The sequence below is a fragment of the Corylus avellana genome, chromosome 4 (genome assembly GCF_965113065.1).
Source record: "Corylus avellana chromosome 4, dhCorAvel1.hap1.2, whole genome shotgun sequence".
NCBI classification, from domain to species: Eukaryota; Viridiplantae; Streptophyta; class Magnoliopsida; order Fagales; family Betulaceae; genus Corylus; species Corylus avellana.
The window spans coordinates 9,118,191-9,190,279 of NC_142493.1; the positions used below are offsets into that span (position 1 = coordinate 9,118,191).

Genomic DNA, 72,089 nt, shown 5'->3' on the forward strand with positions numbered 1-72,089 from the left:
TATTATTAAATTTTAATCTAATAGTAAGTCATGAAAGAGAAAAATCAATTTTAGGAGATAAACAGAGGATAAAAGGGTTGATTTGTTGTTAATATTGCTAGTTTATAGCATTATCATTTATTATTTTAAAATTGAAATTATTTTGAGATAATGATTATTGAATTTATCTAATTACAAAATCACAATTGCAAAAACTCAAAGACTAGAGCCCTACAGCATTACTCTAGTACCGCGCAAGAACTAGGGCTAATCAAGTTTCAAATCCTTTTTTTTCAAACTCCCAGCCGATTGGTAATTAATTTAGTTTAGAATTGCAAATTCGTAAAAATAAATATATATAATTTTAATCCAATTTGTAAAAAATCAATAGTTTGAGAATATTTTTTGAAAAACTCACAATTTTAAATATCAAATTACAATTTTTCCAATCACTTTAATACACTTAAATACGTTATTTTGCACTACCCTAATAATTGGTCAAATAAATTGAATGACACATCACCGTTTATTGCTTATAAAATATAATATAATATATATTAAGGTGGTGAATTTATGGCTTATATAACAAAATATAGTAAATATTAAAATGGTAAATACTTAAATGGAAAAACTATTAGTCAAATAAATTGTCGCTGAGTAAATCGAATCCAGATTTTGCTTAATTTTCACCATTCCATTTTTGTGCTGTGTGCTGAATTTCAGAAGAGAGTCTGTCTCATAATTTCAAGCAATTAAATAAAAAATATATATAAACTGATGAATAACCGGTAAACTCAAATATAATATAACATAAAATCAATAGCCGAAATGAATAAAATTAATTACATAAAGAAATACTTAAGAATCCATAAGCCTGACTGTAAAATGCTCATCTAGAAAACCAAAACTCCAACGAGTGCTGCAACAGCCACAGATCCAGCGACTGCGAAGCGGTTCGAAGCGGCACCGTTGGCGGCCGGACCAGGAGCTTCAGCTGGTGGAGAGGAGATCGATGAGGGAGGGTTCGCCGGAGCATCGGAGGACGCTGGAGGAGGTGACGGCGGAGAGTTGACGGTAGGAGCAGCCGAGTGAGGAGAAGGCACAGAAACTGGTGGATTCGCGGCCGGAGACGGTGCCTGAGAGGACGGAGACTTGGCGGGTGGAGATTTTGTGGGAGAGGATGCCGGAGAAGACGCCGGAGATTGTGCTATAGTGGAGCAAATAAACATTGCAGCCAGTAGCACAAGAATCACAGCGCTTGAGTAAGCCATTCTAGAAGGTTCAAAAGCACAAAGAGAGAAGGAGAGATTTTTTTCACACAGAGAGAGGGATTTGAGAAAATAAGAGAAGGTGGGGGTATTTATAAGACGGATTTAGGGGTTTTGTTAGCGTAATTACGAGTATACCACTATGTAGATCTGACGGTGGGGATTGCTTATACAGAAAGTAGCCAACTCAGATGAAAAGTCGAAAACACGGTTTTGAATTTGTATGCTTTTCCACTCAGGGACAGTTGTCTTTGAATCAATGGCGTACTCCTGGGTTGTGATTCAGGTACGTAAACAATGTGAACCGTAGGATTGATTACTTTATTTGTAACGGTCGAAAATGGGACGGTGCAGATGTCACAAATGATTCAGCCATGTGAATACGCGGTGGGACCAGTTTGGGGAACATAATTGAAATGGCACAGCTGTTCAGACCACTAATTGAATTTGATTCCTAAATTCAAGCAATCTTCCTTTTCCTTCCTTTTTCTTAAACAACAAAATAAAATAATATCTAACAACTTAAAGAATCTTTGCCGTATGGTAGGCCATCTTAACGGAAATAATCTTGGCTATATTAATTTTTTTATTGATCTGAAAAATAATTTAACGAGTACTGTTATAAGTCTTTTTAGAGCATTCTCAATGAATGAGCCATATTTTTATGTAAAATAGCTTCTTAAAATTCACTTTTATCTAGTTTAGCTAAACCATTTTTAAATGTCTCTACATCCGATTAGCTATATTTCTATCTATTATATTAAAATATTTTTAAAAGTAATAAAAGTTTTGGGAAAAAGAGAACATATGAGAGGAAAAAAGAGAAAAGTTTTGAAAAAAAATAGAACATGCAGAGAAAAAGTAAGAAAAAATTTGGAAAAAAGAGAAAACAGGTGAGAGAAATAATGAAAAATAAAATAGCTCCCTTGAAAAATGCTGCTACATTTAGCTTTTTTTTTTAGCTCTTTCAATCAAATATCTATTTTACATTTTCTTTTAGCTAATCCAATGTAGGTGGTTTTTTAAACATTTGAAGAGCTATTTTAGATAAAAGTAACATTTGGCTCTTCTATTGGGAATGCTCTTAGAGTCCTATAGTCATCCTAAATGTGATGTGGATTTTAAAATCACCAATAGATCAAAAGTCCATAAATCACATCTCAAATTCAACGGTAATTTTAAAAGTCACATCACATTTGGGATGACTTTAGGAGGACTCTAGGAAGACTTATAGCATTACTCCAAAATAAGAAAGGGATGGTCAACGCTTCGGTCAGCACTCACACGCCTCCTTCGTCCGCTCTCGCCTTCTACTAAAGCTGCTGGTTTTTTTTTTTTTTTTTTAAACTTGAGTTGTTGTATTGAAATTTGGGGTGTTCTTTTATTTTGAGATCCTATTGATTGATTTTACCGTGCTTTTTCTTCAACAACCTTCGGAATGAGGTTGTTGTTACCTTGCAAGATTTTGTGTAGGGTTAAAGCTATCAATTTTTTCTGTTTAGGTATTTAAAATGCTTATTGTGGCTCTTATTGAGAGGACTGGGACATTTTATGACTCATTTTCAAACCTTGTATTTTTCGCACCCTAATTTTAGGGGTGCAAACGTGGTTTTTATTGGGAAAGATAAATAAAATGATAAAAATCTCTAGGGTTTTCTCGCTTTCTCTCTAGCGCCGCAGCCTCAGGTAAGCCCCCTCCACCATGGTAAGAGGAGGAGGGATGGCTGTTTGCTGCCTTCCTCCTCCCCCTCGCCTGCCCTTGCACCGGGAGTCAATAGTTTACTTGATGTCCCTGGCCCGGGTTACCTCCTCCCTACCCTTTCTCTGCCCCCCTTCCTCTTTGTTTCGCTTTTGTCCTTGGCAAGGCTCTCTAGTTGTTTTTTGCTCCTTTTCTTTCTGTTTTTTTGCTGTATTTTTGGTGTGTTGTTCTTGTAGACTTGCCTGTGTGCCACTCGGTGTGAGTGCTGATTTTGGGGGTTTCTTTCAAACTCCCCCCAGTTTTGTTTTGTGTTTGCCGCTGATCTCCTCCGCCCACTCTACCGCTCACCGTCTAATGCTGGGTCTTTCCTCGTGCCCTTCCAGCGATGAGCTTCAACATCCCCTGCTACAATGGTTTTCTGGCCAGCTGGCGAAGATCGCCACCCTCCGTCCACTGTTTTGGGCCTTTTTCCGCGTCCCCACTGCGTCGAGCTTCTATCATTCCCTTTCAGTGTCGGTTTCCGGCGAGTACACAATCGGCATCCACGCTGCGTGTGCCTGTTCCCGTTTGTTTTATTTTCCTTATATTGTCTTTGTTCATGTTTTTTTCTCTTTATGCATTTCATTCCTGTTATTTGGTTGTAATAAGGCCCTGCCTCTTTGGTTCGGCCACGTTTTATTTTGGTTTTCTTGCTTCTATTTGTAATAAGGCTTTGACCACTAGATTTGTCTGCTTGGATGTGAACTGAACTTTGGTCCAGATCTTTGGGTCGTTGATGTAATTTTTAGTCCAGACGTTCGAGTTGTGGACGTGAACTTCATCCTGGCTTTTGGGTCGAAGAGAAATTTGCGCTACCTATGCATTAGATTGCGTCTGTCTTGTGCAGATCTGTTATTTCAACTGAAAACTAGTCATAGGTTAGCGAAGGTTTTAGGTGATATTGTATCCTTATAGCTTCGGCTATAATTTGCATTTTCAGGGCTTTGTGCTCCTCCGATATAAGAGCTTTATGCTCGTGATTATTATTAATGAAATTAGAATGTATTTCTATCAAAAAAAAAATGCGGTTTTTATTAACCACTTACTAACCGCTAACCACTAAATGCACTAACCGTTAACCGCTTTCAAAAGTAAATAATAAGAAATAGGTAATATTATCATTAATCATTTTATTATATGATATAATTATATGGTACAAGTTATTGTGTCATTTAATAAAAGTATTACCATTAGATAGTTTATACTTCGGAAATTGGAATCATATATCACATAATTATTATATAATCATATGGTATATCTGCATAAGTTATTGTGTTATTTACTCGATGCATTATAATTAGATACATTATTGTTAGAAAACGTATATCACATAATCTTAGATATAAGATAATATTAATATGAATTGTAAGATAATATGATCATATAATTTAAGTATGAGTGTATGACCATTAGATCATGAGGAATTTAGGACTTAGAGTTTAATGCTTACCAATAGATTATAAGTTCAATTAAAAAAAAAAAGATAAGTTAATATGATAATAATTTAAATCAGTAAATTTGGTACAAAAAAAAAAAAAAAAAAAAAAAAATTTAAATCAGTAAATCACGAAGGGCTAGCTTGATATAAACTATTTTCAAAAATCAAATAAATTAAGACTAATAATGAAAGTGGTAACTAACATTTTAAAAAATCATGTGATCATGTAATTTATTATACATATATATATTTTTTTAAATGAAATATAAAATAATTTTACCTTCCTTCATTGTGGACCGTTGTAAATTGTTGAACTTGTTTCAAAATTTATCAAATTTAGAAAATTTGAAAAATGAAATCTCAACTTAAAAACAAATTGCAATTAAAGTTGGCAAGGCACAGTATTTTATATTGAAAATTTGGAACTTAAGTTTTTTACTTTTTGGTGTCGGACATTATTAAAAGTTAAGCTTTATTATATTCCTTTTTCCAACTCATGTTAACATTATATTAAACGCTCGTTTTGGTGACTTGCATAGCTCACGTTTTTTTAAGTTGGAACACCGCACACGCGCCATGCATGACGCAGCAGGAATAAAAACAAAAAACCAAAAAGCGTGTTTTCGAAGTGTCCCACGTCGCTAAGAAACCAAGGTGCTTCAAGCTTCCTTATCTATAAAAAGGATTCTTCGTGCCTTCCTTTGAAAAATTAAGAGGATTCTTAGCAGTTTTTTCATTATTTTTTTTAATTTAAGAATTTAAACTACTTTTTGCTTCCCTATATCAAAATGCATCCCAATATCTTCCCTTAATCATTCCCTATATCATTAAAATATTTATTTTTTTAATTATATTATATATATAAGAGGAAAGATGAGAAAGAATCGTAAGAGGAGAGAGGAGAGCGTAGAGAAGAGAGAAAAACGTTTTTATTTTATTTTAATAATCATAAGGATTGCAATAGTGAAACACTATACTTTGGGTTTCACTGTAGCGATCCTCATGGTTGAGGCTCATTTAGGGAGTCTACTGTGAGTCATTTTTTGTAATTTTTTGGACATATTCCTTACACATAGGAAACAGACTCCCTTATAGGGAGTTTACTGGGAATGCTCTAAGAACCAAGAGCTGTAGTAGGCCAATGTTGAGTAGGCACAAGCCATAACTCGACTGGGTGCTAGCAGTATAAGCTGGCTTTAGCACATAATTTTTGGGACTCTTGGGTCTAAATAATTTTTGGATTTTTGGGCGGTTAACCGCCTAGGTGAGGATACGGTTAGTAAATTTCACTAACCACCTAGGCAGTTGTGGTTAGCGGTTTTAGCTACTAACCGTTAACAGTAACCGCCTTTTTACCCCTAACCTTGTATGATAACAATGTTACTCACACCCTTATATATATATACATGTAATTCTAGGACATTTCAAATGCATGATGAACAATAAGTAATAGGCATGTAAAAGATAATATATGTCATAGCTCAAAATGATTTAATGAATAATCATCATATTCATTATAAACATGGAATGTCTTCATAGATTATAAAATCATTAGGATTATGGGCATAATCCCAACAACTGGGTGCTCTCCAACAGAATGGTGTATCAACAGAAGGAATTAAATACTCTTAAAATGGTAAGAGCTATGATGAGGTAAACTACTCTGCCTATGTCATTTTGGGATACAAGCAACAGTATACTTGCTTAATTTGGATCCATTTTCTACTCAAAGATACCCGTTGAATTGTGGTCCGAGGTAAATCCTAGAATGTGATGTGTCCACATTTTGGGTTGAATGGAAAGACAGATAAGATGGAATCCAAAAGCAATGGTATGATTGTTTGTTATATATCCAAAAGGGACAAGGAGTTATTTGTTTTATAGTCCTAAGGTTAAGTAAGTGTTTGTTACTATAAATGCTAAGTACTTAAAGGAGGACTATGTAAACAAATTTAAACCATAGAGTGAAGTGGTTCTAGAAGTAATGCTAGAAGTTAGATATGGATCATCTTCAAAAGTTCTTGAAGATGATGTGGTTGTATCAAATACACCACAGGTTACTACTAGTAAGACACCAAGTAGCATTATACCTCTTCTCAGTGGGGAGGATCGTCAGGACACCTGTCAAATTCATGTTATTAGGAGAAGCCTACACAGCTATACCTAATGAACTTGAAAAATGATCCAAGAACCCATGAGGAAGCATTACAGAAGTGGATGCAGACCATTAGGTCTAAGCTATGAAAAGTAATATGAAAAGTAAGTTGGAAATTGCCAACCATGTCTGAATTCCTTTAAAGATGTGTAATGGCATTTAACCAATTGGATGTAAATAGGATTTACAAGAGAAAGTGAGGAATGGATGGGAAGGTTGAAACCTTCAAGTTAAGATGGTGGCAAAACAATTTCACCGGTAGCCATGCTTAAGTCCATCTAGGTACTCTCGACCATTGCAACTCATTTTAACTATGAGATTGGGTGAATGGATGTCAAGACAGTCTTTATGAAAGAACAACTTGACAAGGGCATCTATGTGATGTAACCAGATAGCTTTATGGCTTAAACCAAGGAGATATGGTGTGGGAATTGCAAAGGTCCATTTATGGACTTAAGTAAGCATCCTGATCATGGAGCATCAAGTTTGATGTAACAATCAAACAAGTATGGGTTCTTGCAAAACCTTGATGAACCATGTGTATACAAGAAATATGGTGATGTAGTAGCATTCTTAGTGCTAAATGTTGATGTCATCTTGCACATTGGAAACAATGTGGGGACATTATCAACATTGTAAATCTGATTGTCTAATCAATTTTTGATATAAAAAACTTGGGAGAAGCAAGCTATATCCTAGGATCAAGTTTTAGAAAAATCGCAAAAATAGGATTATGGACGTATCCCATACTATATATATACATAAGGTCATAGCAAGACATAGTATACTGAACTCCAAGAAAGGCATATTTGCTTTTGGGCATAGAGTTTCTCTTACCAAGGAGTAGTGTCTTGGGACACCTCAATGGGAAGAGTAAATGAGGGTTGTTCCTTACGCTTCGGCTATAGGAAGCCTCATATATACTAGGAGCTAGACAAGGTGTATGATATATAGTTAAGCATGGATAGCAGATATTAGTCAAATCGTGATACCAAAAGTCTACCGTAGAGTATGTCTATACCATAGGTAGAAGAGCCGTTTAGTGGGAGAATTGTCAAACAATCTTGGATTGTTGACTCCACTATAGAAGCTGATGTGTCATAGCTTCTAAGACTGCGAAGGAAGCAGTATGGCTCAAGTAGTTCCTAGTGGATCTTAGTGTCATTAGGATAGAGCAAACTCCTATTACATTGTTTCACGACAACAATGGAGTAGTTGTAGAATCCAATGAACTAAGGAACTATAGGAATGGTAATCACAAAGAGCAAGAGTATATTCCTATCAGAAAGATAGTATCTCAAGGAGATACAGTAATAGTCAAGATTCCACTCACTGAGTTTTTGGCAAATCCGTTCACTAAGACCTTGCCACATGAGATTTTAAAATCTTAATTGGGAGGAATGTGAGTCAAATGTGTGCCTAATTGGAATTACAGGCAAGTGGGAGTTTGTTGAGAATTGTGCCCCGAATCCTAATGATTTTATATCTGTGTTGACATTCAAATGTTTGTAATGAATATATATGTTATATTCAGTGATTAAATGATTTGAGCATATGGCATATAAAATGTCTTTTACATGCTTAATACCAAGTTCATCATATTTGTTATGCATGTGAAATGTCCTAGAATTACATTGAATATGGCTATGAGTGTGAATAACGTAGTTATCACACAAGGTTTTAGTTCATAATCCTTGTATCTTTAAATGCATAAAGTTCGCAGTCAGTAAATGGAACATGCATTCCATTTTGAGTAAGACTATTACACACCAAACCTTGGTGATTTAGCTCAAGCAAAGCGGTGACTCCAGGATTGATGTGTAGTATGCTGAGATCCTAAGGCATTGAACGGACAATGAGTTTTCTTTTCATAAAGATACTGTCTATTAAGAAAAGACATTAACTCCTCAAATACTACTTTTACTTTGATTCTAAATTATGAAGGAATTGTGGACTCAGATGTTTCATGTAGATTGCTTTGATATATCTAAGAGTGAAACCTATCATCAGTTGAATTAACCTCAGTACATTGGGTAATCACATGAAACATTGTGGGAAAGCGTTTTCCAAGAGGGAATTTGATGCATCTTAGGATCGTGCTGATCTACATCAGAATCCAAAATCTCTGTGACATTTACTCAGATGGTGGGAAAAATGATAAGGGGCGGGCATTATGTTAAGTTAACTGATTTTCAGTGGTTGAAGGTACCACAGTGAATGAAGGAGGAAATGTGGGACTCCTTGAAGGTATGTGTAAGTTAGAAGTTATTAATTTATGATAGCATGTGTACTGTAGGGTTTTCTCGCTTTCTTTCTAGCGCCGTAGCCTCAGGTACACCCCTTCCCCCATGGTGAAGGGAGGAGGGATGGCCATCTGCTGCCTCCCTCCTCCCCCTCACCTGCCCTTGCACTGGGTGCCAGTAGTTTACTTCATGTCACTGGCCCGGGTTGCCTCCTCCCTACCCATTCTCCACCGCCCCTTCCTCTTTGTTCAGCTTTTGTCTCTGGCGGGGCTCTCTGGTTGTTTTCTGTTCCTTTCCTTTCTGTTTCTTTGCTGTGTTTTTAGTGTGTTGTTCTTGTAGCTTTGCCTATGTGCCACTTGATGTGGGTGTTGATTTTGGGGGGTTTCTTTCAAACTCCCCCCAATTTTGTTTTGTATTCGCCGCCAATTTCCTCTGCCTGCTCTGCCGCCCACCATCCGCTGCTGGGTTTTTCCTTGCTCCCCTCCAACGAAGAGCCTCAACGCCCCTTGCTGCGATGGTTTTCCGGCCAGCTAGTGATCGGTTTCGCCTCCCTCCGTCCACTGTTTTGGGCCTTTTTCCACGTCCCCACCTCGTCGAGCTTCCAGCGTTCCCTTCCGGTGTTAGTCTCCGACGAGTGCACTATCGGCATACACGCTGCTTGTGCCTGTTCCCGTTTTGTTTTACTTTCCTTGTATTGTCTTTGTTCCTGTTTTTCCCTATATGAATTTCATTCTTGTTATTTGCTTGTAATAAGACTCTACCTCTTTGGTTCGCCCACATTTTATTTCGATTTTCTTGCTTCTGTTTGAAATAAGGCTTTGGCCCCTCGATCTGCCTGCTTGGAAGTGAACTGAACTTTGATTCAGACCTTTGTGTTGTGGATGTGATTTTTGGTCTAGGCCTTTGAGTTGTGGACGTGAACTTTATCCTGGCTTTTAGGTCGAGGAGGAATTTGAGCTACCTATGCATTGGATTGCGTCTGTCTTATGCAGATATGTTATCTCAACTGAAAACTAGTCATAGGTTAGTAGAGGTTTTAGGTGATGTTGTATCCTTGTAGCTTCGACTATAATTTGCATTTTAAGGGCTTTGTGCTCCTGCGATATAAGAGCTTTATGCTGTGATTATTATCAATGAAATTTGAATGTCTTTCTTTCAAAAAATAAAATGATAGCATGTGTACTTTATTTTTTAAAATTTGTTTCGACCATAAATTTATTAATTTCTCATTTTTGAACATATGGAGAAATATTTCTATATCTCGCTTAAGTACAATATCGACGTCATCAAACGACAAGCTTTTAGTGACATGGGTGTTAATATGAAGAACCACAGATACAAGGTAAAAAAAATCACTTACCATTCAGCTAGCCGACATAGTTGACACCGTGATGGCGTCAACGCAAAACATCGACACGTTGACCCCGCAAAATTCAAATGCACCGTGGGGAAATGGTGCTCTCCCAAGGAGATGGTATGTCGCGATTTTTATTAAATTTGCCAACCTTTATTAATTGCAATTGTGCTAAAGTGCACACATTAATTGTTTAAATTGTGCAGACAAAGGCAGATCGTATGAGAGCCATGCAATCGAAGAATAAAATGCAACACACAACCGGCTCGAGGAGCTACGCCAGGGCTTGCCATGAGATAGTATGTGTGTCATTTACCATATATATATATTGAAAGATTTTAATATGTAAACATTTGCTTATGTTGTTTGTTTTTGTAGGCCATCCACAACTCCTACACGGGCTCTAATGTGCATACAGACCCTTACAAAGAAAGACGGTACCTACCCCAATCAATATGTTCAGGAGAAAGTGATATGCTACTTATTATGATCTTGCTTATTATTTGTATATTTAGGATTTAGGGTTAACACTGCCATATTTTACAACTTTCTATATATCGTACAGGAAAAAACTGAGGGAGCTACTGCCAAAAGACACTACCGAAAGCTCGAAGTCGCAGAGGGGACGATAAAGTGGGCACGAGATGACGCATATGCATAGGCTATGGACAATAAGCAAGAATATGTTGGACGGGTTTGAGGGGTTGGACCTGGGATTCTACTAGTACGCGGCACCATCCACTCCTATTATAGGCCGTTTGGAGCATGCTCACAACACACTCGACAGGAAGAGATGGAATAACTAATTGAAAAAGCACTAGAAGTTGAGCAAGAACAACACAGGGAAGAGATGCCTACACAGAGGCTATAGATGGCTACACAGCAGGCAGAGATGAATGCATAGCTGGCTGCATATGAGGCCCATTTTCGTATGCTTGAGTCCTTGTTGCAGGCGAGCATTGGAATGACTCAACTTCAAGCTGTGCTAGACACTAAGTCCCCAAGCCGTCCTAGGGTGAGATCCTCAGTTAAGAGCCGACCAGATAATGCAATATACTTTTTGGTTTTTTTTTTTTTTTTTTTTGGTTTTTCAATAAGACAATCATGTGCACCACTATATATATATAACATGAATACATTGTACGTAGCTTCAAACCAAATATGCATATATAGAATACAGTTGCAACGCAATATGTATAGGAAAGGTAACAGTAGACCCTGAGAGCGAATATGCAACAGAACCCGCACTCCAGCATTCAAAGTTATCCCATGGAGCATCATAACTATAAGTATATGTGCACCACTACACTTATGTAGTCATATGAGAACAACTGAACCACTACAATTTCGAATGCGTCATGTTTGGTATGGTTACAATTTTTTAACTATATGTTATGTTTGGTATGGTTACTTGTTATGTTATACAGGTTGGTAGTGTAAATAGGTTAGAGTTGTGGTTTAGGCGCCGTTTATGAACCTGAAGCTGTTGATTACAATGACCTTCGTATACTTTAATGTTGCTCATTACTTAGTGACCTAGACTTGATAAGATGTTATCATGTTTGCTGATGATTGGTTTTATCATTTACAGTTGTTGCAGAGATGCAAAGCGGTCATCAATCAATTGTATTATTTTTGTTAAGTCTTTTGAGGTTGTATTATTGCTCTTATGTAGCTTTCATATATTATTGCTTTTGTACATGGATATGGACAATGTTGATGTATAGTGTTGATAATGGATAGTTTTGATACATTGTTGATGTATTGTTTTTGGAATGGATTATTTGTGATAGTTGATGGATATTTGATGGATCGATGGATAATGTAGTTGTAGTAGATGTGTAAATCGTATATCAAGTAAAACGCCCCGAATAATTTGGGTAAAATGCCCCAAAAAATTCGAAAAATAAATATGGGGAGGAAAAAAATAATTTTGGAAATACACAATTTAGTGACGTGCCACTTTAGTGCCACATCACCAACTTTGGTGACGTGTCAAGAGTGACACGTCACCAAAGTTGGTGACATGCTGCATTTGTGCATGTCACCTATTGGTGACGTGTCAAATGTGGCACGTCTCCAACTTTGGTGACGTGCTACACATCGCACGTCACCTTTTGGAGGGTGACGTGTGTAATTCCACGCATCACCAATTGGTGACGTGTGCTAATTCAACACGTTACCAATTCCAATTCTAGATCGGTAGACTTTTGATGTGTCACCCACGTCACCATGCCATTAGTGACATCTTTTGCCCTTGACCTGTCACCAATGGGAAGTCACTAAACACCAATTTTTTTGTTGTGATTGTATGCTTCCACCAAATTTTCTGTTATTTTCTTATTTACATTGATAGATAGAATTCCTTAAGTTATATCATTCCCTTTTCTTGGTCTATGCCACTTTCAACCATTATGCAGGAGTGATAGTAATGTTAGAAGTCACTCTTGTGACATTTCAAGAATGATATGGCTTATGTCCCCAAGTGGTAACTCAATCGGCTGAAGACCATGCCTCATAAAGTGAAGGTCACTAGTTCGAATCTCCCTCCCTACACTTGTGCGAACATGTCAAAAAAAAATGATGTGACTTATAAAATTATTATTGGCGGCTTTATGATTGATCATTATTGAAGTTTGATCAAATTGTGATTTTAAAAGTCACATCATTCTTGGAGGGACATAAGAGTGACACAATAGTGATTTCTAGCAGTACTCGAGCCACCTCATTTTTAGAGAAACACAAGATGAACTTTTATAATCACTCAATAAGACTCGACCAAATGGCATGTCAGGAGTAGACACGACCTCCCTTAGAGATTTGATTGGGGTGACTGACTACCCCATTCTATTCTTGGAGGAATGCCTCTTATGGGCCTTTTAAGAATGATTCCTCATTTTAAGAGAATAGCTATTACTTTGAAATGGATATATTCATTGGAATGAAAATGTCACAATGGAATAAATATTTTAAAGGAATATATCTATTCCATTTTTTGGTCTATTTTAGCACACCATACATGCCTTTATTTAAATATTTATTGCTATTTGCACTTTACATTAGGATCATAAATTCACAAATAAAAAATCTAATATAACTACTCTTTTATTAATATTCTTGTCCTTATAGACGGATAGTGGCAAGAATTTGTTTAAAAATTTGAAATCATCCTTTTTATTTTTTTATTTTTAACAAGAAATCTTTTGTATTTCATTCGAAATAACATCTAACATCCCAGAGCATAAAGCTTTTACATAACATCCCAAAGCTATGTTAATACAACCTCATAGATACGATTAGTAAAATCTCACAATTAAAAACTATTTATGACAACAGCATCCGTTAACCCATACACAACTTCTCTTATAAAACAAATTTGCTCTAGTTTCCAAAAGCATACTAGATTTAAGACATGGATAGCCCAAATTTCCTTGAAACTTTATTTTACCAACCATGAGAGATAATCCCTAACACCGAAACTATCCCTCCTCAGCTCAAAGGCTAGGAGCAAAAATGAAAATACATAAACAGAAATAAAAAACCGTAAAACACTACACTCCCATTGGTGACATAGAAACTGGATCGGTAATCGGTGCATTCAGACTGGTGCGTAGGACCGTGGATGAGTGGATCTAACAGAATGAAGTTGTACCAGTGACGACGTCGCTAACATGCCGGCGTGTGGCTGACAGATTGATGAATGAAGGCCGGTGTTCGAAAGAAGTGTAGCCGGTGAGGACGGTGAGCTGTAGCGTGGATGGAGGAATTGATGGAGAAAACTAAATCTGATTTTGAAGAAAATAGATCTATAAACCCAATCAGATCCGGTGTGATGACAGTGGACAGGAAAGAGAAAAGAGAAAAAACAAGAAGGGGAGGGAATGAAAGAAGAGGTAGTATAGGGGAAGGGGAGGGGAGCTCCCTCCTCTCCACAGAAGTAATAGGTTTGCGGCGGTCCTTTTTCACTTTTCTTTTTGGAACTAATTGAATTGAGTGAATATTTTTATATGTAGGTAAGTGATTTGTGTTGAAGTCCTCTAAAATTGCCAGCACTCTCCTCCATTTTGACCTTTCAATCTAATTAAAATGGACTAGATGGTATGTGACTACCAAGAGTAACATTTCATCTTACAAATCAACCATTAGACTTGTAAACTTATGTGGGGCAGACCCCACAAATTTAATGCTTGATCTATTGAATTTATAGAAGATAATGAGCCAAATATGGAGAACTTATTAACTCTAGTGTTTCTAAAAAATTAATTTATATTTACCAAATGGTATGACAAAATGCCCCATAACAACATTAGGGAAATGAAAGTCTATCGCATTACTCGGCTACCAATGAACCTTTTGAGTCTGGACCAAATCAAGATAAAATAAATTTAAAATGTGCTATTAAAAAAGTAGTTAAATGAGTTAAAATAGTAATACATGTAGAAAAATGTGCTAAAACATTTATACTATCTTTTAAGTAGTTAAATGAGTTTCAAGACGTGGAGGTGATTTCATTGTCTGAAAGCCTGAAAGATCTTGCTCATATATACCTATAAAGATTACACATGTATAAAAATGGAACATTTGGGTAGATATGAAAGTGGAAGTAGATACGATGCAAGAGCTAACTTGACGTTCTGTTTTTTATTTTGGAAGTAGATAGAATCGCCACTAAGGCACTTAAAATATCTCCAAAGATGTTCTAAAAGCTATAGGATTTTTTTTTCATACACGTTAGCTTCATAGCATGCAAAATGCATTTTGTGCCTCAGTAAATATCAACCTCTAACTATTTATTATAGCCCACATGAATAAAATATTCATTCTTTCTTTCTCTACTTCTTCAACACGTACTCTTTGCAAACCATCTGAAACCCATTTTCTATTGTTGATATCGTTTGCAATTGTTGAGTTTGCTCCGGCTGTCATTTCTGTTTTTTTTTTTTTTTTTTGACATGCCCAATCTACTCCGCCAGTCGTGCAATACACTGAGAAGCCCAAGAAGAGTTGTCAAACTCTTGTTCATACTTTTTGTCTTCTAGATTTGGTAGAAAAAAAAAGGCTTAAAAAATTGAGTCCCAACATTCAAAATTGAAACTTTGCTCTCAATGACTGTGGACAACCAAAGAGGTAGTTTGGTGGGTGAAGATGTGGGGTAGGATAAGTTTTTTTGTGGGTATGCATATTTTAGCTTTAGATGAGGACCCATTGAACACCCTGCCTGCGCGCTTCGGAAATTAAGGCCAATATCAAGGTTGGTTGACTTTCTGTTTTTATTGTATTTGCATTTGATTTTGTGGAGCAAGTGAATTGGGCTTGTAGTTTATTAAAAAGTGTGTTGTTAATATGATTAGTGATACCATATTACCATTCATTTTGTTTTATAAGAAATATTTTAGAGATCGTACTTAATGAGTGTTCAATTTTATTTTATTTTTTTGCGTATTTTGTTGTAATTCCGTTTTTCTTTCAAGTTCTCTTTTTTTAATAAATTACAAATGAATCTATTATGTTTTGAAATCTGATACGAATCCAGAACACCCTCAATCAGGAATTAATAGAGAGTTCAACAAATATATGTGGAATGTAAAATCAATTAATCATGAACACAAAGATTCGTTTATGAAGATAAAATCATTTAGAGAACTCTCTAAAATGTAAAACCTCTATAGGGTAGCCAAATCCAAGAAATCACTAAATCAATATAATAATGAGAAATTACACAATGTCAAAAACTTACAAAACCTTTGTACTTGACACTCATGTGTACTAGACAAGTGACCCACTTACCAACTACTGACTTATCAACTACCGCAATAGTTCTCCCAGAACTTCTAGACTATTCCTTCTATGTGATATCGTTTCACCGGAAATCCGGTTGACTTCAATTGCTTTATCACCAAGGACAATCAAACGATCCTAATTTCCTAAATCTAAGAGAGACAATTAACGCTCTAAAACAAAGACTCTCTTAATACAAATCTCTCGAACTCTAGATTCAGAATTCGTACTTATACACCTCTGTATAGTTTAATATAAATAGGCTATAGACCCCTAGTCTAGTGTGATACAAACTCTGTTCAAGAAGACTACATTTACATGGGGTGTCTGAACGATCTACAGTCTCGTCAGAACATAACTAGATTAAAAACATTAAATCCTAGTTTTCTGGCACGGCGTGTCCAGACGGCTTGCAAACAAGACTGCAAATGAGGCTCTCGTCCAAAGGGCATTGCAGGCGAGGTTCCATATGAAGGTTTATGTAATTCAGATTCAGCCTTCTTGTCCGGACGGCTGCAGACAGGGTTGCGGACGAGGCTCTCACTGCACACTTAAATCGAACATGTTAACCACAGGTATTTTGTTCACATGAATCCAGCCAAGACAAAAAAATAAAACTAACATGTTTGATATTAGTATTTGGTTTTGACTTTCATAGTGAGCCAAACTTGTGATGAATGGAGTTGCCCATTATACTTGTGATTATTTTTTTGAAACTTGTGTAATCCAACCGAAGAAATTTGACTCCAAGAAGTACAACAAGCCCTACAATTGCTCAAAATGTGAATGTTAAAAGAATATGTGTGTTGATAAGAATATAATAAAAAAATAAAAAATAATATTTAAAGAAAGTATAGAAAAGAATAAATAATGTGACTTGTATTGAATAAAGTAACGAATTGCATTTTTTGTTAGCTATTATACCTAACTTTGTTGAAGATGCTCTTACAACCATTTGATTTCCTCCAATATTTCAAAATATAAAATAAAAATATTATCGCCATATATTTATAAACAAACCTATATGGCATCTCATTCATACAAATGAGATGAGATGCCATTCACAAAATCTATACTAGAAAGTAGTGTAACTGTTACTCTCATGTCATGTGTTAATGCGTTTGAACATGATCATGTATATCTTACTTCAAATATTTTGAATGACTAAAAAATATGAGTTGATTATTATTGACCATTATAATTTATAATCTATAGTTAGAATTTAAATTATAGCATTCAACTAAAAAAGGAAAAAATGCACTTTTGTTATGTGGTTTGGGGTTGTGACATAAATTTTAGGGTTAAAAAGCGACAAAATAGTCCCTAAAGTAAGAAATTATTGGCATAAAAAAAAAAAAATTGACAGAATCCGTTATGTGCCATATTAGAACTAATCATATTATGATATGTGTTATTTATAATAAAAAATTAAAAATATTTAAAAATTAAAAACATTAAAAAAATAAAAAATAAAAAAACTTGAACCAGCCCCCCACAACAGGTAACACATCAAAGGAAAGAAACAAGAACAGGAAGAACAGTACTCCTGTACTGTTGTCTGCTGGATCCGGTCGAAGCAAAGATCAACAGTCTCTTTCCCAACTGCAGCATAAAACAATATATATATATATATATATATAGAGAGAGAGAGAGAGAGAGGATTGTCAACAAAAAGTGACACTAAAATTGTTAAATTGTCACTTTTTTCAAAAGTTTAAGTTGAAAAGAGAAAATAAATTTAATCATTTAATTATATTATAACATAAATAGCTTAGAAAAATGCAGGGAATTGAAGGGAGCTAAATATTTACCAGTGTAATGCCCTTGGGCAAAGTTTTTGGCAGTGTCTTCCTTGCCATTGATGAGTTGCTCCGGGTGGAAAAGCTGAAGGTATGCTCCAGTCTTCACTTCATCAATGACGGTGGGTTCCAAACTCCAGATCAACAAAGGCCAAAGGGTCCGTTTTTTGTTAAAAACAAGGAAAAAAAATATATTTTTCCCCCTTAACTATCTACACATTTGCACTTTGATCTCCAATATTTAAAAAGGGATACTTGACCCCTCCAAACTTCCAAATTATTGCAATTCGATCATTTTTACTTCTTTTTTTCTTCCCAAAATGCTCCCATCCAAAGTTAAAAAAAAAATAAAATTAAAAATAAAAATAAAATTAAAAATTAAGGGGTGTCCAGTCTGGGGTAACCGAAGCCACCCCTAGGCCCAACTGGGGTGGCCGCCCACCCCTTAATTTAAAATTTTTTTTTTAAAAAAAAAGAAAAAAACTTGCGATGGGGGCATTTTGGGGAAAAAAAAAGTCAGAATGGTCGAATTGCAACAATTTGAAAGTTTGGGGGGGTCTAAGTGCAAATGGGTGGATAGTTCAAGGGTATAAATGTATTTTCCCCTAAAAATAATTAATATCAATTAATTTTATATATATTTTTTTCTATCTTTAATTAATTTTTTATTTTTATTATAAGTGTTGTAAGTTACAATATGATTGGTGTTGACGTGATAGATAACAAATTTTGTCAAATTTTTAACGACATTGACCTTTTTTTTTTTTTTTTTTTTTTTTTGGTTGCTTATTATAAAGAGTGTTTTGTCACTTTTTAAACCCCATGGAGTTATTTGTCAATACCCCAAACCATAGGGATCAAAGATACATTTTTCTTAAGCATTTGTGTTTTTTTGAATGAGAATCTTTTAGAATTCTTTGATAAAAGATCAAGATCATAAAAGCAATTACATCACATAGCATAAAGCTATAATAAAACATAGTCAAATGCTATGAAATTACAAAGTCATAGATACAATCAGAAAATTCTTACAATCAAATCTTATCTATGACATCAACTTCTGCTAAATTATTTACAACTTCAGTTATGAAACAGATCTGCTCCGAGCAGATTAAATGTAAGACATGGGTAGCCCAAATTCTCAATACTTCTTTTCCGGTTGTGAGAGATAAACTCACACACCAATCTAATCCTTCTCAACCCAAAGGTCAAGAGTCAACTAGAGTCCTCAACCCAAAAGCCATTACAAAACAATAAAAAATAAATCAAAACAAAAACTTAAAACAACAAAACCTCACCCGAAGCAGTAGCGGAGGAGCACGGCATTGTAGACATTCCTGAGAAGACATGACTTGGCGCATGAGAAACACACTCCAGCACGCGAGACTCCGTGGTTGATCAGCGTAGAAGCAATGGAAAGCAGAGAAATCAATCGGGACAAGTAGAATTGAGCACAAAAAACTAGATCTAGATCTAAAACAAAACCTCCAAAACGGAGACCAAAATAGACTACATAGAAGATACCGAGTACTGCTACCAGGAGAGAAAGAAGAAGAGGGACATAAAAGGGGGGAAGAGGGAAAAACGATGAAGCCATTCTTCCTTCCTCTGTGTTTTTGTCTCTTGGCAGCTCAAGCCATAACATTTGTGTTATCATTATTTTTAAGGGCGGGTGAATGTTAGAATTTCAAAATATTTTTCTCACTTGATTCCTCTATATTTGGAAAACTATGCAATTGCTGATTTTGATACCATGTTTATCTTTCCATATTGAGGTTGACTTTCCCCTATAATAAGCTATAAATATGGTAGAATGTCAAGGAATAATTCAATTGTTTGAGTAATACTATGAGCCCGATTCCCTCTGAAAGATCATTCCCTTCTCTCTTTCTCTTTTAATTTTATGTTATTTTCTTACTTACATTGATAGATAGAATTCCTTGAGTTCTATCATTCCCTTTTCTTGGTCTGCGCCACTTTCAACCATTATACGGGAGTGATAGTAATGTTAAAAGCCATTCTTGTATTCCTTTTGTGTCATTTTAAGAATGATGTAGCTTATAAAATTATCATTGGCCTTGTGATTGATCATTATTGAATTTTAATCAAATGATGATTTTAAAAGTCACCTCATTTTTAGAGTGACACAAGAGTAACTTTTATAATTACTCAAAGTGATAAGGCCGAATAATGCTAGAAATCACTATTGTGTCACTCTTATATCCCTTCATGAATGATGTGACTTTTAAAATCACCATTGTGCTTGTGATTTATCACTTTTAATTTTTAATCAAATTGTGATTTTAAAGTCATCTCATTTTTAGAGAGACACAAGAGATTATAGAGTCAAATAAAGGGGAATGCTCTCGCATAGGGCAACAAATGATATGGAAACAAATCTAGTGAATGAATACGCCTAATATCGTCAAGGTTTTTCTATGGAGAGCTTGTCATAATGCCTTGGCTACAAAAGCTAATCTCTTTCGACGAAAGATCAATGAGGATCCTCTATGCCCAAATTGCGAGGTAGAGTCAAAAACTATAAGTCATGTGCTGTGGGATTGTCCTACTGTACAGATAGTATGGAGCATGTGTGGTAAGATTCAAAAGAGAAGAATAATGCACGACAATTTTGTGATCATTGTTGAGGAGCTTTGTCATTATTTGGATAAGGAGGAGATGGAAGTCATGGCGGTGGTTGCTCGGAGTATATGGCTAAGGTGGAATGCTTTGGTTCATGGGAAAAAGGTTAGTCCTAGCAATGTAGTGGTTAAGAATGCAATTGAGTCTTTTGAGGCCTACCATATAGCTAACTCCAAGATCAAGGGAGTAATAAAGAGGGATAATACAAAGGTTTTTTGTTGGGAAGCCCCAAAAGATGACTTTGTTAAAGTCAATTGGGATGCAGCCGTAGATAAGCACAGAAGGAAAATGGGTATAGTGTTATAATCCGAGATAGTATGGGAGAGGTGTTGACAACTTTGTCAGCACCAAAAGACTATATCATCGAACCTGATATAGCAGAGGCATTGGTGGCATTGAGGGCTGTTCTCTTTTGTGGAGAGTTAGGTTTTCATTGGGTGATCCTGGAAGGAGATGCGCTCCAAGTGGTCTAGGCACTGCGACAGGATGAAAAAATTGAAGTCATTATGGTCACATTATAGAGGAGGCTCGCAAGGCTTTAAATGGCCTGCAAGCATGGAAGGTTAACCATGTCAGACAATATCAAAATGGTGCAACCCACTACTTAGCTAAGGAAGCTTTATCTTTGAGTTTGGAAAAAGGTCTTATTGAGGAAGTTTCCCATTGTATTTCTGACATCATATCTGTAGAGCGTTATGCTTAAGTTAATTTATTATAAGATTCACTCAATTTCTCTAAAAATTAAAATAAAAAAAAAAAAAAAAGAACTTCAAGAATTAGTCGATAAGACCCGACCAAATGGCATGTTGAGGGTGGCCATGGCCTCCCTTAAGATGATTATTATTAAATTTTGATTTATTAGTGATTTTAAAAGGTACATCATATTTGAGAAGACTCTAAGAAGAATTATTACCTTACTCTAAAGAGAATAGCTATTACTTTGAAATTGATATATTCATTGGAATGAAAATGTCACAATGGAATAAGTATTTCAAAGGAATATATCTATTCCATTTTTTGGTCTATTTTTGCACACCAAAATATTTAATAGACCGTCTATTTTTGGTCTATTATTTAAATATTTATTGCAATTTGCACTATCATAAATTCACAACTGAAAAATCTAATATTACTATTCTTGTCCTTATAGATTTATTTGTTTAAAAAATTGAAGTCATCTAAAATTGCCAGCACGCGTAGCTGTTTCGACCTTTTTGTCTTTTTAAAACAAACCACTTAATAGAAAAGAACCAACAACACAAAACCCTCGCAAGGAGGGGAAAGAAGGGGTGTATCTTTTTCATTAGAGATGGGAATAGAGAAGAAAGTCGAGAACAAAGAGGAAATGTAGCCTGAGATAACTTTTGTCACCGCCCTATGTTACTTGATGGACGCAGAAGTTTACACTTTTGTCAACTTTTCTGGCCTCTCAAAGAGAGGAGGTTGAAATAAGTGATAACGTATCAAACATTACATATTCAATATGTCAATCCAAAACATTAGTAGGACGCTGAAAAGCTAAGATAACAATAAGGGAACCTCCTTTTAAAGTGAAATTATCCCGATGCAATGAAGCTGCCAAGGAAACAGCCAAGAAGGCTGCTTGAGCTTCACCGTACATGGGATTACAAGGAGGCTTGACTTTGGGAGAAGATTTTGATAAGATTTGGAATCTCTGTCGACACAGATTTTTATAAGATGTCCTTTGCATGATCATTTTCAATCAAAAAATTAATTTCTATTTACCAAATGTTACGACAAAACGCCACATATACTTGGCTATACCAATGAACCGTTTAAGTCAGGACCAAATCAAGATAAAATAAATTTGAAAAAGAATCAAGTTATATATCACATTATTATTTCATTATTTTTTATTATGTTGACTTAACATTGCCGATCTATCCTTAAAATCAGTCTTATAAACAATAAAAATAAAAAATAATATTATATTTACTCTTATATTTATTGTCATACAACATGATGATATCAATAAAATTTAACCCTTAGATTAATACTTGTTAAAAAAAAAAAAAAAAAAATTATTTTCACCGTACATGATCGAGGTATACGCAATTTATTAAATAACATTATCAAAAAAGATTTAACTAAATTTGATTTTTAGTATAATAGAAATAAGATAAATGTAATGGTGTGGTATATAGGAAAATTTTACCCAAGTCTATCTATACAACTCATTTTTCAAAGAATTCAACTCATTTCGGAGTAAATGGCGAACATTTTCATCAAATTAATGTATTCAAATACATGTCTTGATGTTATTAAGATTTAAGACCACCACCATAAAAACATCACGCAAATGTAAACCTCGGAAGAGGGAAAATCAAACTAATAAACCCAATAAATAAATAAATAAATACAATAAGAGTCATAAGACCCACTCATTCCCCCTCCAACAAACCACAAAACCCTCAACGGTAACTCTCTTAGAACATTCTAGAAGACCAAAGCCGCAGCGAATACCCCAACGGCAACGGATCCAGCGAACCCGACCCGGTTCAAAACGGCGCTGTTCTGGGCCGGCCCAGGAGCTTCTGACGGCGGAGCAGCAATCGACGCGGGAGAGCTCGCCGGAGCCTCAGAAGGAACCGGCGACGGCGACGGCGATGGCGAATGCAAATGCGCCGGAGACTTGGGACTCAACAAAGGAGATTTTGCCGGAGACAGGGCCACGGTGGAACCCACAAGAAGAACCAGCACTAGCATCAAAGTAACAGAGCTTAGGCGAGCCATTGAAGAAGCTTCACAAGGTATAAGAAGAAGAAGAAGAAGCTTCACAGTGTATTGCTGAGTGTGAGACGAAGAGGGAAAGGGAGAGCGAGTGCTTATATAGAGGAGAGTGAATCCTGGTAGTGATTGCGTTAACGTCTCGATCACGGAGCTCGAGGAGCATCGGACGGCGGAGATACTTCTTTAGATTATTTTTTGGACGATTTGGATATTGGATCTCGGAAGTAGACGTGGTTTTGAATAAAGCGAGAGATGCGGACCGTAGGATGCTACCTGCTCGTAACGGTCGAAAAATAGATGGTCGTGGATAGGTTGGGGTTGGCGACACAGTGGGACCACATGCACATGCAGTTTCAAAAGTGACATAATATATAAAAGATTAAAAAAATAAAGTGAAAGAAAGAGAAAAAGAAAAGGGCGTAAACTTGGTTCCACAAAAAAGAAATGTTTTCATTTTATTTTTTTCCAAAGGGAGTATTTTTACTCTTTTTTTTTTGGTTTAAACAATAAGATATTTTATAAGCACGACAAACTATTTGTTGAGCACACAAACATATGGCTGTGTTTGCTAACGGATCGATTTTTCAAATAGGTTCATAATACTGTAGTAAATAAGATTGAAAGTAGTGAGTAGATTTATGAGACTTTTCTTGGACAGAGGTGAGGCGTGTTTAGAGTGATGAACCGTTTGGCGTAAGCCAAACATTTTTTCTGCTGCATTAAAAATGGGTTTGGATTGGAATGATATTTTTCACGCAGCAAAGAAAATGTTTGGCTTAAGCCAAACGATTTATCACTCTGAACACGCATCACCTCTGCCCAAGAAAAGTCTCCAAAGTCTACTCACTACTTTTAATCTTATCTGCTAGAATATTAGAAACTTATTTGAAAAATCGATTCATTGGAAAATACAGCCATGATTGTTGAGAGGATAGAGAATAAATAACACTTTTTCGGGTTTTTTTTTTTTTTTTTTTTTTCTATTATTTCTTATTTGATAAAGCTCACCAAAATTTTAAGCAAATTGGTGAGCCTGATGCAGAGCCTTTTAAACCATTTTTAACATTTTAGCTACTCAAAGTAGTTTAGCTAGCCTAATTAAGAGTGCTCTGCCCCAAAAAACTTTTCATGCTCAACTTTTTCTTAAAGAGTGTGTTTTTTTGTCTGTCTTGAGCCACTATCATGTTCTCTACACATCTCATATAAAAGCTCATCCTATACAGTTCGCGCGTTAATACATACATATAATTTTGTATTACTTGTATGAATGTATGATAAATTAATAAAACCCTTTTTGCCCATAATGCAACTTAAAAACAATACTTTATTTAGACATAGAGAGCTCGGATCAAGTTCTATTTCAGTCCTTCATAATACTATAACCAATAACTACGATGATTCTGGATCAAGAGTAAAAAAAAAAAAAAAAATAAGGACGTTGCTTGATGTTAGAATTGGTAGCTCATATTAATACCAGTAGAATGTCAAGTAGATGAGAGCGGTGTGAACGTCACACTAGTGACATTCACAGAGCAGGATATTTTAAGAATTTCCTTAATAAGTTCGTACAAGGTTTAAGATTTTTCTATATATATATAAGATGTAACCTTGAATCATTAAGAAAAAAAAATACAATCGCCTCTTTGTAGACGTAGGCAAATTGTCGAACCACGTAAATTTGTGTATCGACTCTTTATCTCTTTTCAATTCTATATTGTTCATTAATTATTGTGCGTGGTAACAACACTTGACCAAACTTTACTTCGGATTGCAATTACAATCATTGGATTTGGAGAGATTAAAATGAGAAATCAAACAGTTGTAACGTTTTCAAGAAGCCATAGTTCAGAAACTCATAAAGCCATCAACGAGAATCCACTTTAAAAAATTGGGAGGATTTCCTTCTTGAGAAATACACTTAACACAGAAAGAATCAATGGCATTACAATAGAGTTGCCACAAAATTTATGAGTTTGGCTAAGCACCTACATTTTGGATTCAGGCTGTGTGTGTATATATATATATATATATAGCAATCATAATAATGAATTGTATCTCATTAATCCATTTGAATGAATATTAATACCACCTTTGTCAAAGCCAGAAGTGCTGTATTCAGAAACAACTTACGTGAGTAAAATTCCTACTTCCTGCTGCACGAACAATCGGCGGACCGGTCAGGGGGGCAAGCGGCCTTAATCCTTTATCCAAAAGAGGCAGGCAACCTGAGTTATGTTTCAGATAGAGCATCAGATGGATTACTGGCACTAGGCTTCCCATTGCCATTGATGAGACTGCTTAAGTGGCTGCTAAATTCCAACCCATAGACATGTCCCATTTTGGCACGCTTGGTCTCCAAATATCTCTTGTTATCCCTGGTAATTGGAGTTACTAATGGGACCCTGCCCACAACTGCCAAACCATAACCCTTAAGCCCGACGTACTTAGCAGGGTTGTTTGTCATCAGCTTCATCGTTCGAACACCCAAATCCCTAAGCATCTGCAGCAACGAAGCCAATAAACTTATATCAAAGCATGGTACACGTAATAGAATTTGGCTTGGGTGCTGTAAAAAATAAAAAAATAAAAATTACTAGTTTTTTAATGGTTCAAATTTAATTCTACTCTCTCGAAAGAGAAAGAGATCTCCTGTAGTTTTTTTACCGTACCTAATCCAAATCCCACGTAATTTATGTCCAAGTATTTCAGGTTAGAATTGCTATTAAGTAATACTATATACTACATCACTATTACACTATGTTGAAGTGGTATTGCCAATCCATCAAGAGCTGATCTAAGGGTAGATTGGCAATACCACATCAACATAGCGGGATAATGGTGTGGTATATAGCATTACTCATTGCTGTTAATAGGTTCCAAGTCTTCTTCAATCTTCTTCATGACCATAGCAAGTACAAGCAAACATTTTAGGAACTGTTGATTCTGTTTATAGTAAAATTAACTGTCAATTATACCTGTAAAATTACAGGTATTCCAAGTTTTTTTTATTGGAGTTCAGCATTTAAACAAAGCAAACATTCATTTTAACTCTTGATTAAAAGCTTGATATACAATTACCATAGCACATTAAATAAGCTGTCAATTATTTTTATTGAGATCAATAATGCTATAATCTTAAAGTTTCTGCTCTATTTATTTTTTATTTTTTGGATGAATAAGTTGTGCTTTATTTATCCATCATCAATGGGATCCAATGCCCAATAAATTGTTGTAAGATTTGAAAGCCTGGCCATTTGGAGGCCACGCTGAAAGATTTCATTTCAAAGTGTTATGGATTAAAAATCAAGCCAAATGCTTTGTCAAAGAGAAATTCAAAAGAAATCCTATTTCAGAGTACCTGAGCACCAATTCCGTACTCTCGGGAGTCAACAGGCAATCCCAACTCCTCGTTGGCTTCTACTGTATCGCGCCCATCATCCTGTAGATTATAGGCACGAAGTTTGTGACCCAAACCAATGCCCCTCCCTTCATGTCCACGGAGGTACACCAGTACACCCCTGCCAGCAGCCTCAATCTGCTGCATGGCAAGCGCCAACTGGTTCCCACAGTCGCATCTGGCTGATCCAAATATATCTCCAGTGAGACATTCTGAGTGCACTCTCACAAGAATATCTTGCCCATCTCCAATGTCACCCTGTTTACACATTAGCTTTGTTAAAATCACTACGACAATGAATAATAGTCAAAAGAAATTTATACCTCAAGAAAAAAAAAATCAAATTCATTCTTAAATTTTAGTGGTCATGCTAGTTGTAATAACCTAGAAAAAAGCGCTAGTCACATTTACGCTATCGTTTCAAAATGACTAGTCAATTTATAACTTTCCTAGAATCACTTATAAAACTCTGTTTCACCTAGTAACTAAGCAATGTGAAACGTAACACTCATAACTATTTTTTTATAAACCACCAACTCTATATAGGCAACTCATTTTTCCAATATAGGACTGGGGTGTTACACTAGTGGTAGCACTAGTGGTAGCAGTGAGAGTTTTGACGCTGTAAATGGCTGACCCAAATGGGATCTATATAATGGGTGGTTTTAAATATTTGTACAAACCTCGGTCTTTTTGATGCATATACGGAGTAATGCATATACTGTGTGTGTTTACACACACATGTAAGAAAAACAGATTGTGTCAACGCGTAGTACAAGATGGAAACCCTAGTACCAAAAGAATTTGTGTACCCTAGTCCTAATGGTACCTTCTATCTATCTAGTTTTATCTTATACTGTTGATAGGTAAATACAACTCATTTACTGATGTGAGATTTAAACCGTTCTCCAAAGACCATCGGCCATTCAATTAATTTTATTTTGGTTCTGCTTCCAATGAAATTAAATAAATAAAAGTTAAAATGAGCAATAAAATTACAAGCATTGCATACCTTAACCATTGCAATATGCTCAATCCCATCTATGATTGATCTATAACAGTAGGCTGTAAATGGCCCCCACATTGTAGGTATCCTGGCAGCAGCAGAGCGATCTACTAACTTATCTCTCTTCCTTCTATACCTGGCGTTTATTATCCATGTTAGAACAGTGCCCTGTTTTATGTTTTAATGAAAAAGGACCAAAACTACAAATAGGATACGTAGCAAACACCACAATGTAGACGTTAAGACTTAAGAAATGCTAAAGATCCCGAACAAATGGGTTTCCAGATAACCATGTGATGCATACTGAAGAAGATCAAACGGATACTAACATAGAGTTATTTGCAAGCAAGGGTAAAACAGTTGACTAAAAGTCCCCAGCTTTACTCCCCCCTCCCCTGGGTCTCCTCAAAACAAACAAACAAACACATCGTGTTACCAGACCCACAAGCACACACATAAATACAGTGTTGAAGACCCAGACAAAAGATTTTGAGGTGAAAGCCTCCTTATTATCCAGTTTGTGTTGGCCAAAGGTACCAGTTTTGTTTGAAGCCTGATAATACTCATCCAAGTCATGCAAGTCTTAAGCAACCAGAAAGGTCAAAGCACCCAAGAGGGGAGACTTTCCAACCATCTGTTGAAAATATTGAAAATTCACGATGACTAGAGTTGGGGATCAAAACTTGACATTGAAATTCAAGAAACAAAATTTGATCCACAGCTATAACTTATATAGCAGGCATATCTAAAAGACATGTTTAAGACATACAGAGAGATGAACACTAATCCATGATGGCGCTTTATCATGATCAGCTTTAACTATTTGCAAGCATCCATAAACCATAACAAAAGATTATATGATTTTCTTAATTCTTATTTCGAATTGAGCCACTGATGACACATAACAAAAAAACCCATGATGACGCTTCATCATCAACTTTTTACTATTTGAAAGAATCCATTTAGAGCATGTTTGAAATTGCATTAGGAAGTAGGGCTTTTAAAGTCAAAAGGAGCTTTATAGAAAAAGCTTCAATCTTAAGCTTTTCCCAAAAGTGCATTTTTGTCATTTTTAAAGTAAAAAAATAAAGAAGTAATTGTGAAATTTTTTACCAAACATACCAGCTTTCTTGGTATTAAAAGTATTTTTTACCCTCTCTAACACAATCCCACTCTAATATAATATTATATGATCTCCTTAGCATTTATTTAGAGTTGTGTAATTAAAACACATGGTCTAGGTTTCTGACGCAGGTTGAATCTATTATGTGACGAACCAACCCAATGAATAAGTTATACTCCAGAAAAGGGCTAATAAAGTTCATTAGGCTCCAAATCATGTAACTGGCATTTGTTGAGATGGCACAGACTAACATTGTGTAGCCAAAAAGAAAAAGAACAATATGAAAGCTTGTGACTAAAGGTGGTGTATTCACATGTCAGACTCAGCAGCTCTGAAGCTGAACATAGACACCACCAACATGATTAGAATGCAATTATTTGTATGATCATAGCATACGCCAACGTCATAAGCATTGTTGTTTGAAAGAAGAATAATAATAAAAAATAAAAAATAAAAAATGATCATAGAATGTGCTAATGCTATATCTACAAAGAAGAGAACGAGAACATTGCTTAGAGCACCAAGCATTATCATATATGCCAAAAGTATACTCTAAGGCATTTTAATCCTATAAATGAGAGGTGTAAGAGTCAAGGTGATATTGAAGATAAATGAATTAATCAATAATTAAAAATGATTTAATAACTAATAAGTGATATAAGACACTCTCACTGTTTTTGCAGTGCAATTGTCAAAGGAGTAAATCATTCAACTACTGGGGACAAAAATCCTTCACATATTCCCCAGCCATATCTGAGCATATCAGCATTTAAGATTTATCATCTATTCCAAAATTTTGACACCAATTACTACAGATTAAATTGGGAAAGAAATTTTAGGGTCTTACGGAAATCGAATAAAAGTGCATTTGGTTTCAATAACATCTATTGTTTCATAGCATATGATATTGTAAAACAAAATTGCAAATTTGCAATATAATAATCAGCTGACTGTTAAAAGGAGGCTGGGTTAAATCAAGAAAGTTGCTCTCCTTAGTAATACATTTTTAACTACAGATGAAGAATAAATACATCAAAAAAGCAAGTTAACCACATGTTTTTGTAAAATGAATATAAAGTAAAAATCTCCAAAACACAGGTAAATCTTACCTAATCAAATCAGCAATAGATATAATTTTCAAGTTCTCCTGCTCTGCAAATTGGCGAAGCTTTGGTAATCTAGCCATGGAACCATCATCATCCACAACCTCACATAGAACTCCAACAGGGTCAAACCCAGCAAGCATGGCAAGATCAACAGAAGCTTCTGTATGCCCAGCTCTTTTCAAAACACCACCATCTCTGTATTTCAGCGGAAAAATATGGCCTGGGCGGTTGAAATCATCAGGATTTGAATCTCTGGATGCAAGAGCCAATACTGTTGTTGCCCTATCACGAGCTGATACCCCTGTGGTTGTACCATGTTTGGCATCCTACAAAACCAACATCCTTAGATTAACAAAGTGGAAATCCATTATATTCATAGAAAAGATTACGCATATAAATGCTTATAAAGCTAATTCATACTACAGTAGAGCAAAATGCTCAATTAAACCTCTTACATCACAACGAACTCTCAGAAGCAACTTCTTTGAGATGATAGATTAAGCTTTTAAAAGGTTTTGTCATTATTGCCAGCATCACAATCACCAATATCTCTTAGATATATAGTTAACATTTACATTTCAATCTGTTAGAATGGCATGGTTTAAAAGCTTATATAAGTGCAATTTTAGGTGAAACAATTGAATTTCAAAAGCTCAAAGGACTCCCAGTGGGATAGGGGTTTGTCTTATTTCCAAATCTAGATGATATCCAATACAAAAATATTGGACTGGGAAAGAAATTCCAAATATAGAAATGTCAACAAGGAAATGTGCATACCACTGTCACTGTGAAAGCAGTAGAAAGTTTCTCATCATTATCCTTCTGGGTTACCATCAAAGGGATTTGTAACCTCTCCAGATCTTCCCCTTTCATGCTGACACACACTATTCCAGTTCCATACTTCACTATAAAAGCCATAGCTTCAGGTGTTGCCAATTGTGCAGCCATAATTAAATCTCCTTCATTTTCTCTGTCCTCATCATCCACCACCACTACAATCTGCATTGCCATGAAATATAAGTGGTGGAAAGATAACTATTAAAATATGCAGAAAATCAAAAGTCTAACACTAATAGATTTGCTAATAAATCTCGTAACAAGACAAAACTCAGGAAACAGGCCACCTTTCCTTGGCGAATGTCCTCTATGGCCTCTGGGATGGAAGAAAAACCTTCAGTAGGGTGATCCAAATCAAATTCATCATTATCAACGGGAAAACCACTACTTATAGGAATGGTATCTGCTGCTAGTGTTCCGAATGCAACTGCATCAGATTGTATCTCAATTCCAACTGATTGATCACCAATGAGAGTGCCATTTTCCTTGACATTATTTTCGTTGGCATAAGACAGAAGGTCACCTTCTCCAGAGATCACTGTAGCTCTAGTTCTACCAAGACCCTTAATACTTAAGGACAATTTTCCACCCAGTTGGATCAAGGGCAAATCAGAAGCATACCCTTTTGCCAAAGAAGGATTCACACTGTGTAAACCATTGAACAATTTGATGTTTTTGCATACCCTAAATACAATAGAAGGTCCATCAGTAGTTAATACAGTAAAGGCGAAAGCAATAGAAAGGAAGGACTTTAAAACTTGGTAGTAATAATCGCATATTCACTAAGAATGTTCACAATGCAATTAATACTTCTGAAATCTGAACATAACAAAGCAAAAACCTGATATTTTTTAAAATTTATTAATGGCAGAACATGATAAGTATTCAGTTTAAGCACCCCTCAATGTCCAGAAAATATCATGGCCTTGAAAAGTGGATACAGTCTAAAAATCTTTACACAAACATGAAACTCAAAATATTAGTATTTTTGATAGGATATGAGAAGGACATGGAAATGATGCCCGTGATTAAACAAATTATAGCAAAGAAGTGGAGAAATTGTGTAGCCAAATCCAAATAGTCGGGTCAAGACTTATAGTGTTTTCGTGGAGTCTTGCCGGGTAATTTGCACAATGTGAACAAAGTGAATTATAAGATGAGGCTCCATGTGCTTCGATAGAATGTTAGATGTTTTCTTGTTCACAAGTAAGAGCAGGGAACTTAATATCAGCTAGAACAGGGGTAAAATAGGTAGATGTTCAAAAGACACGTCAATGTAATGCCCTTCACGCAAGAAGGTAGTTTTTTTAAGTCCTCTCTAGTTACTATGAATAGAAACAGCAAATCGAGGGTCTTTTGGCTTCTGAGAAAAGGAAGGAATTGAATATAACAGCAAATCGAGGGTCTTTTTGGTTCTATTCTCCAGTAAGACTTTTCTCTTTTTATAGTCACAAAAGATCAAAAACACTGCAAAAGCACATTTAAGGAACCTATTTTGGAAGAAAGATACGTTAACAGGCGTATTTTCTGAGAATCATTTGACATTAACCGAAACCACTAGAGAATCTTGCTCTTTGTCTTTGTCTGAGAATCTTGCTCTTTGTCTCTGAAACTGAAACCACTAGAGATGGTATGTTCTTGAATTTATTTATTCATTCTCCAAAAGCTTTTTGAAAAAAAAATAAAAAATTGTTTCCGAGAACAAATCAAACAGGAAGCAAAATTCGAATAATCGAGTTATATTACCTAAGACCCATCAAAGGAAAAGCCTAGACTCATAAAGCTCATGAAATTGTGTGGTTTAGCATGGTTGTCCTTTCCACCACCCAAACTACAGAAACAAGTGACAATGGATTCTTTTTCTTCATCTCTATTTGTTCAGCAATTAAAATGAGAAGAAACATTTAATTCAACATAATAGCATATGCGTCACAACTTATACCTTCTCTTTAGCACTAAAAGTTCCATATCCATAGAAAAGTTGGATTCAGATCAATATAAGGGAAAACCCACATCCCCATACACAATATCTATGACAAACACGGACCAAGCAAAGCAAAAGACACCAAAATAGTTAAACCAACATGTTACTTTTGCTATCATAAAGATGACGAATTTGAAAATATGACGCAACGGATCATTAACGTGCACATATTTTGTAAGCAAATCGCATTCAAACAAGGAATTGTGCAAAATTTGACAAGAGTAATTTCTAAGAGAAACCCAACAAAAACCCAGATGGAGTTCAACTCCAAGGATCATTATGCGACATGTAAAGGTGAAAAAAGTACAAAATAAAAGCATTAGATGGAGAACGAAATGAAAAAAGGACATACTGTAGGTGAGAGAGAGCTGTTGTTGAAGGAGAAGAGACGTTGGTGAAAGCCATTGTTTGTTGCTGAAAACCACCCAACAGCACAAATCTTAAGCTTTTGAACGCCCTTCACCAAAATGGGTTCTCTTACATATATATATATGTGGGGAAAAAGAAGCAAATTTGAGAAGGCAGGAAGAAAGAGATTACGAACCAACGGCGAATTGTATAAGGAAAAAAAAAGTCGGTCATTTGCTGGTGACGTTGCTCTGTCCCCAACCAATAAGATCACACCATCATTCTATAATTTTTTATTTTTTCTTTTCAATCTTGCTTTCCGGAAAATTTTTTATTTTTATAAAAATCATTATATCAGCTATCTTCTATAATAAATATATTGATTTACTATTAAATTTATATGAAACTCACATAAATTTACAAATTTAATAATAATTCATTAAATTTATAAAATTAAATAATTAAAAATATGATGTATAACACGCCTCATAAAAAATTTGAGAAAAAAAAAAATATAAACTCTTAGGTTTATGTGTCTTGTACAGTGGCTGTTCATAAATAAATAATTGTTATTTATGCTTTTTTATTTTTGGCCTTTGGCTAACCCAATAAATGCTCTTAACTTGTTATGAAACAGTTAATTTAGATAATTAAGTAATAATAAAAAATATAAAAAATAAAAAGATGGAGAAAAAAGTCAAAAATTCCTTTAGTATGCCTCTTCATATTGATGAATAGAATTTTTCTTGAAGAACTTTCTTTAACATGAAGTATTTAGTATTTACTAAAGATTGTTATAAATATATAAGTCTGTATCTTTTGTTTTCCCAATTGTTTGACTAAAATGTTTATGAAGCATGATCATTGAAGGTGAAAAAAAAAAAAAAAAAAAAAAAAGATGGAGAAGAAAGATAAATATTTAAAATAGGAAATTTAATAATTTTTTTTTTTAAGAAAAATCAATATTATAATTTTTTTTTTTTTTAAAAAAAAAAGAAAATCATTCCAGTCTCATTAATTGATTAAAGATCATGAGTATAAAACTCTTGCATCACAAGCAAAAGCTTTAAAAAAATCATAGCCGAAACTTCGAAGTTACAAATCATAGATACATACATAACAATTTGACGTTCAAGACTCATCTATGACATATCAATTAATAATTTATTTGATATAGTGAAACAGAAACTTTCAATTGAATGTCATGTTAGCTATTAATAAGACTTTGACACATGTTTGGGAAATTAAATTTCATAATATGCATCGAGTATTTTTGTTAATCTCCAATGGGTAGTTCAATCGGCTGAAAACTACACTTCATTAAACGGAAGTCACTAGTTTGAATATCTCTTCTTATTGTGTAGACATGTTAAAAAAAAATTACTTTTGTTAAATCACCCTACAAACTTATGTAACAATAGTTATAAATTTTGATTTCAATATAAAATAATTTCCATATATTTAGCTTAGGCATTTTACTTTGTTTTTACGGTTTTTTGTGTTTTTTTTTTTTTTTTTTTTAATGCCAAGTCTATAAATATATATAAAATGTTGGATCCGATCAGAAGAAGGCGGGTGACATATAGATAAGTTCTGTGCGGGTGATGTAGTTATTTTGCATAGGCCAGTAACCGATTGAAAGTGGGGGAAAGATGTACGGCTGAGATTTCTGTCTCCATCCATTATTGAATTAAGCCGCCCGAATGATTACAGTTTCCTTTCAAGATGCAAAGTTTCATTTGCTCGCACCTCTTCATTGACAAATTTGACATTGACCAGTCCATTGACTTTGACCAATTCAACAATTCTGGAAAGAGCGATGATAGAGTTTACGCCCTTCGTGCATCAACAATGATGCACGCCAGGTTTTTTTACATCATTGTTGATGCACGAAGGGCGTAAACTCTATCATCACTCTAAATACACCAAACACCCTGTGCTTGTTTGCCAAAGTCTATTAATTACGAAATGTTAGAGAGTTAAATAAATAAATTTTAAAAAAATTTTAAATTGATGTGACAAATCGTGAGTGGTAGATAAAAGAGAGAAAATTATATTTTTTTTTAATTTAAAAACTCTTGTCACATTAGTTTGAAAATTTTTTGGGGTTTATTTATTTGACTCTCTAATACTTCTCATAAATTATTTCTAATACTCTTTTTCTCAAAGCTAGCCCTTAGCATTCTTACTTTTTACATCACATCAATCATTTTTTTATCACTATTCAAATAAAAAAATTACTACAAAACAAAATTTTTTCACTTTTTCATACAAAACATTCTAATTTTTTTCTTACGTCAATTAAATCTGCTACAATAAAACTCCGCCTCCTTTTTAACTTCCTTTGGCAAACAAGCCCTTAGGAAAAGCTTTTATGGGTAGGGTTGTACAAACAAGCCATTGGTTTCTTTCATAATCTGATAAATAAATATGCCCTTTGAAAAGGTTGTCTGTTCACCATCATCAGGCATCTTTCATGGGAAATCCATCACCCAGCAGGTTATGGTTTGTGAGGTGCACATTAGTTTACCATACATTTTTTTCATTTTCTACTTGAGCATACTATAGTAGTGATGACGGATAGGATTTTTAGTTGGGAATGATTTTCCTTTGGTACCAAAAGTTTGCCCCGTGCCAACTCTCGTTTGTAAGACACACATATCGATGTCAAATTGGGTTAGCCATATGCATGCATGCTTTATCACTTCCTTATTTAATTGCACCATTTACCATATATTTTGTAAGGTCACTGAAATTAATTAACTGATAAGAGCTACTAAGACCCTTTAATCAAAGAGCCATATGGTAGAAGGGAAAATTTCTCTTATTCCACAAAATAGCCATACAACTATGTCACGCCAAATTAATGGCCAGAGCAAACGGTAGCTGTTAGAATGTATGATTAAGGGTTTTAAGTGGTAATTAGGATTTTTATGTTTTCGTAACTTGACTAATGATAGAGAAAAAGAAAAAAAAAAAAAAAAATACCTTCTTGGGAAGTTCATACTTGAAATTCGCGTGCAAAGTAATTGCCCATGAGAACACCTAAACATTTAACTGTCAAGCTTGATTATTTTCATCGCTATAAAGTATGCATTTTTAACATAAATTGACTGATTGACATATCTTTAAACATATGTTGTGAGCCCCAATGTGTTTTATCTATGAACCAATTATGTTCAGAATCAGAAATTATTAATAATTGTATGGTATACCACCATTGGAAAAAGGGGTGAAGGATATGAGGCATGTGCATACCACAACAGACAACAGTAACCTCACCCGGGTATTATGTTACCTAATATTTGTTTAAACAGCCCAAGTATTCACGTTGGGTTGTGTTTCATACATAGATGATGAATAACAAGATTATAATATTTGAATATTTACAATTATCTAATTTGTAGTATTTGAATTCAAGTTATTTAATTTGTACTACTTGAATTCAATCTAAATTGTGGATAAGGATGTGTTCCAATACGCCCCCTCAATCGAGACAGAGGGGCAAAGACATTGAGATTGGTCTTTAGAAAATTGAACCGAGTGACAACAAGAGGCTTGGTTAAGACATCAGCAATTTGATCTTTGTTGGATAGAAACTTGACGATGAGACTTTTGATTGCAACCCGATCCCGTACAAAGTGATCATCAATTGCTATATGCTTGGTCCTAGCATGAAAAACTGGATTTACCGACAAATAGGTAGCACCGATGTTATCAAAAAATAACATTGGAGCAATCGGTAGAAAAACACCTAACTCACTAAGGTGAGATTGAAGCCAACATAAGTCTGCAACAATGTTTGCCATGGATTTATACTCGGATTTTGTGGTCGAGCGAGACACTGTGAGTTGCTTTTTAGAACTCCATGAAAGTAGATTAGAGACAAGAAAAATACGGAAACCCGAAGTGGACCATATGTCATCCAGACAACCTACCTAATCAGCATCTGAAAAGGCAAATAGTTAATTTGAGGAGCACTTTCTGATAAGAAGACCATGATCAATAGTGTGTTTCAAGTAGCGTAGGATTCGCTTGACAACAAACCAGTGGGTGTCTCATGGCTCATTCATAAACTGAGATACTTTACTAACAGCAAATGCAATGTCAGGTCTTGTGATGGACAGGTACTGCAAGGCGCCAACTATACTCCGATAGAGAGTTGCATCATCAAACTTTACACCATCAAATTTGCTAAGAGTTGTAGAGGATGACATGGGAGATGTAATAGGTTTTGCTAGGGACATGTTGGCACGTTTGAGAATATCATAAATATGCCTTTGTTGACAGAGGTGAATTCCAGCAGCAAACCAAGAAACCTCCACCCCTAAGAAGAAGTTCAACTTTCCAACATCCTTGATTGGAAATTCGGCAGAAAGCTAATGAGGCCATTAATTGCAGTGGGAGAGGAGCCTGTGAGAATAATGTCGTCGACATACACAAGAGCAAAAAGCTAAACACTGCCTTCAGAAAAAATGAATAATGAACTGTCAGACCGAGATCCATGAAAACCAAGATCAAAAAGTTTAGAGTTAAGTTGCTGAAACCATGCTCGAGGAGCATGTTTTAAGCCATAGAGAGCTTTCTTGAGATGACAAACAGCAATGGGTGCATTAGCATCAATAAATCCAGGAGGTTGGACCATGTAAACAGATTCTTGGAGAAGACCATGAAGGAACACATTACTCATGCCAATCTGTTTAATTTCCCATTCGGCAGTCACAGCAAGTGAAAGAACAGTTCGAATAGTTATTGGCTTAACTACTGGACTGTAGGTGTCTCCAAAATCAATATCCGGTTGCTGATGAAAGCCCTTGGTAATAAGGCAAGCTTTATATCTTTCAATACTACCATCAACCTTTCTCTTGAGGTGAAAAACCCATTTCGCTCCAACAACATTCATAGAGGGATTGTAAGGAACTAAATCCCAAGTCCCATTTTTTATAAGAACATTGAACTCCTCTGTCACTGTAGTACGCCATTCTTGGTGTTTGGAGGCAGAGGTGAAGCATGTGGGTTCTGTATCATGGGTAGTGAGAGAGGTATTTAGGGCATGAGGTGAAGAATATGTAATGGTGCCATTTGTTTGAATTTTTGGTTTATGGATATTGTTTTTTGGTAGGCTGGAGGAAGTCACGAGTGGCAGGTAGTTCAATAGAGGAGGCATCAAGCAGTGATGCAAATGTGTCAAGGGTGATATTTGATTGAGACTCAACAAGAGAGAGACTCATGCGTGGACTGTGAGAAGATTGTTGCGTGAGAACCCGTGTGTTTGAAGATATGGGAGACAAAGGTGACATTAGTGGACTTGGAAACCTGCTGTGCAATAGAGATGAATCTTGAAGTAAAGAGACCTTGAAGATGTGGACTTGCAGTGCAAAGGAGATAGCCGTGTAGTTTGAAAATTGTGGGGCAGAGAGGTGAGTCGTGGACTTTGAAAACTAGTGTGCAAAGGCGAGGAATCTTGTGGGGACACGGGTCTGCTAGGAGATGACTTGTTAGGAAGTAAAAAAGACTTAGATAATGGAGATATGTGAGACAAGGGTGACACAGTTTTTGAAGAGGAATGTTGTAGACAAAAAGACTTTGTAGAAGAGGACTTGTTGGGTGAAGAGGACAGCAGTGTACGTGGGAGTTTGCTGTGCGGAGGAGAGAACCGTGTGATGTCCAATGGAGAGACCCATGTAAGTGGAGACTTGCTTTGCAAAGGAGAGTACCGTGTAGATGTGGCTTTGTGCGAAGATAATACCAATGTAAGGGAGAGACGTTAGGAGACCCTTTGTGCGAAGATAATACCCATGGATGTGAAGAGGGTATTATGGACATGGAACCGGTTTGGGTGGAGATGAGGAAAAATTTTGAAATGAAAAAATTGATTCGTTGAAGATAACATATCTGGTAAGATAGATTTTTCTAGTTAGAATATCGAGGCATTTGTAACTAGTGTGGGGTTTGCTATATGCCAAAAACACACATGATTTGGATCGGAATGAAAATTTGTTTGTGTTATACGGTCTTAAGTAAGGAAACACTCACAACCAAAAGTCTTGAGAAATTTATAATCAGGAGTCTCACCAAATAAATTCAAATGGTGATTTTTTTTTTATTGATGGATGAAGGCAAACAATTAATGAGAAGATTGGCTGTGTCAAAAGCTTCGTCCCAAAATTGAAATGGGACTTTGGAGTGAGAAAGAAGAGCTAAGCCGGTATCAACAATATGGCGATATTTGCGTTCCACACTCCCATTTTGATGAAGAGTGTGAGGACATGTTTGCCTATAGTTGATACCTACAGAGCTAAAATAACGTTGTAAGGGAATAAATTCTCCTCCTCCATCGCTTTGAACTGATTTAATAGGGAGATTAAAAAAATTTTCCACTAAAGTTCAAAATGTGACAAATGTGGAAAATACATCAGATTTAGCAATTAATGGAAAAAGCCAAGAGTAACGACTAAAATCATCAACGATGCATAAATAATAGCATTTATTATTCTTTGAAAGAGTTGGAGCAGGGCCCTATACATCAAGAAATAATAAACTTAAAGGTGCAACAAAAACTGAGGGTGATGACTCAAAATGTAAACGGTGCATTTTGCCTTGCTGACAAGCAGAACACACTTGTGAAGGCTTATTTGATAAAGTCGGAAGGCAATGTTTGGACAAAACATTGCGGACAATTCAGAGAGCAAGATAGCCAAGTCAACGATGCCAAGAATCAACCAAGACATGCTCACCATGACACGTTGAAGGAAATTGAAAACGAGACGAAGTGGAATGAGATGGCCAGACGTAAAGGCCACCTCTACTCGGGCCATGTAGTAGCAAACGCCGGGTACATAGATCCTTAACACAAAATTCAAACGGATGAAACTCAATGAAAACATTATTATCACGAGTGAATTGATTCACTAAGATTAAGTTTTTCTGGATGGCAGGAACATGCAACAAAGATTTTAGAGAAAAGTATTTGTGTGCAGAATGTAATGAAGTTAAACTAGTGTGTAGAATATTCAAACCTTGACCATTTCTGACATGAATCTGTTCATTGCCAGCATATTCCTTTGCTGTGATATTTAGGTTGGTGAGGTCATTGTTCAAGTGATGTGTAGAAGTCGTGTCAGGGTACTAGCTCATATCCAGAGAGGATTGATTGACAGTGAGAAAAGTTGCAGGGGGAGAAGGCATCTGGTAAGTATGATCAAATCTGTTGTAGCACTTAGTTGCAGTGTGACCAATTCGGAGACATAATTGGCACGTGGGTCTGTTGGAAGAGCCAAAAGGTGAAGAGGAGGGACCACGGCCACGTCCCCTACCACGGCCACGTCCACTAGAAGGACCATTTGAGAATTGGCGTTGAGGCTTGCCATGTGATGTGATATGGCGTTGAGCAACATGGACGCGGAATTTGTTAGATCTGGAATTTTATTCTTCATTTCAAGTCGTTGCTCAAATGTGAGCAAATGAGCATAAAGGTCTTCCAAAGAAATAGGCTCTAGACGGGTTGTGAGAGAAGCAACCAATGAATCAAATTCAACTGAGAGTCCTCCAATTATGTAATATACTAGATATGAATCCTTAACAGGTTCTTCAACAGCTGCTAATAGATTGGACAAGTGTTGGGCTTGCATGAAGTAGTCAGCCACAGAGAGGCTGCCTTTCTTCATTGTGGTCAAGCGAAGGCGAGTTTGCATGACACGAGCTTTGGCTTCCGAAGCAAACACTTTTTCCAAGATTAACCACACTGCACGTGAGGTTTTGATTCCCACAACATGGGATAAAACTTCTTCTATGATGATAGAAATGAGTGCATTGAGAACTATTTTGTCTTGGTGATACCAGGTAGAGTACTCTGGATTTTTGACCAAGACTGATAGAATAGATTCAGTGGCGACGAAGTCAATGAATTTGAGAAGACATATAGATTCCTCGGTGACAGATTCATATAACTCATTTCTCTCAAGGTATGGGACAATTTGGGTGCGCCATATAGGATAATTATCCCAAGAAAACTTGACTTAAATGTAGTGATGGAGAGAATGTAAGGTGGTAGGGGTTGCATAGTGACCATCGGAGGTGGTGGAAGAAGAAGCGGAAGTATAAAAAACCATGAGATCAGACGTATGTCAATGAGAGCTCTGATACCATATTATGTTACATAATATTTGTTTAAACATCCCAAAGTATTCACGTTGGGTTGTGTTTTATATATAGATGATGAATAACAACATTACAATATTTGAATATTTACAATTATCTAACGTGTACTATTTGAATTCAACCTAAGCTATGGATAAGGATGTGTTCTAATACCGGGGTTGTACCAAATGTCCCATAGAACTTACAAATCATACTGTGAAGTGAAGGGATTAAAGGTACAAATAAATCATATGGAGGATATTTTATTACTTTGATATATGAATTGATATTGCATTTTGCGTTTCATGAGTATGGTTTTTTGCCTTTAATTGAGGCATGGTTTCCTGAGTAGAGTATCTTAATATAATTACTAAACCATGTTTCTCAATGGACAAATGTTAGTGTAATATTCCTCCTAAATATAACTTATATAAGAATGCATATTTTAACCTTAATTTTGTCCCCAAATCATTGCATAGACTAAGTTTCGTTGGCGATTTACTTATATATATATATAAAAGAGATGCAAGGTAAAAATAGAGGTAAGCTCGTAACACTTATATGATTCCAAAACATACATTTTGATTTTATGGTAACATCTCAAAAGTTAATTAATTTGAGGGCGCTACATGAAACATTGCCCTGATGATGAATTGGGGAAAAGTTGGTCTTGTTTTGCAACCACTAGGTCATAATATGCTAATGTGTTGATTAACACCTGCAAACATGCACAACACCACCACTGAGTGGTTTTTATTAACCACCTTATAACCGTTAATCGCACTAATTGTTAGCCGCTTTCAAAATCGGTTAGTAAAGTGGTGTTTTTAAAACCGCTAGCTGCTTTATATATATATATATTAACTTGAAACGACGTCGTTTCAATCATCTTAGGTCATATTAGATAAAAGTGCCATTTGGTTCCTCCATTGTGAGTGCTTTTAACTCAATATTTTATCTGCTGTATTTATATTTTAAATATAATAAATGCTAACAAGTTAAAATATGATTTACTTAATTTTAAAATAAGAATATCCTCGTCATTTTGAAATATAAATGATTAATTTTATGTTTAAATTAAATTTTATAAATTTAATAGTGTATATGCTAGAAATTTTTTTAAAAAGTGTATATGTTACCACATAATAAATATATTATCACATCATCATTTAAATTTTTTAAATAATATTAAAATGCAAAATATTAGCCGTAAAATGAATCCCCATATACTATTCTATAATAATTGAGATTAATAAAAATCAATTAACTACTCTAAAAATTCCAATAGAACATCATTAAAAAAATGGATAAATGCAAAATTGATCCATGTGGTTGGTCTAATTTACAAATCACTCCATATGATTTAAAAAATAATTTATAGGTCCCTAGGGTAAGTCAAAATAATATTTTATTCCTTAAACTCATTTTCTGTTAAATGACTTAATGGAAACCGTTACATTACCACATTACACCCAATAAAAATAAAACACGTGTTTTTTTTTTTTTATTGATGCTTTTAAAAAAATGACAAATAAGCTTTTTCACGTCATTTTGAGACTCCAACAGACACTCTACGTCAAATTAAATAAACCTAATCCATCTATATCTCCTGTGCCGCCGTTATCTTCATCTCCCCCAACGATTCTTGCCGTCGTCTTCATTTTCGTGTTCATGCTGTCGTCTTCATCTTCCCCACCGATTATTGCATCCATCTCCAGGTGAGCTATTGAGTTTCGTAGGATGACTGAAATCAAGGTGAAAGTAAAAAAGCTCCAAAGCAAGGTGGCTTATCGTCGTAACGTTTCCAGCGATTCTTTGACGGCGATTTTAATCGTACTACGAAACCCAATAGCTCACCTAGAGATGGACGCAAGAATTGGTGAGGAAGATGAAGACGATGGCATGAAGACGAAGATGAATACGACGACAAGAATCGTTGGAGAAGATGAAGACGAATAAAAGAATCGTTGGGGAAGATGAAGACTAATGAAAGAATCGCTGGGGAAGATGAAGATGACGTCGGCACATGGGATATAGAGGGCTTATGTTTATTTAATTTGACGTGAAGTGTGTGTTGAAGCCTTAAAATGACGTGGAAAAACTCATTTGTCATTTTTTAAAAACACAAATAAAAAAGAACACGTGTCTTATTTTTATTAGGTGTGATGTGGCAATGTAACGGTTTCTTAAGTTATTTAACGGAAAATGAGTTCATGGAGTAAAATGTTATTTTGGCCTACTAGGAACCTATAAATTATTTTTGGGAAAACTTTAGAAAGCTCCCCTGAACTTCCAGCCATTTTGACATACCCCCCTGAATTTTCAAAACTCTCACTTAGGCCCCCTGAACTTTGATTTTCTCTCACTTTGGATCCTTTTAACTTTTTATACCCATTTTACCCTTAACTAAAACGACGTCGTTTTGGACTCCAAAACTACACCGTTTTGGGCTCCAAAACTACACCGTTTTGGGCTTCAAAACTACATTACTACCCAACCCAAAACAATGTCATTTTAAGCATAATATTAAAAAAAGAAAAAAAAAAGAAATTGGGGGTGGCAAAATGGGGTGGCCGGACCACCCCATTTTTGGCCAAGGGGGTGGCTGGAGGCACCCCCTGGCTGGTCTGGGGGTGGCTGGACCACCCCCTTGGCCATGGGGGTGGTCCGGCCACTCCCAAAAGACCAAAAAAAAAAAAATAATAATAATAAATCGGGGTGGGGGGGAGATCGTGGGGGTCGCTGGATCATCCCCAAGGGGTATGGGGTGGTCGAAACCACCCCAGCCCCTTGGTGGTGGTCTGGCCACCCCCATGATCCCCCTTTTTTTTTTTTTTTTTGGCCAAAGGGGTGGTTCGACTACCCCTAGATCGGCCAGAGGGTGGCTGAAGCCACCCCTCCCAAAAATGAACCACCCCCAGAATCGGCCACCCCCGATTTCTTTTTTCCTTTTATTTTATTTTTTATTTTTTATTTTTATTTTATTTTTTTAATTAATGCCAAAAACGACGTCGTTTTTGGCTGGGGTAGGTGTTGTAGTTTTAAGACACAAAACGACGTAGTTTTGGGGAGGGTAAAATAGGTATAAAAAATCAAATTATTTGACTTTAACGTTAAAATGGTCAAAAGTGAGAGAAAACTAAAGTTCAGGAGGCCTAAGTGAGAGTTTTGAAAATTCAGGGGGTATGTCAAAACGGCTGAAAGTTCAGGGGGGCTTTCTGAAGTTTTCCCATTATTTTTTAAATTATAGGGAGTGATTTGTAAATTAGGCCAACCACATGAATCGATTTTGCATTTATCCTAAAAAAAAAAAAAAAAAAAAAGTTAAAAAAATGGACCTTACCATATAAGAGTCCTGCAATCAGGCTGCCAAGAGTCAGACAAGTGTCTGCCAAAGTTTGATGTGGTTTTATTAATATATATATATATATATATATATATATATATATATATATTATAGAAAAATCTCTCTTTTCCTACTCCCGTTAGATTTTGGTTTTTTTTTTTTGTTTTTTTTTTTCATTATTAAATTTTTATAAGTTAATATTTAATTTATAATGTCTCAAAATTTATTTTTTGATTTAAAACTAAAACTTATGGGTGAAAGGTTAACCTTTTAGGGACAATATCAGTTAAAAGAGATTTTATCATCCATAATTTAGTTCTAATACCTCAAATTTTGTACTAATACCTCAAATTTAAATTTTCCTCTAATATCTCTCTTCTCCAATTAAAAAAAAAGAAAAAAAATTAAAAAGAAATAAAAAAAAGAAAAAAAGGTTGTCTGACTCGAGGCAGCCGAAAATCTCAACTCACCATATAAATACCATATTTCCATAAATTTCCCTCCTCACACACCTACCTCACACCAGTCTTTTTCTTTGGAAGTTCCGTCCACTCCTCACTTTGTAAAACAAGCAAAAAAAAAAAAAAAAAAAAAAAAACAGCCAACCGCTCTCTGCACTGCAAACATGGAGAGTTTCGCCCTCCACACTCTCTCCACCTCCAATTCCTTCTCTCTCCTCCACCACCGCTCCCGCCCCATCTCCAAATCCCCGCCGTTCATTCTCCACAGCCCCGCCCTGCCCCGCTCCTTCCGCACCACCGTCAGATCATCCTCCCCTCTCTTCCCCCCATCGCCAAAGCTCTCCCTCTGCTCCAAACCTCGCCTCCCACCCATCCACGCCTCGTCTTCTTCCACAAATTCACCATCCCCGCTTCCTCCACAAGGCGCCAAGCCCATCCCCTTCCTCATCTCAATCTCCATCGGCCTCATTGTGCAGTTCCTAGTCCCCAAACCCCCCGAAGTCTCTCCCCAGGGCTGGCAATTGCTCTCCATCTTCCTCTCCACCATCGCCGGCCTCGTCCTCAGCCCCCTGCCCGTCGGCGCCTGGGCCTTCCTCGGCCTCACCGCCTCCATAGTCACCAAAACCCTGTCCTTCTCTGCCGCCTTCTCCGCCTTCACCAATGAGGTCATCTGGCTCATCGTCATCTCCTTCTTCTTCGCCCGCGGCTTCGTCAAGACCGGCTTGGGCGACAGGATCGCCACCTACTTCATCAAGTGGCTGGGCAAGAGTACCTTGGGGTTGTCCTACGGGTTGACGATCAGTGAGGCGCTCATCGCCCCGGCGATGCCGAGCACCACGGCGAGGGCCGGTGGCGTCTTCTTGCCAATAATCAAGTCCTTGTCGCTATCGGCGGGGAGTAAACCGGGCGATCCGTCGGCGAAAAAGCTCGGGTCTTATCTCATTCAGTCCCAATTTCAGGTTGGATGGATATTTTTCTAGTTCCATAAATAGATATAACTGCATAGGGGTAATTTTTATGACTTTTGAATTTATTGATTTAATATATAAATAATTGTATCGAATGGGTATTCTTTATTAAATGGGGCCATGCATATATTCTAGGTGTATGTATCAGATATGGGTCGTTTCAGTTATAGAATCTTTTTTAATTATTTAGATATTGTTTACTGGTTATGGCTTGGAATAGTGAGGAATTTAGTATTGCTAGTGGGATTTGTATATGCAATAATGGTGTAGACCCAAGCATCTTTTATCTATTTGTTTATTGCGTTGCCTTAGTCCAATTGCACATCTGAGGATGTTTACCAGCTATTGTCTTATTTGATGTCTAATACTTACTGGATTAGGGGAACCTTCGAAAATGCATTGGGTTATGTAGTGTGATTTTGATATTGGGAAGGAGGGAATAAAGGGAAATGGGTTGGAAAGAACGCTTAGGATTAGTTTTTATTTTGATTAATTGTTGTTAAAGAATATCACTATGTATTAGATTCTTGTTATGGCTGTGACTTACTTCTCTGAGTTTCTGTCCAGTGAGTTTCTCCAATGTCCATGTAGGACTAAATATGTAACTTTAGGAGGCATGCACCTTCAAATCTTTGGGAACCATTGAATATTATCAACACTTTTAGTCACAATACCATTTGAGAAGTATATCATTTGCTCTCCCTGTTTTTGTATTTAATTGAGGGAAATTGTCCCAAAACTATGTTATTTGAAAGGTATTTACTCTCTACCGTTGCCCTCTATTCAGGTGGATCTCCTCGACCACCACCGTCCCCTTTGTGGGGTGGATATCCATCTCCACGGAGATGGGCAAGGGTGGAGCCACCTCATCGACCTCTTTGTGGGGGTGGTTCTCCACCCTTGGAAAGGTGCAGGGGTGAAGAGCCACCTCTGCAGAGGTGTGTGGGGGTGGAGCTCTCCACCCTGCCCCATTGTGGGGTGAATCTCCGCCACCAGTTCCCCCCAATGAGATGGTGGGGGTGGAGCCACCCTCCACCGCCTCTCTGTGGGGTGGAGGGTGGTTCTCCACCCTTGGAAAGGTGCAGGGGGAGCCACCCCCACAGAGGTGTGTGGGGGTGGAGCTCTCCACCCCGCCCCTCTGTGGGGTGAATCTCCACCGCCAGTGCCCCTTAGTGGTGGCGGGTGTGGAACCACCCTCCACGGCCTCTATCTGTGGGGTGGAGGGTGGCGGTGGAGTGGATCTCCACCCCTCTTTTATTTTAATTTTTTTTTGGCATAATTACCCACTTGGAAAGCTGACTTGTATCTAGATACATGTGTCACATTTTCATTGGTATGATGTGAACAATGTCATCGGTGGCAAGTTTTTCCATTAAAGATTGGATGGAAAATTTGACCGAGAGATTTATCACTCGAGCAAAACTTAAGACTTTAATTCTGAAAATTAGAAATTCAGGTCTTTATCTGTTAGAGAGGCAAAACTCTGGGATTTTTCGGACAATTTCCCTTTAATTAATATGAAACAACTTTATGTTGTTGACATGTGTAGAAATACTCTTGAGAGTAATGTTCTTTGCTTGGACGACAACAATAGAGAAGATCCTCACCATGGACAGTTTAAGAAAACGACATATCATTGTGGTTGAGTGGTGTTGCATGTGCGAGAAGAATGGGGATGAGATTGCCAATGCTCTTGGAATTCTATCTTCAAGACTGTTGGGTTATGCCTAGTCAAGTGGTAGATCTCTTCTCTTGTTGGAAAGTGATTGGTGGTAGGTCTCAGCTTGATGTAGTTTGGAAGATCATTCCATCCTGCCTTTTGTGATGTCTTTGGAGGGAAAGAAATGATTGGAGCTTCGAGGATTGTGAGAGGGCTTTGGTGGAATTGAAGGCTTATTCTTTAAGGGCCTATTTGATTCGCGAAATAGGTCCCTAGAATGGAATGACTATATCATAGGAATAGATATTCTTTTGTTTGGTAGAGACCTATTTCTAGGAATAGCTATTCACATGGGAATAACTATTCCTTTACGAAGAGAAATACGTATTCCTAAAACAAAATGAGAGGAATGGACAACATTTTCCAAAAAAAAAAAGAAAAAGACTCACATTATTTTTGATTTTGTTTCAAACTAAACCCTTAAACATTGAGGTTCTGTTGGCCACCCATAAAAGAACCTGAAGGTGGTCTTGGCCACCCACAATATTCCTATGATTTAGGTCTTTTTTTTTTTTTTTTTTTTTCTCTTTCTTTAATAGTAATCTTGATTTAATTTCAATGAGAGTATATGTGTTGTCACCAAACTAAGGAATAAGAATAACTATTCCATTTTACTCTCCTCCATTCCTAGTAATAACTATTCATTTTCTTAATGGAATAGCCATTTTGCATACCAAACGAGGCCTAAAACTCTTTTGCATTGGGCTGTAGCTTTTGACTCTAATATTACGAACTTTCAATTTTTTTTAAGCTCTTTTTTCTGCTACTAGCTAGGTGTGTCTTTTGTACTTGCCTTACGCTTTTCAATAAAATTGCAATTACTTATAAAAAAAATAAATACACTTGCAATGATGGCTGATTATGTAATGGTCTCAATTCCATGTAAGGAACCATGGACCCCTGAAATACTTTGAAGCCATTGGTTACAACATTAGTAATGGGCAGTGTTTGGGGGTAATTTGGATCTTCACTTTCATGACTAATGGCTTCTTATCTCAAATTCTATGTTATGGGGATTGTGGCTAAGGGTTGGAAGCAGGAGTCTCCATGTGTCAGACTTGTGTAATCTTTGGATATGGACACATGGTTTAATAATAGAGTGTCTGATTCCATCTGCTGCACCTTGGATTAAATTGATTTTTATAAGCAACCTAGCATGCCTTGTCCATGTACTTTTCCTCAACTTGTAGTATCAGCACCACAGAAACAGATTAGTAAAGGGAATGCAGGAACTTATTGCAAAGCAGACACATGCCTGACAGTAATCATGCTGAAACATAGCCTCATCTACCTGCATCATCTGTTATGGTTTTGTTACTTAACACATTTTGAATGTTCCCTTGACATGGTATGTATAAAATCTGATTATGTATTCTCGATATAGTTGTTTTGGTTCAATTGGACTAGACAGGCTTGGGAGTACTTAGGCTCAAAATGGTTATTTTCCAAGGATCTTTTGAGACATTGGAGTATGTATCATATCATATGGGAATTTTTAGCTAAACAATGCAGTACGGATTGAATAGTTTGGTTTTGATTTTCTTAGGGGTCTTATTAGAAAAACAAAAAAAAACTTATCTAATAGAACAAAAGGAATATGCAGACATTTTCATGAGAGAAAACTTCTGACAGGTTGGGTTTCTTTGGTTGTTTTTTAGTTTCAGGGGATTGATTACGAGATTTTCTGCTTTATTAGAGATCTCTATTTTTTCTTTTTTTTGGAATAACTTTACGCTGATAAGTAGGTATATTTTTCTGTCTTTCCGGGACAGATGGATGTGTTAACTCTGTTAGATGATCTCTACATTTATTTTTTTCCCTCATTTATGCATATTATAGTCTGTTCTTGTTAAATTTATGAATGCATGTTATTCAATCTTCTTGTTAATTTGATCGTCCGGTGATGCCTAGGTGACTAATGCATTGCTCATGTGTGACGCGTGACAGGCTGCAAGTAACTCTAGTGCTCTTTTCCTAACTGCTGCTGCTCAAAACCTGCTTTGCCTCAAATTAGCCGAGGAACTTGGTGTGATAGTTTCAAGCCCTTGGGTTTCTTGGTTCAAGGCTGCTAGTTTACCAGCCCTTGTTGCTCTTCTAGCTACTCCGCTAGTCCTGTACAAGCTATATCCTCCTGAAACCAAAGACACACCTGATGCACCTGCCATGGCTGCAAAGAAACTAGGGCACATGGGTCCTGTCACAAGACATGAGTGGGTGATGGTTGGTACAATGCTTCTTGCAGTCTCTTTATGGGTATTTGGGTATGTAGTATGCCTGACTTCATGGTATTAGTATAAATCATCTCAAATTTATATCCTCATATCATGAACTGTTTCTTTTCTGGCTGGTAATGAGTAGTAGCAATTAAAAAAATTACAGGGATAGTTGAATTCTCCAATTATTTTTTGTAGCCCTTGATTTGTTGCCCACCTTTTTTGACAATGTATTATTATCCAAATGATTGTTTGAACCATTGGTCATGTACATGAGGATATCATCAACTATACTTGATGCCTTTTGATAATTGGCATGTGATATGAGTTACATAATATGCTGTATGTTCTGCACAATTTTGTTTAAGGATATAAGGAGTCTTATAGTTTGATTTTTAATACCTTTTTTAGGTCAAAGTTTTGCTTTTGCTAAAGATAGTTAAAGCTTGCTAATTATGTTTAGTTACCTTTGATAGTTATGTAGAAACAATAAAGAGGCATTGCTTTTAGTGAATTGCATTATCAGTAAATAAGTTCACCAAGAAGTTTGAAAGGATATGGAATTGGTTAAAACTTGCAGTTTGGTTTTATTTACAGTTGCTTTCTGTTCCCAAGCTGTGACTTACAGCATTCTTGTAAATTTTTATAGATTTGTTTGTTATTTTTCCATTTCAATTAGTCACCTATTTTAGGAAAAGAAAAAGTTAACGGAAGCATCATGCCCCATTATATTGAATTCATCAGTTACAAAATTGTTCAGCTTTATTCCTTGTATGGTTTAATTTCTGTTCTTACTTAAACCCCTTTCACCAGTTAAGTTTGCCTGAACAGATAAAATGTCCAGCCAGAACTCTATTTTCACTACACCTCATATTTCAGATTTACTTTTGCAAATCCCGTGTGTTCTATTAGACTGTTTATGGCATTCTGGCAGAAACATAGAATGATGAAAAGTATAAAGGAAGAGAGGGAGGATAGCTGAATAAAAAAAATCAATAGGAAGACTGGGCCTGTGGCATTGAGTTGGAATGTGGATGCAAACAAAATTTCAGACACTTTCTCAGGTCGGCTGCACTGCTTTGTCCATCAAATGCTGACAGCCTATCTGCATTGCACTGAGTTTTTTCTGCCATCTACTTTTGGAATTTTACCTCTCAAATCTGCAAAATCTCTTTGCCTGGCCTATCCATAAAGTTGGAAGTTATGAAACTCCTCTTTTGTAAAACATCCTGGGTAACACATCCATTTTGTGCCCTGTATAACAAGGAATCTTCATTACAAAATATTATGATTCACTCGCCTGCTATTGTTTCTGTTTTACCAATAGGCGATGCTGGTTTTCATCTGGAAAACAGCCTTTTAGTTTTCTCTCTTCCAAACAAAGATTTTATTGAAAACCTTAGTGTAGAATTTGAAGGGTTGTAGTTATGTATAGACACCTTTTAGTACTCAACTGTCTAACCATGGCGCCATGGGTACCTTTAGAAAGTTTTGCACTGGAACCTTGATATAGTGTGGACTTGGATAGTGAAATGGGGCACAAAAGTGGGTCCGACATATACGTCATAAACCAAAAACGAAAAAAAAGAAAAAAAGAAAAAAAAGAAAAGAACATGAAAGAATTTCACAAATTGGTGGTGGCTTACTTAAGCACCTCAAGTGACAATAAGGCTTTGAGCTGTCATTTTTAAAAGAGTTAAATGTATGGAAAGATGCTTTGTTTGTGTCATTTGATCTATGGCCCCCATCAATTTGGCAATTTATTTTCTGTACTAGAGATACAACATGCCAGGCCTCTTTTTAGATTTAATTCAGGACTATATTAGTCAAAGTCTTCTTCCACAGATTGGTAAAGCATGTGGTTTTATAACTTTCTCTAAAGTTGACAGCTTTGGTAGTTTTTATACAACCTTCTTGTAGCCCTAGAATCGAGTCTTCCATATTATTAACTGGTCCTATCCCTGAAGAAACAAAAGGTTAAAATATGGGTTGCCTTCAGGGGCGGAACTAGAGGGAGGGTTGGGGGGGCCTCAGCCCCAAGGCCCCATGTTTTCCCAAAATTTTTAAAAAATGCCCTTAGATTTTTATTTTATTTATTTTATTTTTTAATTTTATTATTATTATTTTTTAAATTAGAATCCCCCCCCCCCCCAAAGTATAAATGCTAGTTCCACCCCAGGTTGCCTTAATAACCATGCTAGTGACCTCTAATTACATCTAATAATATTCTCTAGTATTCATTTGGAATTTGGAGATCATTTTTCCCTTGTGTTGCATGAAAATATGCTCTAGATTCTATCTGCCTTTTCATATTTTGCTTCAATAGAGCTTTTTTGGATGTAATTATAGTGCTAAAAACAATCATCATATTCTTTAGTGTATCCCTGCAGCAAAGTATTTTTTATATTCTCATTAATATTAGCTGAAAGTTGCAAATCCATTATATCTGCAAATTGGGGTTCTTTCAAATGTTTTTGTCTAATTAGGTTTCTGAATAAGCAATAATTTTTTGGTCTGTTTGCAGAGACGCTCTTGGTATTGCAAGTGTTGTAGCTGCAATGATAGGCTTATCAATACTCCTTTTGTTGGGAGTCCTTGATTGGGATGACTGCTTAAGTGAAAAATCAGCATGGGATACCTTGGCTTGGTTTGCCGTTCTAGTGGGCATGGCAGGCCAATTGACAAACCTTGGTGTTGTGACCTGGATGTCTGATTGTGTGGCCAAGTCCCTTCAATCTTTCTCTTTGAGTTGGCCTGCTGCACTTGGTGTTCTTCAGGCCTCATACTTCTTCATCCACTACCTCTTTGCAAGTCAAACAGGTCATGTTGGAGCTTTATACTCTGCATTCCTTGCTATGCATTTGGCAGCGGGGGTTCCTGGTGTGTTGGCAGCTCTGGCTTTAGCTTACAACACAAATCTTTTTGGTGCTCTGACGCATTATAGCAGTGGTCAGGCTGCTGTATACTATGGAGGTATGATTCTTTTATGCATATCGCATAATATTTGTTGATTCATTTTTGTCCTTGTTTTTAGATGGCAATTAGTCTTGCTTCAATTATTCTTCGTATCTTACTTACCCAAAAAAAAAAAAAAAAAAAAAAAAAAAAAAAACTATTCTTCTGATCTATAGTTTCTATTTCTCATTTCTTCCATTTCTTTTGGAAGGCTTTACTTTTTGCCATTTGGTTGATAGAAATGGAAAACAGAAGATTTTGTTTTTTAATATTATTATGGCCATTAAGCATAAAATAATTTCCAGATATCAATATCCTTTCATTCTTTATGAAAGCCTTCAGAAGTTAGTGTCATGATATTTTGTCCTTTTAAGATCTGTTGCAGCATGGTGTCTGATTAGATTTTTATCCTTTTTTTCTCAACAGCTGGTTATGTAGACCTTCCTGACGTATTCAAAATAGGGTTCGTAATGGCTCTTGTCAATGCAATCATCTGGGTAGTAGTTGGAGCTTTCTGGTGGAAATTTTTGGGCCTCTATTGATTTTCAATTACAATGTAAGTAAATGGTTTTCCGTGTACATTGTCATCTTTGAGGACATCATTGCGCTCATAATTTTATCTCAAAGAAAATTTTCATTTTTTAGCTGTTATCTTTACTAGCTTTAGCTCCGTTTTACCATTGAATTAGTTCAAAACTAGTTGAAATATCACTTATTGTTTCGGCAAAAAAATAGAAATAAAATTTTGGAGAAAGTCCATATACTCTCCCTAAACTACGACCCAATTGACAATGCCCTTTCCCAATGATGAAAATACCCTTAATAAAAAAAAAATAATAAATAAAAACCAAAACTAAAATTTTAAAAATAAAAACTAAAGAACCAGGGTGTGGAAATTTAAAAATTTTTCTGTGTTTCATCAAATACCTTAACACAGATTTATAAGTAGATTGTTGTTGGTGATTAAAATTTTTTCATTCTTTTTTCAAAGGTTTTATTTTATCACTTTTGTGGTGATAGTTACTTACAAAATGCATTTATCATTGGTTTCTCACATAGTATTTCTACTTTCTGCTTTGGCTTCTTGGCCCATTAGAAAGAGATGCCATGTCCCAATGATCACCATCATCCAATTTTTAGAATTCTTAAGAAGCTTTATTTATGCCCAGAAAATCATGGTTGTATAGATATGCAGTGTGGAATTCCCTCTGGTCATGATTAGCAGCTTGAAATTAATTTTTGTTTTATGTAATTTCTATGTTTGAGTTGGACCAATACATACTGACCCTTTCACAAAATTGTGGATGTTAGGGAGATTTGTAAATCGATTGAGCTTTTCAAGGATCTGTTTGGCATCAAAAGTACATGTCAAACAGGTAGCATTAATGGAACAGGTGAATGCTGCTATTCCTGCATTGAGGCACCATTTTTTTCTCGCATTAATTAGTGATTTGTTAGTTGCAATTGATCCTCTCAATTGTGGCAATGAGAGTCTGTTAATTATTAGACTCCTTGTCATTGACAAAATTTTCTTCAGATCCTCATAACAAGATGGTTTTGTTTAAGCATGTAACGAAAACTTTTTTCAAAATTTGATGAGAGTAATAACCTTGAAAGTTTTGAATTCTTTCTCTTCAAATTTCAGTTTACCAAGAAAGAGTAACCGAAATGCTTAATCCCTTAAAACTCATGAGATAAAAATCTTTTGTTAGTAGTAACAGACCCCTTTCGGTTACCCTTGGTGGTGGCCAGTCGGCCATCAATGGATTATTAATCATACATTGCAAATGCCAGCACCGATATGCAGGGGATTTGAAAAAGATGTTTATAAAGGGGCATGATTGTGATTAGGTGAAAATGGTATGAGCGTACTTGTCAGTTAATATATTTCATTAAATGAAAATTGTGTCGAGCATTTTCTTACCGAAGTAGGGTCGACAGAAAGCTTTATTTTCAAGCTTTTGGCAAAATGTGAGCTTTTTTTCTTTTCTTTTTTGAAACAGGATTTTTAGGTGTTATATATTTTTAAAAGTGAATTCTAAATACGACTCCAAACGACACCAATAAGGGGGTTGAATAGGTGTATGCAAATAATACGCAGAATTAAAAATTAAACAATCATACAACCAAAATATGTAGAACAATAGATCACAGAGATACAAATATTTTGGTTACGAAGAGGAAACCATTTAGAGAACTCTCTAAAATGTAAAACCTCTCCGGGACAGCCAAACCCAGAAAATCAATCAACTATAAAAGAATAAGAATTACAAGAAGTTCACACTTACAAAACCTTGGCAATTGACACTTCTTTGCATAAGACAAGCGACCCACTTGACTTCTACCGCAGTAGCCCTTTCCAGAACATCTGGCACAATCCTTCTACTTGATCTCCTTTACCGGAACTCCGGTAGACTTTGGTTGTATATGATTTGTGATGAAGACACAACCTTTAACTCTAAGAGAGACTAACCCTAACACTCAATATCTTAAACGCTCTCTTAGCACATGGAATTCTTATATGGAATTCCTTACAATTTCGTGCATAACAGCTCTCTATATATAGACTACAAGAAAACCTAGTACTAGTTGAAATGGGAAGAAAAACTAGTTCTAGTTGGAATAAGATTCATCCAAATTTTCTTCCTTATCTTGCGAGACGATTTTGGCAAAGCTAACTTTCGAATTTTGAAAATCTTATTTCACAAAGATTTGTATAATTTTGTGTGAGCTTTCCAATGCCGCTGGTTTCACCTCAATCCGATTCTTAAGCCGAAAGTTATGGTCCGAATACTGATACATGTGCAGGATACGAAATTTAATCGAATCCTATTTTAACTCTAATTAAAGAATTCCGATTTGATTAAACTTAACCATATCATATAGGTTTTCTATTATGATTGGTTAAGCTTAACTACATCTTCTAGGTCTTCTCTTGACACAACACCTCGTGTATGCACTGCTGACGGGATTGCAGATGAATGTATTTTGTCACTGAATTTGGCAATTCAAAACCCAACAAACTCCCCCTTTGACAATTCTGTGACAAAATTTACAAGTTATATCTGAATAGATAACTCCTGTTTCCTGAAACACTCACAAAACATATTAAACGTATGTGGAATAGAAATACCCAATGTACCAATAATATAACAGATTTGAATAGAATATAATCATGAATAGCTTACCAAATTAGTTAAAACACAAAACAAATATCATTCATAGATGCAACAAGTATATCAAAATCAAAATTAAAATCATCTATGGTGTTCTATTTATTCCTAATCTGCACTCTCTAAAACTTTCTCTCCCCCTTTTTGTCATGAATGGACAAAGGGCAGTAAAATACCAATAAGCCCAAGGATAGTCAGAGAAACATAAACAAAATCAAAACTATGAGTGCATAATGAGTGAAATGCAAGAGCATGATAAAAAACAATTCTCCCCCTTAGTGAATGACATAAAAACAATGAAGAAAAAAGTCAGAATTTTTTTTTTTTTCCTCAATATAAGACTTGTTATGTCAAATACACTCACATGATAAAACATAAAAGACTCATGTATTAAGCAATGATTATCTGGTAATATCTCAAAATGTCCAAAATATACATGAGAATAAAAAAATATGAAACAAAAGTTTTTTCAACACAAGCAAAGCAACATGTTCCACTCGACCCATGCTTGTGTGTTGTGTGTGAAAGCTAACCATCAAGTAAGTTTAAGAACTTATACGGTAATGGGATAGGCTAGCAAGCAAAAACTTAAATTACCTCATGGGAAGATTGACATGTATCTAAACAAAAGTCAAACCTTGCTAGGGCCGTGTCACCCTCATCCAATACACTTCTCATGTAGTAGTAGCACATACTCAAACATTGTCCGGTAGTGACCGTCTCTTTCCACAATGAATATGGTCACGACTATTTCTATAGGGACAAGTTGAGCACAAATAAGACATAGTGAAATAGATTCCTTTTGGAATATGTTCATATGTTTTCTTGTTTCACTATTTTTTTCTTTGAGAATGTGTCTTTAATCATTTAGTGCTTAAACCAAATTAGAGGAATGCTGGAATTTTTAGGTCCTAGGTTCAACTAGCATTTGGTCAATTTGATAGACACGAGTAGTCAATCTTCTTCATATGGTTGCCTAACATAACTCATCCTTAAGGCCAAATTCATACTCAATTTAAGCTTAAATGTGCACAAGAGTTCAAGCATAGGTAAAATGTACCATAGACGCATAAGCTTAGGCCAAAAAAAAATCAGTACATTAATAAATATTCATCCCATGTATAGTAAGCACATTTTGAGATATAAGGAATTGGATCCATGAAGTATACATGAGAAATTTATGGACTATCAAGGTGCATACGACAAAAATAAGGAGACAACCTAAAAACTATATTTTTGTCTTTTTGAATTTTTTTTAAAAATAAAATGCACAAAATTAATGCAATGCATATATATGCAAAACTGAAATTTAAAAAAAAAACAAACAAAAACAAAAAAAAATAATAAATGCAATGCAATGCAATGAATGCTACATGCTCTAGGATATGAAGAAATATGCAAGACAACCAATCCTAAGCATGTTATGGACCACCTTACTTTAGGTGAGTTCACTACCACTCCCCCTCAAAGGGTGAATGGTATCGACCTTCCTAACTCAAACCTTCTTAACCCTAGGTACAGATTTGTGACTCTTGTCAAACTCATCTAACCTAAATAACACTCCCTTCATCATTATGCATAGCCCCTCAAAACCTTTCCTAGAATATGAATTCTCACTCTTATGCTCACGAGGTCTCAACTTAAAACAGTTAGGTCGAATATGACCAACTTTTCTACAATGATGGCAAGTAGGGACAAATTTCGGAGAAGCTTGTCTCATATGAGGAGGGATATACATATACTTAGATCTAGACAAACATGACTCTACACCACCTTTTTCTTTCTTAGGAGCAGCCTTTTTATTCCAAGGTCTTTGGGATTTCAACTTAGAACAATTTGGTCTAATATGACCAATAATCCCACAATGGTGGCATGTAGGAACAAACTTTGCATGAGTTTGTTTCCTTGCATAAGACAAGCGACCCACTTAACTTCTACCGCAGTAGCCCTTTCCAGAACATCTGGCACAATCCTTCTACTTGATCTCCTTTACCGGAACTCCGGTAGACTTCGGTTGTATATGATTTGTGATGAAGACACAACCTTTAACTCTAAGAGAGACTAACCCTAACACTTAATATCTTAAACGCTCTCTTAGCACATGGAATTCTTATGTGGAATTCCTTACAATTTCGTGCATAACAGCTCTCTATATATAGACTACAAGAAAACCTAGTACTAGTTGAAATGGGAAGAAAAACTAGTTCTAGTTGGAATAGGATTCATCCAAATTTTCTTCCTTATCTTGCGAGACGATTTTGGCATAGCTAACTTTCGAATTTTGAAAATCTTATTTCACAAAGATTTGTATAATTTTGTGTTAGCTTTCCAATGCCGCTGGTTTCACCTCAATCCGATTCTTGAGCCGAAAGTTATGGTCCGAATACTGATACATGTGCAGGATACGAAATTTAATCAAATCCTATTTTAACTCTAATTAAAGAATTCTGATTTGATTAAACTTAACTATATCATATAGGTCTTCTATTATGATTGGTTAAGCTTAACCACATCTTCTAGGTCTTCTCTTGACACAACACCTCGTGTATGCACTGCTGACGGGATTGCAGATGAATGTATTTTGTCACTGAATTTGGCAATTCAAAGCCGAACAAAAAGATATTGCAAAACGTAAGGTGTTGACAACATAAGGCGTTTGACGTTACGATTTAATAAACACTCAATCTAAAATAGAAAAAAAAAAAAGCTGCCATTTCTATAAGCAAGCTAGAGGGTGCTTATTTGAAAAAGTGCAAACTTAAACCAAAATCACGATTTCATATAACAAATATTTGATAAAATAAATAAATAAATAAAAAATTATCTTTTAACATATTTTACCAAACGCCTTTGTTATTTTAAAAAATAGCGATTTTAAAAACGTAATTTTTAAAATCGCACTTATTGAAACTGCAATCTCAAAAGGATCCTTAACCTCATCAAAAGCACACCTAAATCGCCCAACCTTGCAAAGGTAATGCTTTAGCAGTTGACTTCGAAATTTTCCTTGTTCCTCTTTGACCAATTTGGAAAACTAGACCCCAGTTCTCAAGATCTTATTCAAATGTCGGAAGAAGCAAATGGGTGTATGTCATTTTCATCTGAAAATCGTTGGAAGAAGCAAATGGGTTTGAACATAGAAATCTTTACAATGGGCTTCTGAGGTTTTTGTTTGTTCTTTGGCATCTTTGCTGTATTGGCTCTCAGTTTCGACCCTTGGCTCCTGAAATTTGAAATGACTCAAAAGCCCTGATTGGTTTCTCCAGTTGTTGTTGGGAACCAGTGATTGATGGGTGGCAAAGCATACTTCTCCTGATTGCTGCAGTTGGAGTTCCACTGTTTCTGGCAGAAGAATAGTTGGCTTAGAACTTGGCAGCAAAATACTTAATGGGAGGATCTGCCCATCCTTAGTTTGACCTTCCCTGGTGATGGTTATTAAGAACCCACGTGTTATTAAAACGACCTTCGAAAAAGCTAACTACAAGGACAAGTTTTGAATCATTAGATTTTTTTTTCGACAACATCGACCACAAAAGAGGAACTTGATAGTTTTTGACACTCTTTGTAATGCCTACACTTGATGCGTCAAATGTCGAAACTATTTTGACCATAAACTATTCTAATTTGAATTATACAAATAACCATCACACAATAATATATATATTGTTTTAAAAAAACCCAAGCTCTTATTCCAATTTTTTGTGAAAAATTATTTGTTAAGAATGCAAAGAAGCAGAAGAAAAAAAAAAGAATAAAAAATATGTCAATCACATGCATATGACATCAAAATTTATGTGGTTTAGCTTACAGGTTTACATCAACAACCGTAGATGACCAAGAAAAGATTTTACTATAAAAAAATGAAGTACAAAGACCAATGAAAATGAAAATGAAAACCACTCAAAACCCAAAATTCTCGCACACTTAAATTTTACTCACACAAAAGAAAAATATGTCCAAAAAAAAAAATGGAGAGAATATATTATGTCTTTTTTTTAGGGACTCAAACTAAAGAAGAAGAACAAAAAAAAAAAAAAAAAAAAATCCTTTGGCCCTGTTTGGTAAATGACATGTATAGTGGGTTTGTGATTAATGTAATATAAAGTATATCGAAATTTTGAAGTCTTTGAATAGAAAAGTGAAAAAATTTTGTTTTGTAAAGAGTTTTTTTGTTTAAATAGTAATACAAAATAATTGATATGATATAAAAAGTAAGAAGGTTAGAAAATTAGTTTTTTTATTTTTTATTTTTTATTTTTTATTAAATTGCGACTCTTGCGAATTCTTTTGCCAAAGAAGATGACTACAAAATAAGCTGATGACTCATGACTAGGTGCAATTTAGGTCCGTCACAACACGTTCTACATCATAAACCCATACCATGATGTTTTTTTTGGGAGGGACTTTACAGCAACTAGTATTGCTAAATATCAGGACAATTATTCGGCATTATTGCCACCCTTACCATTTCTTCTAATGATCTTCATTTTTTTTTTTAAATGAAATGAGAAAATTGTTACTGAGGTGGATCTTTTCCACTCTTGATTGGAATGGAAGATTCTATAGGAATGCTACCAAACACAAGTTGAGTAGCGGTCCATTTAACTAAAAAGTGTGTACGAAAATTGGTATATCTAAAAACTTTCAAAGCACTCCAACTTTAAATGAAAGAAAGATCAAGAGTAATGTTAGATACAATAGAGGCAAACTGCCAAGTGGAGAAGAGATGAGACTGATTCACTGCAAGAATCACCAGAAGTGCGTCCCCTTCCAAAGCAAAACAACCATAACCAGTAGAAACAGCCAATTGATTGGCAAGGAGAGAGGAGCGGAGGCTTCACCTAAGAGAACATTAGTAAAATGAAGCTTCTGAGTAGCAGCTAGAATGATATTTCCTGAAGCATTACTAATAACTGTAGCTGCCACCGCAAAATTATCTCGGATAGCCACATCAAAATTTCCCTTTAATTAAGCATCCAGTCTGAGGAGGAAGCCAAAGAGAGGGAAGGGCTACATCACGCCAATGATCTGTTTCTCCATAATTCATGGTCACTTTTTGTGGGGAAACACAATTTTAATTTCTTTTTCTTTGGGGTTCAGTAGTGTGTAGTTAAAATGCAGTCATATAGTTCACCAATCCATTTCAGAATTTGATTATAACAATTAAAATTACATGTTTATGTTAAATGTTGATTAAATAATTAAATTTACCTATTCTTATCTGCTTAAACTTTTAAGATTAACAGTGATTTAACAGTTTAGCCCCCCATTTTTTTTCTTCTTCTAATCAATATACAAGAGGGGGAGTCAAGAGCCCTTTGATAGGTTGGAAAAACTCTGATTCTGGCCATTAAGGAGACGTTTAACCGTAGACTTCTATACCAAATGATAACTATGGACTATGACACTGAAATCAATTTTATAAGATTTATAGTATAGTTAGAAGTGTTCATGAGTACTGAGAGCATGCTTAGTTTAGTATTCACACTTTCATAGTCGGTCGGTATTTCTCATAGAAAAATGAGTTGTTTGAAATGAAGCTAAACCACATTGTTAAGGGGGGTTAATCCCAATGATTCTGCTAAATTTCTTGCTTTGAAAAAGTAGGTAAATAAACAAGAACAAATGTGTTGTTTAGCTAAATTTTATATTTAGTTAAATATTTTCTGCACATAAATGTAAATGCTCTTAAAATGCAAGTCCCTTCAATGGGTCTACAGTAGTAGGTAATGGGGTTTTCATATGAAAGTCTGGGGAAATGATAAGCAAATGCATGGGTCTAAACATCATGAGATGAAGGAACCAAAAAAAAAAAAAAACTGAACCCTATTGCTAGAATTGCATATATTGCATTTTACTTCAGCATCTTTTCTCGCATCCATCTAGAGTTAATGGCCTTCCGGGGTTTTTGTTTGTACTTTGCTGTATTGGCTCTCAGTTTGGAGCCTCGGCTCCTGAAATCTGAGAGCCTGACATGCAATTTAAATGACTCGAAAGCCCTGACTGGTTTCTCCAGTTGTTTGGAATCAATGGTTGATGGGTGGAACAGCATAGCTTTCCCTGATTGCTGCAGTTGGAGTGGTGTCATTTGTGATAGTTCCACTGTTCCTGGCACAAGGGTAGTTGGCTTGGAACTTGGTAACCAAAGGCTTACAGGTAAGATATGTGAATCCTTGGCAGAATTGCATCACTTGAGAGTTTTAAACCTGTCTTATAACTATCTCACCGGTGCCCTTCCTGCTGAGTTGTTTCAACTGCAGAAGTTAGAGGTCATAGACGTAAGCAACAATGATCTTATTGGTTCAATCAACACAGGTATGTGTAGAACATCTACGGGTATTCGTGTTCTTAACTTCTCTAATAACCATTTTTCTGGAGAAGTTCCAAAAGATTTGGCAAATTGTACCTCTCTGCATTATCTCTCCTTTGATAAAAATAATTTATCAGGGAGTTTGCCCGAGAGTGTCTTCCAACTGCAAAATCTTAGTGAACTGCATTGTTAGTTCTTGTGTTGGCTTAATTCAGTTCCAAAATGCAGATGCTACTGTTCACATCTCAAACACTGATATAGAATGCTTAGAATCCAATCTTCACCGTTCATAATGTAGATTCATGTGTTATGAACGCCCCTGCAAAATTTCAGCTCAATCGGACCACAAACGCCTATCTGTCGGAGCTGTTGATCAAGACTGGACAGGCCGGGTCCGGACCGCAATTCCCCGGGTCCGGACCTCATTTCCAGAAACTGAAATCTTGCTCCGCAAAGCCGTGTCCGGACCGCCCATTAACATGTCCGGACACCCCGTAAGTTTTAGGCCCAAAAACGTGATTTTAAGTGGGTTAGGTCTAGGGTTTTGTCGGGGGTATATATATATATCATTATAGAAGAGAGAAGTACGAATTTTCACCCCCAGAGAGTTCGTCGGAGGCTGTGCTAAGAGAGATCATATGTGGTGAGCGTTAAATTAAATCTCTTAGAGTTTTAGTTATTCCTTTGATAAATCTACGGTTGAGAAGTTTATCGAAAGGGTCCGGTAAAGGAGAATCACGTTGAAGAAGATTGTGAGCAAGGAGACGAGTTGTAGGCTTGTCGATCTTACAAAGCCAAGGTCTTGCAAAGGGTTGTAAGTGTTCCTAGTGTCTGTAATCTCTGGATAATCTTTTGATAGTGATTTCCTGGGTTTGGCTGCCCCGGAGAGGTTTTACTTTTAGATCAGTTTCTAAAAGGTTTCCTCTTCGTAACCAAAATATCTGTGTCTGCCTCTTTATTGCTTTATATATTTTGGGTGATTGAATTGTTTATTGCTTCATAATATTAATTCCGCATAAATTGTGATAAACAAGTTTTTGGAGTCGGCATAGCGTTTTTCAATTGGTATCAGAGCGGGTTCACTCTATTTGGATTAAATTCTTGAGTGAGATCTGTTGACTCCTGTTTGCTATGAATACTTCTCAAGGAGAATATGATCTTATAAACTCCTTCAACAATTTATTGGAAAAATTCACTCTTTTGAGACATCAATACACAAATGTTGTGGGGGAGTTTCAAGATCTTAAGCATGTGAATGAATCTATTGTTACTAAATTGTCTGAATCACATGCTTTAATTGATTCTTTAAAATCTGAAAATTCTGTTTTAGGATCTAAAGTTGATTTGTTAGAGAATAAATTAAAAGGGTCAGAAACTCAATTGAAAAAATTCTCTAGCAATTCCCTTGAGAATATGTTACATACTCAGAATTCTGATTGTGATAAATCTGAGTTAAGTTTTGATTGTCATGTTGCTTTGTCTTCTAACAATGATTCTACTTCCGAGATAATATTTGTTAAATCAGAAAAAGTAGAAGACTATGTGGTTAAAAGAAAAACAGAAGCTGCCTCGACCTCACAAGGTAAGAAAGTTAAGAAAATTCATATTGAACCTTATGTATCTTACCCTAAATTTAGAGTCGTCCATCCTCCTAGGAATCTACCTCCTAAAAGGTTTATCCCTACTTGTCATCATTGTGGAAAAGTTGGTCACATTCGACCAAACTGTTTTAAATTGAAACCTCATGTGCATAAAAATAAAAATTCTGTTTCTAGAAAACATTATGAGGGTTTGGTAATGATGATGGGAGGTGTGTCTAGAGTAGACAAGTTTGAAAATGTTCACGTCTCTACACCTTTATTCAAGAAGGTTTGGGTTAGGAAGGATTATACCATTCACCCATTGAGGGGGAGTGGTAGTGATCTCACCTAAAGTTAGGTGAGTCAATAACATGCCTAGGATTGATTGTTTTGCTTATTTTTGAATATCCTAGAGCGTGTTATTTTTCATTGCTTTGCATTTTTTTTTTTTTTGCTTTATTGTTTATGCACTGCATTGTTTTTGTTGTTACACTTTCTGTATGAAGAGTATATACATGATTGTTTTGAGATTCATGTTTTGAGGCATATTCATAAAGGATTTTTCAAGAAATTCATATATCATGATCTTTGAAAAGCTTATAAATGAGATGTTGTGTGCGGACCACCAAGATTTTTGTCTACTTGCTAATCAAATGTTCAGGAATGTGTAATGTCTTGTGAAGACCTAGAAGTAGTTATTAAACCAAATCATTATTTTGTAGTGGGACCTATAAGATGTGATGAAAGTTTAATGCTAAAGGACATTCATGTCTTGCCTGTTGTAATCTCAGTTCAAGCATGTTGTTTTGTTTAGCATTGCATTTTTCTTTGTTTTGCATTTTTTTTGTGTGTGCATTTCTTTTGTGAAAAATTTCAAAAAGACAAAAATATGTTACTTTGATTGTTTCATTTTCTTTCTTTTATCTTATGCACCTAGATAGTCCATTAATTTTTCATGTTGTTTTTTATGGATTTAATTCCTTACGTCTTGGAATGTTCTTAATATGCATGAGATGAAAATTTGTGTCAATGGACTTGTTTTTGTGGTTACCTAAAGCCTGAGCTTATGTGGTACATTTTTCCCATGCCTTATCTTTTGTGCACATTTAAGCTTAAATTGAGGTTTTGTTTCACTTTATTTGTGAGGTCTGTTAAGTAGCCATATGAGGTTTTTGACTAGTCATATTTTTCAAATTGACCATATGCTAGTTGAACCTAGGGCTTAAAAATTCATGCTTTCTCTGTTGTGATAAGCACCAAAAGTTTAATGACACTTTCTCAAAGAAAAAAATAAACAAAATAGTGAAACAAATAAAATCAAAAGATCATATTCCAAAAGGAATTTATTTCACTGTGTCAAACTTGTGCAAAATATTTTACAAAGAGAATTGTATAGGATGAGAGTGGCTAGGCCCTAGTATGATAAGGTTTGACTTTTGATTTGATATACTTGTCAAAACCTCATGGTGGTGAAACTTTCTCCTCATTTTGTAAATTGAAAATTTTTCTCTTTGGATAGCTTACCCACACACCACACAAGCATAGGTTGAATGGAACATTTTCTTGGCTTGGGTTAAGCAATATGAGTTTCTAGCCATTTCTAGTCTCATGTATATTTTGCATATTTGGAGCATGTTTGGATATTCATTGTGCAATACATGAGTCATTGATGTGTTATCATGTGTGTTCATTTAACTTTTAAGGGGGAGAAACATGCTTTGCATTTCCAGTTTCCTGTTGTTAATTGAGTCATACATTGAAGGGGAGTTTTGCTGATGTTTCTTTATAACCACGCATTCTACGTCATTTTTTTATCATGAGTTTTATTTATGTCTTCTTATTCCACATATGCCTTGATGTATTTTGTGAAGTGTTTCAGGAAACATGAAGACCTTTTGTCATTCTGTGACAAAAAGGGGGAGTAAATATGGGGAGATGATGGAATTGGCTCGGCATTTTGGTTTTGTCACTGAATTGCCAAAGGGGGAGTTTGTTAGTTCTTGTGTTGGCTTAATTCAGTTCCAAAATGCAGATGCTACTGTTCACGTCTCAACACTGATATAGAATACTCAGAATCCAATCTCCGCCGTTCATAATGTAGATTCATGTGTTATGAACGTTCCTGCAAAATTTCAGCTCAATCGGACCACAAACGCCTATCGATCGGAGCTGTTGATCAAGACTGGACAGGCCAGGTCCGGACCGCAATTCCCCGGGTCCGGACCTCATTTCCAGAAACTAAAATCTTGCTCCGCAAAGCCGTGTCCGGACCGCCCATTAACATGTCCGGACACCCCGTAAGTTTTAGGCCCAAAAACGTGATTTTAAGTGGGTTAAGTCAAGGGTTTTGTTGGGGGTATATATACATCATTATAGAAGAGAGAAGTACGAATTTTCACCCCTAGAGAGTTCGTCGGAGGCTGTGCTAAGAGAGATCATATGTGGTGAGCGTTAAATTAAATCTCTTAGAGTTTTAGTTATTCCTTTGATAAATCTACGGTTGAGAAGTCTATCGGAAGGGTCCGGTAAAGGAGAATCACGTTGAAGAAGATTGTGAGTAAGGAGACGAGTTGTAGGCTTGTCGATCTTACAGAGCCAAGGTCTTGTAAAGGGTTGTAAGTGTTCCTAGTGTCTGTAATCTCTGGATAATCTTTTGATAGTGATTTCCTGGGTTTGGCTGCCCCGGAGAGGTTTTACTTTTAGATCGGTTTCTAAAAGGTTTCCTCTTCGTAATCAAAATATCTGTGTCTGCCTCTTTATTGCTTTATATATTTTGGGTGATTGAATTGTTTATTGCTTCATAATATTAATTCCGCATAAATTGTGATAAACAAGTTTTTGGAGTCGGCATAGCGTTTTTCATGCATCTTCAAGATAATTGGATATCTAGGCTGCTGAATAATGGAATTGGTAACCTCTCTAACCTTGTGAAACTGGATATCTCCTCTAATATGTTTTCTGGAGATCTTCTAGATGTTTTTGGGAGCCTTAGAAGGCTTGAGCATTTCTCAGTCAATTCAAATCTATTTTCTGGCCGTTTGCCAACTTCGTTGGTGAACTCCCCATCACTTCAAATGCTAAATTTGAACAACAACTCTCTAAGGGGTCCCATCAACCTCAACTGTTCTGCAATGAAAAATCTTGTCTCCCTGGATCTTGGCTCTAATCTGTTCCACGGTCCAATTCCAGAGAGTCTATCCTTCTGTCAAAGATTGACTGTACTTAATCTGCTCGCAACAACCTTAATAATGAACTTCCCAAAGGTTTCAAGAATCTTCGGGCCCTAACGCATTTCTCAGTCTCAAACACCAGCCTTGTTAATATATCATCAACTCTTGGGATTTTGCAACACTGTAGAAACTTAAGTATGCTAGTCCTTTCGATGAACTTTCTTGATGAAGAAATGCCCGCTGATGCGAATCTGCAATTCAAAAGCCTCATTAGTCTAATTCTTGGCAATTGTAAACTCAGAGGTTCAATCCCACAATGGTTGAGTAGTTGCCATAAATTGCAGTTGTTGGATTTATCATGGAATCATTTGGGTGGAACCATTCCATCTTGGTTTGGAAAATTTGAATCTCTTTTCTACTTGGATTTGTCAAATAACTCTTTCAAAGGGGAGATACCAAAGAGCTTGACCCTTCTACAGAGCCTCATAACTGGGACTATCTCACTTCAAGAGCCTGTTTCAAGTTCTCAGCTTTCAATAAATAGACAAGGTGGGCAAAGCTTGAGGTATAAGCAGATTTCGGGCCTTCGACCAACTTTAGAACTTAGTTACAACATGCTCCAAGGGCCAATCTGGCAAGGTTTTGGGAATTTGAGAAGTCTCCATGTCTTCACCCTGAAAGACAATAACCTGTCAGGACCTGTTCCAGATAATTTATCTGGGATGTCAAGCTTAGAGGTACTGGACTTGTCCCAGAATAAGCTATCAGGAGAAATACCTCGTTCCTTTGTTAATCTTAGCTTCCTGTCGGCTTTCAATGTATCATATAATCAGCTGTGTGGAGAAATCCCTCAAGGAAGTCAGTTTGATACTTTCCCAAATACAAACTTTGTGGGAAACATTGGTCTTTGTAACTCACAGTGTACTTGTGAGCCTGAACAGCCTCCTTCTCATTCATTAAGAGAGAAAAAGATGAACATCTTTGGTTTGGAATTTGGAATTGGAGCTGCAACAAGTTTGGTTCTTAGTGTCACCTGTTGCTTCATGTCTGGATGGGTGCTTTCCAAGCCTAAAAAAAGGAAGAATGCAGTAACTAGAATTGGACGTTAGAGGTACTTCAGAGTTGTCTCTATAAGAAGAAAGCTTGGGGTCGAGTCAGAGCTGTCTTCTTATGGTTTAAAAAGTTGCCATGTATCTGCTTGAGGTTATATTAATTAATATTTTTTCAGTTTTCAATCTTTAAAATTTGTATATGTAAATCTTCTATCTCAAAAAATGCAATAGAAACCTCATTTCAATCTGGGTACCAATAAAATAAAATAAAAACAACTACAATTGGATATTGGTTGGGTAAATGCTAATGAAACAAACACCATTAAGTCCACAACTCCTCACATGGCAACTAAAGCAAAGTCTATATTCTCCACAAGGCAAGTACGTGAACTGCAAGACTACACTCCTCATATGGAACCTCAAGTAACGGCTACATCCTCAACAAAGGCAAAGAAAATCCAACATTTACAGCAAACCAAATCAGCCCAACGACTAGTGCTCAACAAGAAAGGAAAACCATCAATCACTTTTATTTATAGCAATCTCATTGATTTTGTATAATATTTTCCCTTTGTAATCTCTCCAAAGAATGTGTATAAATTTAGCATGTATCAATGAAAAACACAAGACAGTAATTACATTGAATTATCAAATTTTATATGGTATTATAACTTTGAATGAGCGACTCATGTCTTCTAAAATCACCGTTGGTCTTGTGATTGATTACTATTGAGTTTTGATCAAATGGTAATTTTAAAAGTCACCTCATTCTTAGAGTGACACAAGAAAGATACAAGAGTGACTTGTAGAATTGTTCTAGAATGAGGGGTTGGGAAAAGGTGTTTATAAAGGGGCATGATTATGATTAGGTGAAAATGGTATGAGCATATTTGTTATGACAACAAAAAAAATTTCCCAGCGATGTTCTTGCATTGACTACCTTCAGGTGGTTGATTGTGTTCTTTGCTGGGGGTATAGTTGGGTTTTGACCTTTTGAGGTTCTTACACCTGTAATTAGGGTTTATGAACCTCTTGAGGTTTATGATCCTTCATGTACTCATTTTGCTTTTAAAACCGCTTTATGCAACCCCTTTGAGAGGACCGGGCTATTTATTTAGCCCATTTCCTTCGTTGTTCCGTTTACTTGCACTGTTAATTTTCGTGTTTGGGTTTGTTGTAGGGGATCCCATCCCTTTTCGATTTTTCGATCACTTGTACCCTTTTCCCTATGTGTTTAGAAAAAAAAAAAAAAAAAAAAAAAAAGAATAAAAAATATGTCAAACACGTATGACACTAAAATTTATGTAGTGCAGCTTAATAAGTATACATCGACAACCGTAAATGACCAAGAGGGACTTCTACCATCAAAAGATTTACAAAGAGTAGTGAAAAAAAAAAAAAATCCAAACCCAAAATTCTTGTACACCTAAATTTTACTCACACAAAAGAAAAATATGACAAAAAAAGAAAAAGAAAAGGAGAGAATATATTATGTCCTTTTTGAGGGACTCAAACTCGGCTGTGATAAGTTAATTAAAAAAAAAAAAAAAAAAAAAAAACCCATGCCATGATCGATGTTTTTTGTTGGGAGGGTCTTTACAGCTGTTGATACAGTTTCCGGCATGGTGAATCCAAGGTGATCTGAGTCTTCAAGCTGTGCTTCTTGTGAGTAATCTTCCTGTAAGTCTTGTGGCAAATCTGCAAAACGAAGCACACGTTAAGAGGTTTCGTCGGGTAGGGGTGGGCAGATTAACCGGTTACCGATTACCGGTCGTGTACCGGTTTCGACCGAACCGATATTAACCGTAACCGATATACCAATATCTTTATCTGTTAAATTTTTTATACCGGTATGCTTCTCGGTTCGGTTCGGTCCGATTATAAATTTCATATCGGTTAACCATTTAACCGATATAAACCATTAAGTAGGGATGCCAAAACGATGTAGTTTTTGGATTATATATATACCTATGTAACCTTATCTTAATTTGGGATTGGGTAAGTTTGACTTTTTTTTTAGTGATGGCATTGGATGGGATTTCTTTGCCTTTGGTGAAAGCATTTTTCATTAACTAGTTTTGTTAGTCTAGTTAGCATTCATTATGTTAATTAGTCCATTTGCTTTGGAAAAATGTATTTTATAATATAAAAAAAAAAAAAGAAAAAAAAAAGTTGTGGTGGATCAATATAAAAAAGCTTCAATTTTTAGTCAAAAAAACAAATATTTGGGTCCCAACAAAAAGAATTTGGGCCCTAAAACAACTCATTTTTAATCAGTTATTTTAGCCCAACAAAAAGTATTTGGGCTCTCAAAAGTAAAAAAAAAAAAAAACTCATTTTTTGCCAAACAAAATAAATCAATATAAAGCCCACGGTTAAATCGGTTAACCGAACCGTTTAACCGTGTACCGTTATAACCGATAATGTCGGTTAAAATTCTTATTGGTCCGGTCTCGGTTGATAAACCGTTTAACTGAAAATTATCGGTAAATAACCGATAAGAGCCAAAACCGGACTGTTTTGACCGATACCCAGGCCTAGCGGCGAGTGTTGGCCGGCGGTTCCCCCTCCGATGCTTAAATCAGTATGTGTATAAATCTAGTATACGAATTCGTGGTCCCTCATACCTTCGGAATGAGGCCTTTTATAGTTGAGCATGCGGAGGTGGTTGTGATGGCCGGGCAGAAGATCCGGTATCTGGTCATAACGGCTTGAAGGGTTAATGCTTGCGCTCCTTCTCTTTATGACTGATTGGAGACCGTTACATACGTTGATCCGAGGATTGGCTGTACTTGCGAGCAGGCTTTAAGAGCAGGATGATAACCATCCCGACTAATTAGCCAGGCGCGGGTTGCCTATGTATCTGGATGTTAAGCACGGGAGGTTTATAGTGACCCTATGCTTGGGTTTTGGCTGCCCGGGAGTGCATGGGACAACGAAGTATTCACTGTTTTGCATCGAGCACCTTGGGCAGGTCCATTTGGAGGTACCGGGCCTTCTTAGGCTCATGGGCCCTTGGCTCGTGGGTTTGGGATGACCTGTGGGAGGCGCCGAGTTTATGTGTAATAGTTACCCCCCGAATTCCTTCTGCCGAGATTTCGGGAGGAGAGAATTCAAACCTTTGATCTTCTATTGGTTGGACCGTTCAAGTGTCTTTTCATGCCCGGTTCCTTGTAGCAGTTTTTCTTGGTGTCTTAACCATTTATGGAACCTAACATTCGCGTGTCCCGTATATTCCGAGATTTGTTGCAATCTTTATGGTTTTCAAATCTTTTGTCCTTATTCATGTAAATGCGCAGTTGCTTGTCCACGAGTTCCAATAAATGTGATTCAAAAGCTGACGAAACGAATTTTGATGTGTTAATCGGTGCTTAGGGTTGCATTTTTCGAAGGGAGAGTTGGCTCAAGTCTCTTCAGTTCAAGCGTGATTGCAGGCTTATGATGTTCTTGCATTGAATGCCTTGCACCTTGTCCGAGTTTTCCTCCCTATAAAGGTTTCATCACCGATCTTTGTTGTTCAAGCCTTCTAGATTTCCCTCTGTTTCCCAAACCTTAGAGCCTTTGATTTTTCCAGTTGTCGTGTCCTCTCAGAAGCTTCCAATTCAAGTTGACGAAATCACTGATGAGCAACCATCAGAGATTCCTTTGGTTCGTCATTCGGCCAATTCTTCAGCCAGTGCACATCCGATTGGCGAAGGGTCTCCTTCATCTTTGCGTTTAGATTTTGAACGCTGGCAAAGATCCTACTTCTCGGTGGAGGATGAGAGGGTACTCCATCATATCTATGATATACCCTCATTGGTTTCGTTGCATTTTCCAGATGGCTCAACTGGAATGGTCGGAGGTCCCGCGGAAATCTGCGTTCTTGAACTTATGTTCATGGCGGGAGTTCATCTGCCCTTTTCTCCTATAGTGAGAGAAATGTTGTCTTTCTTGGGGGTAGCTCCTGCACCACTTATGCCGAACTGCTAGCGCTATTTCATGGCCACCCCTCTGTTGTGGCCTTCTATGTTCCTGGGCAAGACCTTGTTGATCCCTGAATTTTTTAATATATT

The 72,089-nt window shown here is 36.1% G+C and overlaps 3 protein-coding genes and 1 pseudogene across 4 annotated transcripts; 2 read left to right on the top strand and 2 right to left on the bottom strand.

Annotated features, from left to right (window-relative positions):
* Window positions 1-761: 761 nt before the first annotated feature.
* On the bottom strand, window positions 762-1,300 carry AGP1 (arabinogalactan protein 1). The gene has a single exon (XM_059592255.2). The coding sequence runs from the start codon at window positions 1,248-1,250 to the stop codon at window positions 873-875; it is 378 nt and encodes a 125-aa protein (XP_059448238.2). The 5' UTR covers window positions 1,251-1,300; the 3' UTR covers window positions 762-872.
* A 23,650-nt stretch (window positions 1,301-24,950) lies between these two features.
* Window positions 24,951-33,111, bottom strand: GCH (GTP cyclohydrolase II). The gene is made up of 7 exons (XM_059592054.2): window positions 32,952-33,111; window positions 30,903-31,299; window positions 30,556-30,777; window positions 29,782-30,104; window positions 27,556-27,685; window positions 26,505-26,801; window positions 24,951-25,646 (listed from the first exon to the last, which is right to left on the bottom strand). The coding sequence occupies exons 1-7, from the start codon at window positions 33,002-33,004 to the stop codon at window positions 25,377-25,379; spliced, it is 1,692 nt and encodes a 563-aa protein (XP_059448037.1). The 5' UTR covers window positions 33,005-33,111; the 3' UTR covers window positions 24,951-25,376.
* An 11,842-nt stretch (window positions 33,112-44,953) lies between these two features.
* Window positions 44,954-54,306, top strand: DIT2.1 (dicarboxylate transport 2.1). 2 transcript variants are annotated; one of them, XM_088515092.1, is made up of 5 exons: window positions 44,954-45,852; window positions 49,529-49,842; window positions 52,319-52,767; window positions 53,176-53,305; window positions 54,061-54,306. In XM_088515092.1, exons 1-4 carry the CDS (start codon window positions 45,058-45,060, stop codon window positions 53,289-53,291), a joined length of 1,674 nt encoding a protein of 557 aa, XP_088371218.1. In that variant the 5' UTR covers window positions 44,954-45,057; the 3' UTR covers window positions 53,292-53,305; window positions 54,061-54,306. The 2 variants fall into 2 exon arrangements, with proteins under 2 accessions (XP_088371218.1, XP_059446464.2); XM_059590481.2 differs by lacking the exon at window positions 54,061-54,306 and having other exon boundaries at window positions 53,176-53,393.
* A 7,473-nt stretch (window positions 54,307-61,779) lies between these two features.
* On the top strand, window positions 61,780-68,091 carry LOC132178012 (uncharacterized; annotated as a pseudogene).
* Window positions 68,092-72,089: the final 3,998 nt, after the last annotated feature.

Excerpts from the sequence above, each read along its gene's own strand:
- AGP1 (XM_059592255.2), bottom strand. The coding sequence starts at position 1,250 with ATGGCTTACTCAAGCGCTGTGATTCTTGTGCTACTGGCTGCAATGTTT.
- GCH (XM_059592054.2), bottom strand. The coding sequence starts at position 33,004 with ATGGCTTTCACCAACGTCTCTTCTCCTTCAACAACAGCTCTCTCTCAC. Across the intron at positions 30,778-30,902 it reads AGGACATTCGCCAAGGAAAG|ATTGTAGTGGTGGTGGATGA; the intron begins GTGGCCTGTTTC and ends ATGGCAATGCAG. Across the intron at positions 27,686-29,781 it reads TCTATTGCTGATTTGATTAG|GTATAGAAGGAAGAGAGATA; the intron begins GTAAGATTTACC and ends AATAAACGCCAG.
- DIT2.1 (XM_088515092.1), top strand. The coding sequence starts at position 45,058 with ATGGAGAGTTTCGCCCTCCACACTCTCTCCACCTCCAATTCCTTCTCT. Across the intron at positions 45,853-49,528 it reads TCATTCAGTCCCAATTTCAG|GCTGCAAGTAACTCTAGTGC; the intron begins GTTGGATGGATA and ends GACGCGTGACAG. Across the intron at positions 49,843-52,318 it reads GTCTCTTTATGGGTATTTGG|AGACGCTCTTGGTATTGCAA; the intron begins GTATGTAGTATG and ends GTCTGTTTGCAG.